This window comes from Lygodium microphyllum, unplaced genomic scaffold (genome assembly GCF_053477565.2).
Source record: "Lygodium microphyllum isolate KBCC unplaced genomic scaffold, Lygodium_microphyllum_v1.1.10 scaffold_34, whole genome shotgun sequence".
NCBI lineage: Eukaryota > Viridiplantae > Streptophyta > Polypodiopsida > Schizaeales > Lygodiaceae > Lygodium > Lygodium microphyllum.
In genome coordinates, this window is record NW_028229517.1 from 647,194 (window position 1) to 719,282 (window position 72,089).

The 72,089-nt window shown below is 40.7% G+C and overlaps 1 pseudogene across 1 annotated transcript; it reads left to right on the plus strand.

The window, feature by feature from the left end:
* The first annotated feature begins 12,539 nt into the window (after positions 1–12,539).
* Positions 12,540–31,574, plus strand: LOC148009175 (protein ENHANCER OF LHP1 1-like; annotated as a pseudogene). The gene is made up of 10 exons (XR_015689865.1): positions 12,540–12,754; positions 13,531–14,615; positions 14,723–14,899; positions 15,019–15,102; positions 15,206–15,310; positions 17,595–17,696; positions 18,211–18,322; positions 19,289–19,327; positions 19,420–19,465; positions 31,217–31,574. The product of XR_015689865.1 is annotated as a protein ENHANCER OF LHP1 1-like (transcript).
* The last annotated feature ends 40,515 nt before the right edge of the window (positions 31,575–72,089 follow it).

Sequence of the window (72,089 nt, forward strand, 5' to 3'; positions counted from 1 at the left end):
TGATTCTGATTGGGCAGGAAATCCTGACACCTGGCATTCCCATGGCGGTTGTTGGGGGTAAAGGCACCTCTGCCTAGCTGCCCGTGTATTACTACACTGATAGTCACCGCCACTACACACTGCAGGTGGTGGTGACTCGCACTTTATTCTTTATTCTTTTAGTGATAGTTTGAATAAAGGAAGGCCCGGTCACACATTGTGACTATTGGAGTTCCCATTTCTTGTCTCTCTCTCTCTCTTGCTCTTGCTCTCCTGCCACAGCTCTCGAATCCAAGCTTCGGTCCTTCTCTCCCTTTTAACTAGTATCAGAGCTCGACTTCCCGACTCTTAATCCTAGGTAACATGTACTTGACTATGACTATGCAAGGTATGACATGCATGCTTTCCCTTTGATCTAAAATGTTAATACAGAAAGGCTAGAAGGCAGACTCAACTTCCAAAAGAAAGACTTGATTTCTTCTTCCAAACAACTCATGGAGAATTTCTCTTACTCCCTAGATCCCACTTTCATTACAATGTGCAATTATTGAAGATCGCTTCTCCAACTACTCTAACCAAAAGAGGGTGGTAAAAGAAGAGGGTCTCAACCCATTATTCTTTGATGTGAATGTAAGGATAGACAAATATGCCATGGTGAGATTGCTCCTCCATGCCACATTGCTATTTCCAACTACTAGAAGTTGTGAAAATTAGTCAATTCACTAGTTATAGCCACCTTTTCCTTCAAATGACACCACTAGTACCCAAGTTTGCTCTAAAGACCTATATGATGAGCAAAGCATGCCTAAAAAGATCATTGTAGCCAACACCTTGACCACCACCCACGAATCAAAGAGAACTCTAATGAAGTCCTCCTTCATTACTTGTACACCTTTCTTCCAAAAAAAAGAAAAAAGAAAAATATTGAGGACCACACAGTCACAACATCTAGGAGGCCAAAACCCCTAGCCCTTTTCCACTCCACTAACTTAGGCACCTCAAGGGTAGGAAATCCCAAGAACATTAGTAGACCTATCTCCCTAAGTCTTGTACTATGTTTCTCCTAGCACTAACTGGATTCTCAAGTGCGAGACAATACTCCAAGCTTGCTTAGGATTCAACTCATCTCCCAGTTGTACCTGCATGACTACAAAAGTCACAACATAGTGAGATAGACACACCCTTAGGTAGTGCACATACCCTTCTATGGTGAGAACATAGTTTTAAGAGTAATTTTACAAAACCATTAACATTGATGGCCCACACCATCTTGATTCTTCCCTCTTCTACCTCAATAGCAAGCCTATCCTTGAAGACTAATCTCAGCAAATTCCATTCCCACCAAGCACTGGCCTAAAGCACTAGGATACTATTGGTTACCCTTTACACCTCCAACCGACATCAACTGCACATGGATCCCATCATACCACAAAGTTCCATGGCATTGGCACAACTCTAGGAGGGGGTAATGTTAACTCCATCTATGAAAGTGCAACCAAGGAATGTACAAAAGAGGGTAGAAGAAAAATTAAAAATTTATAGAGGTGTAAGAAAACAATAACAAAAAAGGAGCTTACTATTTTTAAAATTAGAAACTCAAAATTATTTTTATACAAGAGCGTTGGCCTTGCTCCCATGCAAATTGTATCAATTACTCTTTGCAAAGCTAGTTAGTAAATCAATAAAAGAATATAAATGGTTTATGCTAGTGAGAAGGCAGGTCTAGGAAAATGCAAAAGGAGGGTGCCCAAAATTTGAGGCCATGTATGAAAATTGAAAAGTACATGGATAAGCTAATCCTTGTGGTATGGAATCTTTTGAGCTCTCTTCTTATTTCTTGCTAGAGAGAGAGAGAGAGAGAGAGAGAGAGAGAGAGAGAGGTGTGAGGTGGAGTGAGGGGCCAGTTGGAGAAGCTCTTGCTTCCTCTTTCTCTTCTTCTTCTTTTTCTTCTTATTCTTATTCTTCCTCTTCCTCTTCATGGAGCTTGTGCAATCATCAAGGCAAAGGAGGTGGAACTCTCTTATGGCATGTTATCAGGATCATGGAGCCATTGATGAAGATAGACTACAGCAAAAAGATAAATCACTGAGTTTTCTACACTCGTTTGGAGATTTGCAATGGTTAGGTGAGAGGTAGCCATAGCTACATTACTCAAAACACTTGAAACAATAAGCAGTTTGTAAGCTCTCTGGTCTAGCTTCCAAGAGCAATGATAATAGCTCCTTCAACTTGATTGCCTTGGGGATGGGCATTTTGTAGGCCCTTCTTGCTACGGGTCTAGTTCGAAGGATTAGCTTGATCTCATGATCCGCATCCCTTTCAGGAGATAACTCTATTAGTTTATTGGCAAAGACATCAAGGATTTTGCTTAATCATAAAGTCTCATCCTTGTCCTTGGTATACTCAACCTTGTTGAGTAAGACTAGGTACACAAGAAGTTATTTCCTTAATCTCTTCAAGATTTGACTAGCTTTGGCTAATTGAAGCCTAGGTTTCCCTACTTTCCCTTGTGATTGGGCTATTTTTCTGAATAGATTTTTAAATGTGACATGACCTTCTCCATAGTGTATGTTTACTTGATTGGGTGCTAGTAGTCCATTTCTAATATAGGAAGTCATAAATTCTTAAAGGCACGTCTCAAAAATTTGCGATTATGGTCTCTTCCCTTAATTTAAAGTGGATATTGCTAATGGATTGAGTGGATATTGTTTCTCTCGTTTTCTAGATCTACAATGATTTTCCTAGAGAGTGGGATTTAACCTCAATCTTTTTGCATATTTAGAAAAAATAAATGAATATGCAGCTCCATAATTGATCAAGATTTGGAAAGAAATACCTTGATGTTTAGCTATAATTTGGATGATAGAAAATTGCTTGCCAATGCCTTGGTTGTTGATTGAAGCATGAATAGACCCTCTTTTGACTTCTTCATTATTGAGAGGTAGATCCATTTCATTGTTTGTGATAGCACAGACACGGGCTCTAGCTCCACACTCTACTCCTTGCCCTAATACCTATCCAAACCTTGGTTTAGCTCCACAACTTGCTCTACATCCGCATCCTTGATAATTGAAATTTCCTTCCCTATGAGGATTTTGAGGAGTATTAGCATAAGTGTTCATTTTCCATATTAGGGCATTGAGTCTGAATGTGGCTTAGTTGGTTGTATTTAAAGAAATGCAGCTCATAATTCCAATTGTTATTATTGTTATTGTTATTGTTGCTATAGTTTTGATGAGGGGTACTAACAAGATTTATACAGCTCTGATTAAATTTTCCTTGGTGATAATTCACTCTTGCTCTTTTTGGCATAAGGAAACTTGTTGAACTTATTGTATTGCCTTGGATGAGTAGCCACCAATGGTTGTGCTCTCATCAAAGTGTCTTCTAGGTCAACGGGCCTCATAGCTTCCAATTGTTGATTAAGAGGTGGGTCATGGACAAATGTGACACTTGTTGACTCATGGATGTGTAGGGTACATACTTTGGAAGTGTAACAAAACAAGAGAAATATACTTCAAGAGTTAGCCCTTGCTACCTGAGATTGAAGAACTTATTTATTTTGAGAGTTTGATAGATAGGAGATAGATATTGACTTTGCACTACTACTTTAATTTGGCTTCATGTCCCAATGGGCTCAGCGACAACCTTTTCATGAAACCATTATTTCTACCAAATTTGTGCTTCTTTAGTAAGCCACAGTTGTGTGATCATTGTTTGATTTGCCAAATTGGTTCTAGTAGAGAAATAGTCCTCCATCTATTCAATCTAGGTGTTTCAGACTTATCTCTAGCATCATTCTACCATTATACTTAGTTAGCTTGACATGTTTGAGTAGGAATTTTCTCTCTTTCTCATCTGATAGGTTAGTGATAAAGCCATTTAGGGTGTACCGATTGAAGGATCTTGAAAAAAAATTGATATATTTAAACTCAATATATTATTCATTCTATCCATCTTTAGCAACACATTTAAGTATCTTAATAATTCACAAGATCATAACATTAAGAATCGCCTCATAAGCAAAAGCTTCATTATAGATATCAACTATTTTATTTATTTCAACCTAACATCATACTGCAATCATGGTAGAGATTAACTAATATGTCCATCAAAAGGAAGTTTATATGTCCTCTAAAAGTCTCTCAAATTCTCTTGTATATTATCACTCCTCTCTTTTTGGCACCATTTTTCTATCACCTACCTCTCTTTCAATCTACTCCCAATTGGTCTTTCTTTTTTAGTTGGAGGAAGGGGGGGGGGGGGGGGGGGGAGGGATCCCACTTAGGGGTTCACTCTTTGTAAAGGAGAAGTCACCTACGAGGAAAGAATCTTCAAAAGCCCCCTATCTATGGCTTGTGTAAGAATCATATTGTAATGCGCCCGCTTACACTGCATAAGACCCCCCCTACTTTTTATTTTTAAAAACATAATTAAAATTTTTTAGTATCTCTCCACCCTCCCTGCCATCGTCATGATGGCAAAGAGAGAGAAGAGAGAGACAACAAATAAGATGATGGATTGTGTGTCAAGATTGTGGGAGAGAAGGAAGGAGTCTCACTTGTAGCTTTCTTGCTTGCACAATGGGGGAATACACACACAAGTGGAGGCTGAAAACAATTTTCCTCTTCTTAGTTGTGTAAGCCAAAAAGAACTCTAGTACATAGAAATAGAAGAACCCTATATATGGGCCTCAAACCAAACTCAACTAACTAAGGTGGCATACTAACTGAGCCACGAACTAGAGTAGATAAGGATAGCTGGCTTTGTTCTAGCACGATAGACTGGGTTATTTGCCAAGTGTATACTACTCATGTTGTCACAATAAATGACAACTGGCCCATCTATAGGCTGATGCATATCATAAAGTAGCTTATGCAACCAAGCTACCTCACATGCAGCCATTGTTGCCCCCCTGTACTCAGCCTCTGTGCTTGACAAGGCAACTGTAGGTTGTTTCTTGCTGCTCCAAGTGACTGCAGCACTCCCAAAAGAGAACACATATCCACTGGTAGATCGTCTATCAGAAATACTACCAGCCCAATCAGCATCAGTGTATCCATACAACTGTATCTGAACCCCAGTCTCATAAAGTAGTCCATACTGCAATGTGGACTTCACATACCTGAGTATGCATCTAGCCGCATCCAAATGCGGTTTCCTTGGAGCCTGCATAAACTGACTTACCAATCCAACAGCATAGCTCAAATCTGGCTTGGTAATAGTCATATAAATCAAACTTCCTACTATGCGTTTGTACATAGTAGGGTCTTCGAGAAGCTCACGTGCATATGCGCTCAGCTTCACATTCTGCTCCAAAGGAACTGAAATAGGCTTACAGCCTGTCATCCCATATTTGGACAGCATGTCCAATCCATACTGCCTCTGCAAGAGCCGTATCCCACTTAGTGATCTAATCACCTCAATGCCCAAGAAATAATGCAGCTCTCCCAAATCCTTCATCTCAAACTTCTGCTTCAATAGCATTTTCACATGAAGGATATCTTCATCACTATCACCTGTCATAATCTAATCATCAACATAAATGACAAGTAGCATAATACCTTTCTCTGTTTTTCTCACATAAAGTGAGAAATCTGCCCTGGAAATTTGAAAGCCAATAGTGACAAGATACTGTCCTATCTTGTCAGACCATGCTCTAGGTGCTTGCTTCAAGCCATACAAGGCTTTCTTCAACCTGCAAACAAACTCAGGATGAACATCATGCACATAACCTGGTGGCTGCTCCATATAGACCTCTTATTGCAAATCACCATGCAAGAAAGCATTCTTTACATCCATCTGATGTAAAGACCATCCCTTTGATGCAGCCATAGCAATGACTGCTCTTACGGTTACCATCCTTGCAAGCGGACTGAATGTTTCTTCATAATCAATGCCATATGTTTGTGCATACCCCTTGACTACTAATCTTTCCTTATATCTATTCATAGACCCATCTGCATTGTGTTTCACCTCATAAACCCACTTACAACCAATTGCATTCTTATCTTTAGGCAAAGGTACCAATTCCCATGTAGCATTTGCTTCCAAGGCATCCATGGCTTTCTCCCATTTTTCTTTTCCCATGGCTTGCTCAAAAGAAGTGGGTTCTGGTTCCTGTATTTGTTTGACCATATAGGCATAGTGAATGGCTGTAAATCCATCATATTTTAGCCTATCCACAGGATACCTAGCTCTGGTAGACCTGCACAAAGTAGGTTCACTCCCAGGTGCTCTCAAAACATCCGTGGTCTTCCTTACTCCAGGTGTAACAATAGAAGGAATACCCAACTCATCATCAATGCTCTGTTCTGAGCCACTAGATTCACCATCCACATAAGAGTGACCTGCATTCACATCAAACATGGGCTGATCTACCTTCTCTTTTCCTTTTCGTGATACCTGCATACCACTATCTGCATTGCTTTGAGAAGATTCTCCTGATTTCAATTTGCATGTCCATGGCGAAGAATGTGAACCACTGCTAGAGGACGCTCTAGGTCCACTAATATCTTGTGACTGCTGCTGTGAATTCTGTGCAGCATTACCATTTTGTGCATCTACATTATCAATCACATTTACTGGTTTATACCAGCTACTCATCTCATAAAAAACAACATCTCTGCTCACTGTAAACTTACGAGTAGAAGGGTTATAGCATCTATACCCTTTTTGCTGCAGAGAGTAACCAATAAAGATGCACTTCTCAGCTTTTGGATCCAACTTGGATCTCAACTCATCTGGCACATGAACATAGGCAATGCAACCAAAAATTTTCAAATGAGAAATATCTGGTTTCCTACCAGTATACCTCTCCTCTGGAGTCATACCATGTATTGCTGTAGTGGGAGTCCTATTCATTATGTAGATTGCTGTAGTAACTGCCTCAGCCCAGTAAAAAACTGGCAGGTCTTTTTCATTGAGTATGGCATGAGATACCTCTCCAATATGCCTGTTTTTTCTTACTGCAATTCCATTTTGTTGTGGCGTATGACTACATGAGTATTGTAAAGCCCTTATACCATTCATTTCAAATCTAACATACTTGACTGGAATCTTCAAAGCCCTCTCATATGAGCTAGCCACTATCTTTTCAATGTTATTGTTTCTCACAAATCCACTTTATTTCATAGCTTGCACATACCAATAACATGGAAGAGCTGAACTTGTCAACTTATGAAGGAGCCAATCCACCCGTCTGCCAGTCAACCTCTTTGAGCTACCTAAGAATTTGTACTTCAAGGTGCCATGATATGCCTCTATAGCACCGTTGGTGTCTTGACTAGAATGTGGAAGTGAAGACCCTCCTCTTTTGCCACCTTTTTTTATTTCTGTCTTTCTGCTTACTACTGATACATGTCCTAATTTCATGGACATGTGCTTCAAAGCTCAATACCTTTGCTATATCATCGATGGTTTTTATGATGTAGGCATTAAGGTTTTTGTTATCCACTACCCAAGAAACCACACATTGAGCTTCTGTAGGTAGCAGCAAGCCTTCTCAAGGTCTCCTCTACCTCTTGTTAGAATCTCCTGATTTCATTCCTCTTGCTTCCTGGAGTTGCATTGCTGTGCCTAGAGGTTCCTCTGTTGATGGTATTGCTCCTAGATGTGATTCCTTGGTGACTTCTTGTATAATGGATGTTAGTGCCCCACTGAATCCCACCAAAGTGGCTTTGGTTGTTGCCTTCTTTCTTTCTACCTCTTTTCTTGATCTTAACATGGATCCTGATTTCCCATAATCTTGTGCACTAAAGCTCAATGCCTTTGTTGCATCATGGATGGTTTTTATGGTGTAGACATTGAGGGTTTTGTTATCCATTGCCCGAGTAGCCATACTTTCCAATATTGCAACTTGGATCGTGCTTATGAAGGAGTTTTACCTATTTTTAGAGAATACAACATATATTAATGTAGCTTGAATTTCAATTGACGGAACTAGCATGTCTTCTAGGCTAATGTCATCATTAGTGAAAACCGTTTATTTATCCATTCCTACTAGCATTGCATAGATATCTCTCATTGGTCACTTCTTCTACTTATTTGGTAGGCCCAAGGCTTTGTGAAAAAATATTGGATTAAGAGGGATCTTTACCTGCTTTTATCCATGATTGTCACTTATTTTGATCAATCCACTATGCCTTCAAGATTGTAGATCATGAGAAATTTAATGCACTACTCATGATATATTTCCCCTTCAAATTTATCCATGTACTCATGCAATCCACACTAGTCTATTAATTTCTTAACATTTGGATTTTTGACAATCTCTTCTTTTAGGTTGTGGATTTGTTTGTATCATAAGTAGTGATATCCTTTAACTTATATACTCAACTTCTAGCCTACTTGTTCTCTTTTAGAAAATGGTATCTAGGACTTGGTCATCCTTTCGTATGTGACATTGTCTCTATTGAGATGGCAAGAGCAACAGCTACACATATTGATGATGGACCTCCTAGCTAGATCGGTCTGCATGTCTACACTTAGCATGTCACTGGTCATTATGTTCTTCACATGGCCACTAACTTATCACTTATTATATTTAGTTTGTTGCACCTATCTACTACTGGCATAGTTATAGTGACAATCGATTAGTATAATCAGTTATGCACTATTTGATTTAGTAGGCCACTTTTCTTTATGTTGTATCTTATTTATACTTTGTGTACATTGTATTGTGAGTGGAAAAATAAGAAAACACCAACAAGAAAATATTTTTATCTCCATCTTTTCTTGTGTTCTTAAGTGAGCTTCCTCGTGTGTATGGCGTGTGTTTGGCACAGCAGCTCAAGTAAGTCCCCTGACCACATAATTCTTGATATGGTATTAGAGCAGTACCATTGAGAGAGGCCAGTTTTGAAGGCTAAAGTGAAGGATAAGAAGCAAGGATTTGATAAAGAAAGCAACGGGTAAAAAGCTCTTTGATTCTTCTATTCTTTCCTTAGATAGTGCCTTTAAAGGCACTCAAATGAGGAAAAAGCAAAAAATTGAGATTACTATGAGATTTGGTGTATGAGTAGAGCATTTTATTTTCTATAGATAAGCCCTTAAGGCTATATCACTACCTTTTTAGGTATTTAAGGCCGTTTTGGGATCCATTTCGAGGCTCTGTTTTTTTGATTTGAGGCCATTTCGAGGCCTGTTTTGGAGGCGGAAGTTTTCTGCATGCACTCAGGAAAAGGCCCTGTTTTATGCTGTGCGACCACTGTTCTACAGGTCGGTGAAAAGTTACTATAGAAATTGCATCGTATGCCTGTGCGCAGAGTCATTGGGAGTTACAGAATCATCCTTGTTGCCTGTTGATGCAAAATCGTCACTAGGAAGTGACTGTGTGGTCAAATACCACTTTCGTCAGTTTTGCAAATTTGCCCTTGTGAGGCTGTGAAGCTGTGTTCTTTGCAGTGACAGAATTTTTTGCAGTGTTCTATAATGGCGTCTGGTTCTCTTTCATAGATTGTCACTGAAAAGATTGACAAGAACAACTTCCAAGCATGGAAGTTCAGAATGACGAATTTCGTTGTGGGAAAAGGATATTGGGAATTCGTTGCAGGAAATGAAGAAGAACCAGTTCTTCCTGATGTTCCCAATCAACAGCAAATGCAGGCATTTAAAGCATGGCATGAGAGAGCCAAGAAAGTTATGTACTGCCTGTCTATCAACATTTCAGACTCTATGATTGTGCATATTCAAGATGCAAGTACGCCAAAGGAGGCATGGGATACTTTGTCAAAAATGTATAGCACAAATACGCAAGCCAGGAAAATGCAGCTCAAGCAAGAGTTGCATAATGTTTCTGTCCGTGAAAGATTTCCTGATTTTGAGGAGTTGATTGCTCTTCTAATTTCTGAGGAGCAGAGAAATGGTGGTGCATCTTCTTCAAGAGGAACTTCAAAAGAAGTTGTCTTCTACTCAAATGCTGGAAGAGGTAGAGGCAGAGGTAGAGGAGGCCGATCTGGAGGCCGTGGTAGAAATCAGAATAGGCAGCAAACTCAAGAAAACCAGCCCTATGGAGGAGGACGTGGTAACTCTAGAGGTAGGGGGAGCCAAAGAGGTCATGGTGGATGGCAAAGAGGCCAAAATACAAACAACAATGTTGAATGCTACTACTCTTGTAAAATGGGTCATATGGCTAAAGACTGCTATAAAAAGCAGAATGACATCATGAATGGAAAACTGCAACAAGGGAATTATGCATCTTCTAGTAGACAGGGTGATGACAGAAATGATCATTTGTTTATGGTGCAACACATGACCAATTCTGTGACAAGTGTAGAAGAAAGCAACGATGTGTGGTATGTTGACTCAGGTGCATCAAACCACATGACACGTCATGCAGAATGGATGCAGGATGCAAGGAAAATGGAAAAACCAGGATTTGTGGAGACTGGTGATGATACTGCACATCCTATTGTGCAGATTGGAAAAATTCCTTTGTCTATGCAGGATGGAAAAAAAAAAAAACCTATCGGATGTATTTCATGTCCGGAATATCACCAAGAACCTAGTTTCTGTTGGTCAAATGGTTAAGCAAGGCTTGCAAGTCAGATTTAATTCTCATCGATGCTTTGTTAAGGATATGAAAAATAAAGGTCGCTTGATAGCAAAAGGAAATAAGAATGGCAGAATGTTTACGTTGGATGCAGACATGCCTGAATTGAGTGCAGCAATGTTTGCACATGGGACCAGTGTAGTTGCAGATATTGATATCTGGCATAAACGTATTGGTCATGTTAATGTACAACGACTTAAATCAATGCAAGCCCAAAATATTGTTGTAGGATTGCCTAAATTCAAGGTTGCAGAAATGCATAAGGTATGTGAAGCCTGTCAATTTGGAAAACAGGCAAGGAAACCATTTCCTAGACATGTTCAAGAGAGTAAGAAGCCATTGGAATTAATCCACTCTGATGTGTGGAGTACTAAAGCTGCATCTCTTGAAGGCTGTCATTATTTTGTCACTTTTATTGATGACTATAACAGAAAAGTTTGGGTGTATTTTATGAAAAAGAAAAGTGAAGTTTTTGGGCATTTCAAAACTCTTAAAGTTATGGTTGAAAAAGAAACAGGCCTGCAAATAAAATGCCTAAGGTCAGATGGAGGGGGAGAGTACCTCTCAAATCAGTTTGCAAGGTTCTTGCAGGAGCATGGCATAAAGATAGAGGTACCGAATACTACAATGGTGGCACAATGTATGGACTTATATAAAGGCGTGGAACCAAGAGGCAAATATAAAGGACTTATAAGTAACTCTCATGTGATACAGGATGAGGCTGCATATGATCCTTACACACCAACCACATTGGATGTGGATAATCTCCAAGACATGGATATAAGTATGATTAATATCTCCCATGAAGACACCCACCCATCCACAACATTGCAACATCTATGCCACGATATATTTGATTTGGTGGGGGATGACATGGAGCTTATTTATGAGGCATGTTCGTCTATGAAGAAGATGTTGAGATAACTTCGAGCTCTGAAAGCTCGTAGAGAAGATATGTGCAGTACACAAGATTTTGTGCCCACTAATGATGGATTTGGAAATACCATTTTTAACCCTCAAATGAACAAGGTGGAAAATACGGAAAATCTAAAGCAGAAGACAAGACCAAGGCAAAAGTGAAATAGAAGACGAAGGCGTGCCAAGAAGAATCTTGAAACACAAGAAGTGCATAAAATTCCTAAATCAAGGAGAAAGATGCACGAGAAAAAGCACAAGTCAATACTTTTACAACATCACCCTTCATGGCTCCACCCAAAACCAAACGGCCCTCAATGCAAGAGAAGCTTGATGCTAGAGCCGAGAAAGAAGATGAAGAAACCCATGTCGCAAAATAGGAGGAATGCTACATTGTTATATTCTTATGGTACTCTTATTAAATTGTGAAATCTTTGAGCTTTTATTCTCTATGACTTTAAGCATGTGTATTGGTCCTATCTAGTTTTAATGAATGAGAGAGAGAGAGAGAGAGAGAGAGAGAGAGAGAGGTATGTATGTTGATGGTGTTAGTCTTATGGAAATTCAACCTATTTTGTTGTTATTTTGGGTGTAGAAATTGGCTTATAATGTAGGACACATTATGTCCTAATGATTGGCCACCTCTACTTCAATTATATCCACATGTATGTTACGTTTTTCATTCCATATTCTTCAATGGTATAGTTCACTAGAGCACAAAATTTGAGTAAAATTATGATCAATAACCCTCTGCATTTGAGTAATCCATCACTAGAGCACATATTTTCTCACATGCATATAAGAGCACAAATATGATACACCCATTCATATATGCATTGTTATATTATACAAGCATGTGTACATATAGAGATACACACCAAATTTAGTTGTTATATCAATATATACAAAGCATAAATATATTATATTCTATCTTGTAGATATGCATTACTATATCTAATAGTTATATCATCATATATTTTTTTATCTAATAATACCTAAAGCTAATTTGTACACCTTGGGATTTAAATCGTACCCTACTTAGTAGCTTTATTCAATTGAACCGGAATTAAATTTTGGGCACTGGAGGGTTTGGAGAAAAGATGGTGGGGCGGCCGATTCTTAACGTGAGCAGAGAGAGAGAGAGAGAGGGCGAGGGACGTAGAGACCAACTATGGCAAAGAGCTCGAAAGGAAATGGCTATGACAGAGTGGGAAGAGGAGCGGCAGGGGTGGGCAATAAGGCCGTCATAACGCTGGAGGTGGAAGGAAAACTAGGCGACAGGGGTGACGGCAACCCATGCATCACTCAGTCAAGCTCTTCTCCTATCCAAGTTTTTTTTCCATCATTGCCCTACAGTTTTTCTGATGAATCTCTAATGGCAATTCAGAAGAACTATGCTCATTTAGTATATTTCCTTCAAAAAACTTCATTTTGTGGAAACACATGTAGATCATTATGCTGCATTAGATGTTTACCAACCGTGACTATTTTGCTCTTTACTCTCTAAGTGCTTTTAGGCATAGCAACATTTGATTCATAAAATGTCAGTTTTCTGGAAGTATATGCAATTTTTTTTATGGACATAATGCTTTACGAGATAAATGCTTTCAGGCATTACAACATTTCACTCACAAAATGTATGTTTTCTACAAATCTATGCAAATTTATTTTGTGGACACAATGTTGCACCAAATGTTTCTCACAGTCGCAGCCTCACTCTTTACTCTCTAAATGCTATCAGACATTGCAACATTTCATTCAAGTTCTTGTTTTGTGGAACTAAATGCTTCTCTCTGTGAAGATTTCTATTTACAGCATATAGATTTCTTCAAAGACACTACATAGCATGAGATTTTCTCTAGCAATCACAATTTCATTCATTTGTCTCTTCATGCCTTCAAACTGATATAGGATTGCATGAATTTTACCATGGCATGAGTTCATGGCTTAGAGCCTTAGACACAAGATCACATGAATTTTTATTATGTTAAACAGTTTGTTTGCCTCAGGATGGCCCTTGTCCATTGTAGAGATTGAGTTGCAAAAAGAGTGTTTCTCATAGCCTTTCTCTTTGCTTTTCTCAGATGGAGAGTTCCAAAGCACTATGACTCGCTTTACTTTTCCCATCCATGCCGTTGCCTTCAGTTCCACAGGCTCTTTGCTTGCAGCAGGAGGAGAGGATGATGACATCAAGATCATGAGTACCATTGATAGCTCTATTGTGCGAGTCCTTAAAGGCCAAAATGCACCTATCATTAGCCTTGCATTTGACCCCAACAATGAGTTTTTGGCATCAGCTGGTAGTGATGGCACTATCATGTGCTGGTGCCTCTCATCTGGAAAGCAAATCCACACACTTTACCTTGCTACACTCAAGACAGATCTGAACAATTCTGGGAGGAATGAAATTGCTTGGCATCCAAAGGGAGATGTCTTGGCAGTTCCTGGCAGAAAAAATGGTGTGGATGTGATTATGTATGATCAGGATACAGGTGAAAAGGTCTTCAGCCTCAAAGGTGGGCAATTCAACTTCAGTTGGCTCATTAGCCTGGTGACCAAATGGCAAATACCTTGCAACCGCAACAGGTGATAATCAGGTCATCATTTGGGATGTGGATAACAGGCAATACATAAGACTGCCAGAAGTTTGAATCTTGAATTTGTAGCTTGGCGTGGAGACAGAAAGGAAATGCTTTAGCCATTGGTGACTTGGATGGCAAATTGTGGTGCTTGGGAACCCGTTGTTCTATCTCACATGACCCTACCAGGCAATGATGCTAGTTTGCCTTCAGTTATTGATAGAGAAGAACTGCTGCACTTTAGTGATGATGGGGAGGATGGAGAGAAACTTCACAATGAGGAAGAAGGTGGATCTTCACTTGAAAGAGGACCCAATTCTCCTTCAGAACCTGATTTTAGAAAGAAGGAAAAGAGCAAAGGTCATGATAGGCTCCAGCAGTCATTCTTTAGTAAAGCTAAGGCTTTGGTCCAGAATAAAAACATACGCTTATCATCTGGAGCCACTATAGGTGGACACCTAGTGCTTGGATTACAAACTCATTTTCAGCCCTGCTCTACTACGCCTAGTTTGGGCAAATGCCATTTTCTTTCTTACAATCTCATAGGCAGCATCACCAGTTGTCAGAATGAAGAGCTGTCACACATAGAGGTGCTTTCTCCCTTGCAATATTCTCATAATCAGATGCATGATGATCATTGATCACAACAGTCAAACTAGGCTCTACTGTACCATTGATTTTGTTTGGTAATTTGTAGGTGGAGTTTCATGATACAGTGAAAGGGGTTCATGTGCCCTCAATGATGGACTATTTTGACTTCAAAATGGCTACTATGAATGACAGTGGCTGCATTTTTTCATCTCATAGGAATGGGGAAAACAATCCAAATACCATACTTTATCGGCCTTTTAGTAGCTGGGCAAACAATAGTGAGGTCCACCCATTCGATTTCAATTAACTTTTTGTGCAGTAATGTTTACTGTACTTCTCATAAATGAATGATGCAATGATAAGTTTCCTTGGTAATGCTTTAGTGGTCAATGTGGCTTGCAGCAAGCATTACCTCATGGATGTGGATGGGTAATTGTCTCAACTAGTCTCAACCACCTCCGACTATTTTCTGAAGGTGGTTTGCAGGTTTTGCCTCATTTTCAAAGTCTGAAGTATGAATATGATCTTGAATAAAGCTACTAGTGACTTGGCTTGATTGTTATTCCTTATTGTCATTTGTATGTTGCAGACTTCCTTGCTGACTTTGGTGGGCCCAGTGGTCACTATGGCAGGTCACAAGGAGCTTCTCACTATTGTTCTACATGCAAGCTCTTCCTTGTCTTGTGGCCAACAGGTAGATGCACCTTATGTCAAGCATAGTCATAATACTGCAAATAATTGCTGTCTTGGTGTATCGGCCAAGCATAAAGTCAGGTATGAAATGTTTGAATTACTTTTTCAAGATGCATCAGACACTTCTAGACACTTCCGTCTGATATCATAATGAATTCATACGTAGTAGATGTACATATTGATGACCTGAAGTTTGACATGCATCAATTAGCACAATCTTTGAATAATTGAGTGATATGATTGTTTTTAACCAATCACCCTAATTGGTACTTCTTGGTTATGGCAGGGAATATACTTCAACAGGGTATAGGGATATGGTTGAACTTTTGGGGTCCAAAAATAGGTGGTACATTGTGACTAGAGGTCCTTAGAATTATTGTTGATTCTCATTTTGCTGAGAAGTATGGCTCTTTTATACATCATAGCAAGCTCTGTTTTATATCATTGGCATTTCTTTATGTAGTCATAAATTTCAAAGTCATTCCTTTGCTAAAGAAGTAGTCATTCCTCAAGAGGATGTAGGGTTGGATAGATACATTCTTCGAGAACTCAAAATCTACTTCATCATGGTTTGCTTCTTTGAGTGAAGCTCCAGGTTTGTTCACAAGATCATATCAGAACATATCATGATGCAGCAATCATCATTATGAAAATGATCATGCACAACCTTTCATTAATCATAATTATTTGTGTTCCTTTTAATAAATCATTGCTTTGATTGTTGCTTTGGTCATCTTCCATCATGAGATGGGGACTCCTGTCTTGATAAATTTGGAGTGTTGAATCCTTGAGCAAGTCTCTTAAAACTAGGAGTTTGTAGAAAGGATGGAAATCACTAATGTGTAGGGGCTGAAGAATTCTGTTGAGAGTTTGTACAACTGCTTGACCTTTGATCCCACAAATTAGTTGGGTTCCATCTTGAGCACACAGAGATTCTTTTGATGGAGAAAAATAGTCGTTGGATAGCAATTGTTATGCCCTAATTGGCTGTTGCAAGCACCTATAATTGTTGTCCTTTGACATTATTATTGAAGGAAGCATAGATTTTGTCAAGGGCTTGCAAGGGCTATAAATTTGTGGTTGTAGCAGAGACGATATGGGAGCTGAGTAATATGGGTAATAATCCATTTTTCTGCAATTTGATCTCCTTGCCTAGGGATTCTTTGTGATCAAGAGCATAGATATCCGCTACATAGGTTGACTATTGGCCTCCGAGCATAGCAGTAGGGTCATTTGCATGTGGGCCATGAAGGATTGCAATAATAGCAGCAATATGCATTAGATAGGCTCGGGTAGTAGGGGCATTATCTGCATGAACTGGTATGACATGAATACCAATGGCTACATAAGTAGCAAAATCATGGGGAATGATAGGGCCTTGTGTGTCTACTGCAGTAGGGTCAAGGCTTGCAAGAAAAGCTCTTTCATGAAGCATATGGTCCACTTCACCTTCTTGTTTGCCATCTATAAAGATGAGGCCTATTGGATCACTAAAAGGCCCTATGAGGTGAGCAAACATGGATCTAGTTGCTTCTTGACCATCAAATTCTTGCACAAAGACTTGTAGGGGCCTCACCTTGATGTATCAGACCTTCGTTTGCATTTTCTTGTGCCTGGAGAATTTTGTTGCATTCAAGGGCTTCGTGTTCATTTGTGCATGCATGTGTTTCTTTGACTTGATCATTTACTTGTTCCACAAAAGTAGGAATTGAATATTCTGGAAGGTCTTATTCTTTGGTTAAATTTCCTTGTGATAGGTGGTCAATGTCTTTGGCCAAGGCTTCAATAGCCAATCTAAATCTGCATAAATAGAACTAGGAAATCCATCTATGGTAGATATAGCCCCATCTTCATCTGCATATGCTTATCCTTTATCATTGACATCTCTGCTTGCATAGGTGCTGGGTGAGGCCGGGCTATGAAAGCCTTTGAACTGATTGAGAATTGTTGAAACTTGGAGGAGAACTAGTTATCCCATTAGGCAATGTTTTTTAAGATTTGTAGGTTGTTGACAAACAGGTTGATGGGTATTAGAAGGCAAGCTGAGAGAAAATTTGCTCTACCAAGGACCTCGAGACTTAGTTTTGAACTTCTTTGAGAGTATGGGTTTCAAGTGTGCTGAAAGAAAAATCACTCCTGATTTTCTACAAGACGTAACGTCTTTGTTACTTTCCTTCATAACTCACTTATAGATTACATTTTCTTTGTAGTTTTGCTCTTGATGTGTACTCGTTAGTGTGGGATGACAAACCCAAAGAACTCACCACAGATTTTGCGCCTTACAGGTTACATCCAGGAAGGATCAGGAACAATATTGGGCTGACAAAGCAAAGCCTTACAGGTTCATCACTGCGAAAGAGTTCTTAGATGCTTTCAACTCTTATCATGTGGGTTGCCGTGTTCAACAAGAGTTATCTGTGTCATTTGAAAAATTAAGAAGCCACCCTGCATCTCTTGCCTCTTAGAAGTACGGACCCAATAATTGGGAGCTTCTTAAAGCTTGCTTTTGGAGGAAAGCCTTACTTATGAAGCACAATTTCTTTCTCTATGTTTTCAAAACAATCCAGGTATGCTTCCAAAAGATTTGTCATCAAAACAAAAAAGAAGCACCTGGTGTAAGCTTGTAAGCTTGCATAATATCTTGTAGACCAGATATATGATTGGTGTAAAATAGGATGCTTGATATTCTAAAGCAGGTCAGAAACTTAGGTTTATTCATTCTGTATCCTTATGTTCATGTTGATGGATTATGTAGAAGGTTTTATGTACATATTTGTTTGTTGTGTGTAAACTGTTAGGTATAAGATTCCTGAAAATGAACCAACAGGTTTTTTTGGTGTAACTTTATTTGGCTTTGTTTGGTTTTTGATTGTGGGGCCTTTTTTGTGGTGGGGAGCTCAGGTCACTCTCATGGTCAACTATGATCTACAAGTAAAATATGAATATCCCCACGAGCCAGATGGTGAACTGTACCTGCACAGAATTGGAAGGAGTGGTCGGTTTGGCAGAAAAGGTATGCAATGATTTTCTTCAATCAAGCTAATTTAGATTATATGGGTAGAGCTTCATGGTGAAACACTATCGCAACTGTGAAGAGCAATAGACACTAAAGTTGCTCATATTAAATAGAAACTATCCATTTATGTGCAATAAGCCCCATGGGTCGGATTTGAAGTATAAAAGGACCTTGAGTTGAGGTGAGTTCGACCTGCTATAGGATTTCACCTTCAACAAGGGCCTATAAAGCATTGCATGTGAGTGGAATGTTATACCACCATTAAATCTCAACTACAGGCTGAAAAGAGTATGTTAGTGTCTATGAAGGGAAAGAACTTTTCAAATGTATCAACAATGAAATACCACACAATGGTTTAAGGCTCAAAGGAATAAGTTTTTACACAAGGATACAAAATGGTACACAAGAAACTTGGCAGTAGGCTGGTCAAGCCTAGAGGCCATAAAATGTGATATTGTAGATGAAAATGGCCACTCGCTATAGCACTTTGGATAGAGTATGACAACTAACATGTGTGATTCTTTGCTAGAGTGTGCACTGATTAGGTTGGAAAATGCAAACTTGCTAAAAACGCAAATTAAGGAAGATCAACTTTACCCATAAATAGTTGAAATTGACTACCAAAAAAGCAAAATTTCAGCAAAACAGATGCCAAAGCAATAGGTCTAGGCAAAATGCAAGCTGTATAGCAGAAAACACAGGGTCATGTAGTTAAAATGCAGACTGGAATAGGCTACATGGTGGCTGGAAATTGTTGCCCAGCTCTCACAACCAGTGCTTAGGCTTGCTTAGATCAGGATAGTAGCAAATGCAAATTTTCAGGGTAGTCCATGTGTGATCAGACCTGAAAACAACAGTCAAAACAGTTTGGTAGAAAGTATTATGTTGCATTGTTGTTTATATTTTGGTGGACTGAGAAAATGATGAGGTGCAGACTGTGAACATTGTGTCTTCTTTTCGCAGAATTCCATGGAATGGTAAACAAAACAACCTTATCGATAGGTTTGAACATGTGTCTAGTACATTTTGTTCATGAGAACTATTAATAAAGATAGGACTTGATATATATAATTGCTTTGTTTGCTATGTGACAGATTTGAGGCTGTTGCGCCATCCCTCTATCAATGCATCATTGAACAGGTAGGAAGGCAGCTTCTAAGAGCTAATATAAATTATGGATATATCATATATCTTTGTATGATGCTTGACAGATAATTTTTGATGCCGAGAAGTACTTAAAAATAGCCAAAAATTCTGAATTTCAGGGGAAAAATAAACTTCGTTGAAGGCGGCGGTGGCAATCAGTACAATTTTAAGCTGCAATGCCCGGAAAAGGCCTTAAAGACCCTCTTGACGACAGTTGATAAATTTTCATAATTATTTGGCATGTCAAACAGGAACTTGGGAGATGCTCAGCAGTGGAGGACTTCAAGATGGACACCTAGGATTTTTTGGACTTCAATTCGGGTACCGGACGTGGAAATGGGAGTGCCATGGAGACCAAGGCCAAATGTCAAGTGAAAATGGACTTAAAGGATACCAAAGGGTATGCCTTTTGGGGGCCCCTAAAAAAAATAATGAGGGGGGGGGGGGACCATTTTTTCAGGCTTGAGCAAGGAGAAGGCACCATCTTCTTCCCAATGATTGAGAGGGGCTATGGAGGTTATAAACAGGCCCTCCAACTGATTACATGCCTGAGATACCCTTGATCTTTTCTCTCCATCACTCCAGACCAATTGTGGAGATCATATTTTAGTATGTCTCTCTCCTCCCTCTCTCTCCTGCAAGGGGCAGTTCCTGTGTGTGAAGAAGAATGAAGTCCGGTTGGTGAATGCTCGTCCGGCGCGGTACCGGATTGCTTCCAACCGAAGGTAGGCTAAATATGGCAGTGTGGAGGCGGGTTGAGCATTAAACAGGGCCTAGTTTGCAGACCTGCAACAAGTTTCAAAACCCGAAATAATAAAAAATACACGGTAATGACATTTTGACATTTTTACAAAGAAAATGACTCTTTTTTCGCATTTGATGAGGTTAGCAATGTTCATATGGGCTGGAAATTTATGGACATGTTGTTTGCTGCTGGTTTTAGTATTTCATAAGAAAACAACTCAAAAAATATATGCTTAAAAGTGTGGAAAATAAATGGAAAAAACCCGAAAAGCATGGTTTTTAGAGTAAAAGTGGGGTTTTCGGGCTTAAAATGGAAAAAGCATGAAACAAAACACCAATAAAATCTACAGGTTTGCTGTTTAAGGACTCAAGAGCCACAGCTCTGAAATAATGCTAATTTTCTTATAGTTTTATTGATAATAAATAAGGAAAAATGGAAAAAATAAGAAACATGCGAGAAAAATTATGGAAAATTATGGATGTGTCTGTGAGTGTATAATGAGGATAAAGCATGAGGGCTTACCTTAGGTTATCCCTATTTATATGTTTTTCTGAGTATTTACTGTTTATTTCGTGTGAAATACACATGAAATCACCCCTTTACCTATACAACGAGGCAAAACCTTAAACGGCAAGGGAGGAGGGAAGTTTGAGTGCTGAAATATAATATGAAATCTGATGTATTTACTGAATTATTCATATAGGATGGCGTTAAGGTAAATAAGGGAAGTATAGCACGAGTGTAAGACTCGGTGTCTTTTCTCATCGCAGCAATTACGCGCTAGTGTATGGAAACATGAAAAGAATGGATTTGCACAATGCACGAGGCTATTTTTCAATAGTTTGAGCACTTAATTATATACACATTTGCATCAAGCATCGTTAAATGGTGTCAATTACAAGCTCCTGGATGCATAGCACTTGGTTTCTTTAGGACTTGACCCATGTAGAGAGAGTGAGCAACCCGGCTGTAGGTATAGACGGTGGGTCCAAGGGGATAGATAAGTGAGAATCAATGCATTCCTGGAACGTTAAAAATATTGGCACTAAGAGGGGAGTTTTTTTGAGTGTGTCTATGTGTGGAAGCAACACATCGAGGGGCCAATCCCCAAGATGTAGGAGAGCTGTAGTAGGGCCACGGCAATCAGCCGTGTGGGGTGCCCTTGTGTCTGTGATATGTGGCATTTATTGCCAATATATGTATAATCTCCCTCTGAGGAGAGGGGGAAGGGAACATTCATTGGATTATAGACTATAAATGGGTAGTGATTAGTGTTTAGGATAGTGTATCCCTCGACAGACGCTCTTGGCCTGCGAGGCTGTGTGGTGTGGTGGGGTTGTTTGTTGAGTGCATGAGGTCCGGATAGTGCCTTAGCCAGTGCCAACCCATTTTAGGTCCCATCAGTGGTGTGTCTACCGAGAGCTGCCAACAAGTGGTGGTTCTCGAATCTAGGGTTTCTAGAACCAAATAGTTGGTTTATGTCCTCTGACAAGGACCGTCAAGCCAAAATACAAAAAGCAGAACGTGCTGAGAGGGCTAGACAGCGGTTGGAGATCGTAAGTCGTTATTCTTCTCAAAGGAGCAGCCCATTGTGCATAAGTGGCAGTGGTTCTAATAACCTAAGTGTTACGAGTAGCTCTTCGAGGGCAAGTAGAAGTCTTAGTATTTCCCTAGTTCCAGTTAATCAACCCACAAGTGGAGGTGTAGTTTTACCTCTTGGGGGAGGTCACTCATGAATATATGTATATATAATGTGAGTTCAAAAGAAGGGGTTTTTAAAACACCAGTTATATACATTTTTTAACATACAAAAGGGTGTCATATAAAGGGTTACTTATAGATTGAATAGAAAAGGGTTGTGTTTTATTCAAGAAAAGTTCACAGATTAGGATATTTATAAATAGGCCATGAACGCACGTTATATAGAGGATATATATGGTGAACCCCCTGAGTTTTACCTACACAAACTCTTGTTGTCAATCTGGTTGTAGCCATGGCACAACCTATTGCAATTCTAGCAGGCACACCGGATTTGCCGGCATTAGGAGCATCGTTGCCCATTTTCCATGGGTTAGCAGAAGAAGATAGAGAACTCCATATTAAGGAGTTTCAAACACTCATGTTCAATTATTGAATCCAAGACGAAGGACACCTAATGATGTTCTTCAACATGACGTTAAAATGAAGAGCGGCAGTATGGTACCACGGTAAGCTGGAACCATAACTAGCAGTGCCCAATTCTTTACGGCTTTCCGTAGAGAGTTTTCCCTAAGAAGGGTGGAAAATATTGGTTGCATTTCTTGAATGTAACACGCCAAGAGCCAAATGAGAATGTCCAAGCCTATGCCAAGAAATTAAAGCAAGTTCTTTGTAAACTAAATACTTATATCCCCATTCTAGCGGCTGCCTAGTTAGAATATTTTCTACATGGATTGGATTTTAATATCCAAGTGTAGCTGAGTAGTGTTGCTTTGGTCGACATTGACACTGCCATTACCCAAGCAGGAGTAGAGTCATGCTTTCAAGCGGCTTATGCAGCAAGGATAAATTGGAATGGTAATAACTTGGCCTTGACCAATGGAAGTCAAGGGGATCCCATATCAAACGTGAATGGGAGGGGAGGGATCATGCCGAATTTGCCTATGTTACTAGCTCCTCCTAGCATGACTATGCCCATGGCTAGTCAGGCGGCCTCACTAAATAGTGGGGGCCAAACAATGAATCCTAATGTTGTCCTAGTAGGTCAATGGCCAATCCCTAATCAAGTGGTGGCCCATGGGATGACAAATTGACGATCGCAGCTACGAGTCGAGTGTCTCTAATGTCCTTGGTGAAGTTAAGGACATGATGAAGCACTTACCGATATGATCTTTGAACAGTATTGACAAATAGTTGTGGATGTCAATTTCCTTAAGAATAAATAGAATTTGATAGGGAGTTGACGCCCTGAAGAGGGTGGCCCCTCAAGATTCAGTTGTAAGTGGTGTGGTGGCCAACATTTCCCTAGGAATTGCTCGAATGTCAAATGTGATATTTGTGGAAAGTCTGGCCACTTAGCTGCTACCTATTGGAGTAAGATCAGTTCTCTCCAACAAGGAAGTAAACAACTTGGTCTAGTTAATCATCGCGCATAAGGGAATAATCTCCAACAAGATGAGGGACCAAGACAAATACTGCAACGAGGAAAGGCTGTTGTAGAGGAGTTGCCTTATGGCAGTGGAGTCAGCCTTATTGAGGTTGTATGTGTCAATGATGCTGAAACTTCTAATCTACGAGCCGTAACAAGAGGGAAAAAGATTAAAGAGGGTGATAAAGGAACTGTAAAATTTTTCGAGGGAAAACCTAAGCAGGATGCTAGGGAAAAGCAAGTCCTGAATCCGGATATGGAAGGTGGACCTCTAAGGCCTGTTGACGGTAAAGTGGATCCCGAGAAGGATAGAGAGGTGCCAAGAAAGAAGACAAAAATAAAAAAAGAGGCACTAAAGCAGCTGGCGGTCCAACGACCAAAGGAAAGAATGGTTTGGTGCGAGAAGAGAACTTTGGCTAATTACCATGACTTTGACCTAGCAAGTTCTCTTTGTGAAGTCAAACCAGATGTGAATCTCCTGCAAATTGATTAAACTTTCTCCAGGAGTATGTAAGGAATGCAAGAAAATCCTGTGTATCGGGTATATAGTAGAACCTTTGGGCATAGCTAGAGTGGGAGAAGATTGGTTCGATCATGCTAAAAAGCATTGCCTTAGGGTTCCAACATATGTGGATGGAATATTAGTGGAGCACACTATCGTGGACATTGGATCCTCCGTCAATATCATAAGTTTAGACTTGATGGAGCGACTAGGTCTCGAAATTCAAAAAGACAGCTCCACACTTCTTAGGATGGTGGATGATAGTCTAAGACAACTGGAAGGTTGCATCACTAAAGTTCACATTACTATTGCAAGCGTAGAATGCTATCTAGAATTTAGGGTGATAAGGTTTGCAAGACATCCTAGCTATCGAGTTTTGCTAGGAAGGCCCTAGATTTTACGAATAGACTATCAAGTCGATATACCCATTGGTTGAGTGATTCTAGGTCGAGGTGCCCATCGTGTAATAGTGGATTCTTACCTTGAGTCTCCTTAGAGTGAGAGAGTTCTTTTATCCTCCACTGAACTAGAAACAATAGATGATCCATCTAATAGTGAGACGTCATCAAGCGATGGATCTAAGGAAGGGTCCACTATAGAGGATATTTATCAAATAACCTTGAATGAGCCGATAGAGCCTCATGATCGAACAAGAGATGCGGATGTTATTGAACTAGACCTGGGTACGCCTAATGATTCATGGGCAATCAAATTGGGTTCTATGCTGAGTTCGGAAGAGAGAGAGGACTATGTGTCCCTGATTCAGGAGTTTTGTGACATCTTTGCTTGGAGCTATGACAAACTTAGGGGTATTCCTCCCAGTCTAGCTGTGCATACTATTCCTGTAAAGGAAGGTACCCGCCTTGTACGTCCGAAAGTAAGGCATATGCCTTTTGAATTAAGGGACAGGTTGTTCGAGGAACTACAGAAGTTGTGAAAAGCGGGTAGGAAAATCTATTCGTTTATGGAATGCTTTGCAGCGTATAACCAAATGGCGATTGCTGAGCAAGACAAGCTAAAAATGACGTTTATTAATATCTTTGGTATCTTTGCGTACCATATGATGGCATTTGGGTTATGTAATGCACCAGGTTCATGGCAGAGAACAACTGACAAGACCTTTGGTGACATTTTCCTCGAGAAATTGAAGGTATTCACTGACGATCTAGGAGCAGCCACCGTAAGGGATAGACAATTAATTATCTTACGAAAGTGTTTCGAGTGTTGCAGACAATTCTGCATAGCTCTCAACCCATGGAAGTGCGTCTTTGGAGTCCCTTATGGGCTCTTGTTAGGCCATGTGGTCAGTTTCGTAGGGATTGCGGCTGATCATGAAAAGATCAAGGTCATAGTCGCCATGAGTCCACCTCCAAAGGAAGTGCATAGCTTTCTGTCATCGGTAGGGTATTATCGAAGGTTAATCAATGCATTGGCAGAAAGAACGTTGCCATTGACAAACCTATTGTCCTTTAATTGTCAGTTTTCATGGAGTGATGCTTGCAAAGTATCTTTTGATGATGTAAAGGAGGAGCTTGCCAAAGCACCTATTTAAAAGCACCAAAAAGGGGTGAAATGTTCTATATATTTTTAACAGCAACTATGTATAGTATCAGCTGCTGTTTGGCCCAAAATTGGGAGGAAAAGTGGTACCATCCGATAGATTTTGCTAGTCGAAATTTGGGTATATAGGAAATTAACTACACCTATATGGAGAATTTGTGCCTTCCGATGGTATTTGCGACCAAGAAGTTCAAGCACTACATTCTTTATGAGAGGGTGGTTTTTTATACGAAGGCGGAAGGGCTTCGATTGTTGTTGAATAAGGTACAGCTGCCTAATCATTAAGCAAAGTGGTTAATAACTTTGCAGGAGTTTGATTACGAGATTAAAAGCAAGTTGCCGAAGCTTCAAGGCATTGTCGAGTGTCTTATGGATTTTGGAGAGCCAAAAGAGGTCGTGGCTGAAGGAAGTGACATGGAAACATTGTTTAAGATTGATACGGCATCTATTCCCTCCTGGTATGCTACTATAACGCACTATCTTTCTACGGGAGAGACTGGAGCTACTCTATCAAAACCCGAGAGAAAAGGAATATTAAGTAGTAGGCATTGAAATTTTCCTTGATCACAAGGACATTATATTGGCAAGGTGTTGATGATATCTATCACCGATGTGTGATGCCTGACGAGGTTCCCTTTATTTTGGAAGAACGCCATGACTCCGCTTGTGGAGGGCACTTTGCTGGGCGGTTGAGGGCATATAAGGCTTTACGAGCTGGTTATTGGTGGCCGTTCATCTTTCAGGATTCATTTGACTATGTTAAGAGATGTGATACATACAGTCGAGAGAATAGGAGCGTCCACTTATGCCTATTATGACTATCCTTTCATTTGAGAAGTGGGGCATCGATTTTGTGGGACCTATTACCCTGTCGTCTACTACTCAGAAAAGATACATTATAGTAGCAACTGATTACTTTACAAAGTGGTTAGAAGCACGGGTGACAAGGCAGGACAATGCAAAAGAGACTGCTAGTTTCCTACTTGAGCAGATCATCTGCCATTTTGATCCCCAAAGGAGATAGTATCGGACCGTGGAACTCATTTTTTGAATAAGGTAATTAGAAGCCTGACTGAAGGATGGAGCATTAAGCATAACAAGACGACCCCCTATAATCCACAAGCCAATGGACAGGTTGAAAGTATCAATAAGCAGCTTGTGGGTATGCTATCCAAGATAGTCTCTGAAAAGAAACGGGACTGGGATACAAAATTATATGTGGCAGTTTGGGCATATAATATGACGTTTAAATGAGCTACTGGCCGCACCCCATTCAAATTAGTTTACGGGGAGGAGTGTGTCTTGCCCTTAGAAATTGAGTTGCCGACCATAAGATTTGCAATTAATCATTCTTTGGGTGATGAAGATGCCTTATTTGAGCGGTTTACGACTATAGCCCACTTGGACGAGCTCAAATTGCAGAGTTTGTTGCACCATGAGGTAACTAAACGCCGGATGAAGCGGTTGCATGATCTAAAGGCGAAGAAGTATACCTTTAAAAAAGGGCAATTAGTTCTGTATTACTATGCGCGTAGGGAGCTATTTCTAGGAAAGTTGGAATCTAGATGGGATGGCCCTTACAAGATAGTTTGGATAGGTAAAAATAACTCCACGGTTTTATTAGCTGATCTACAAGGAGTGGAATTTAAGAATAATGTTAATCTTAATAAGATTAAACCTTATTATTTCTAAATATGCTAACACACTAAATGCATTGTAGGTCCATGCTGGGGTTGATTTGAGACCAGCAGGAGAGCTTAAACTGGTCGATGGGGCAGTTAATTTCTTATTTGAAGCACCCATATCTAGAGTAAATATATCATCAGGGGAGGCTTATCTGGTGGAGCAAGGGATACAAAGTGGTTGAGCAAGAAGATGGTACCTTTGTAGGGAGATTAAAGTTTTCTGCCATCATTGTTTACAAATCTTGACGAGCATCCCTGTTGAGTTTAATGAAGAAGGTGGGATGGAGCTGTCAGTTCATCCTCTAAATATATTGAATTTTGATTATCATACTTATGAATAGAGGAGTTCCTGATGGCTGACTGTGTAAACCCATTGTAGACGTACATGTTATACTCTGATGGAGTGTCTAGGGGGCCTCATAGAAAAGGGAGTGTTGGAGTCGTTATTTGAGATCCCCGACGTAGAGTTACAATGAAATTAGCTACTTATCTCAGGGTGGGATTCACTAACAACATGGCAGAGTATAAAGCCATGATTATGGAATTGAATATTGCCAAGAAAGGTGGCATTAGGTGGTTGTTAATAAAAGGGGATTCCCAGCAGCTGATCTTAAATCAACTTAATGGGACATATACAGTCCGGAATCCTCTCCTTTGTATGTATCATCAAACTGCTATAACCCTACTTGATGAATTTGAGAGCATATATCTTCAGCTCATTTCATGTTATTAGAATCAGTTTGCGGATTCATTAGCCAATCTTGCTTATGAGGAGGACCTCTTTTTCAACTGTGGTCCTAGTCCGGATGTTGTTATTAATAATGAGACGGGACCTGGTCGCTTGTGGGGAATGTTATCAGACCACGCGTCATATGGTAGGCGATGGTTGATATGGGTAATGAGACGAGTAGTTGAGACCCATCTACCACTATTATCTTGGACCCATAGGTTGATTCGACGACATGTTATGCGTACACCTCTTGCTGTATATATAGGAGGTATGGGTCATAACTTGATGCATTTAGTTTAGGGCTGAGTGCCCTATCTTTCCCCTTGGAGTGGAGTGTGTGTTTGTATATCTGCCTTCTTCCAAGGAGGGATCTATATGGGCAGGTTTGCTTGATTTCTTTAGGCCAAGAGGGCTAGCTAGTTTGCAGTGAAGTATGCTATTTCTTTAGGCTAAGAGGGCCATTTGTCTGTTTGGTGTGGGTACAATTAATGGTTTGTTGTTTTAGTGACTGCATCATACAGGTTAACGAAGTTGCTAGAGGGAGCCTTTGCTGCGAAGGAGCTTCTTGTGGCCATTCCAGGTGGTTTCGTCCCCTTTTCGAGTCTTTTTCCTTAAGCGATTAATGATATATGTGCATGTAAGGGTTACTTTCTTTTGTTTGGTGGAGACTGGCAATCGAGGCATGAAGTCCCAGGTTTAGACTCTATATGTTTGGGGGAGGTCTGAGTAGTCATTGCCTCCTGCAAGGCATTGTCAGGCATTGTAAGACCTGTTTTAGATGGGAGTTCTAGTGACCCTGTTCTATTGACCTGCTAGGCGGCCGTTCTAGGAGTTCTTGTTAGTTGTGAGGCAGTTAGAGAAGCCTACTAAAAGAATGATGGAAAGAGACAAAATCCTAAATATCTGAAAGACAATATATGAATATACGGAGGTGTGTAAAAAGGGGTTCTAACCCTTATAAAAATAGAAATGGAAAGAAAGAAAAATACTTGAGCTATTGTTTATCTCCTTGAGAAGGCCTGGTAGGTTCGTGGGGACGAGTCAGACCCGGGGACAATGCCTTGTCTTCCTAGGGGTGGCTTTTGACTGGAAAAATAAGAATAAAAGAAGGTTGGAGCAAAAATAAAAGTGAGCGTTAGAAAAGGATTAAGTGTTGCCTTGCACAGGCCTGGTAGGTTCTTGGGTACCAAGACAGGACCTGAGACCGATGCCTTGCTCTCCTTGGGTCACTATGCTCAGCTCCCTCCTTTTTACACGCCTGAGTATGGAAAATAAGAGGCTAAATACCCAATGTGCTAAAAGATAATATTTGTTGATCAGGCTATAGGAGTCCTCACCTAGTAGGAGCTCCTAGTTGCATTGTCCTTAGTTAGGTAGGTAGTTCAGACCACCACTGAGGATGACTTCTTTGATAGATCTTTTTAGCTTGGTTGTATTGGAGCAGTTGGTTAGTGACTAGCTTTCGACTTTCTATCAGATTATGCTAGGCCCACTCCTCGTGAATTTCATGCCTTGGTTTTGACAAGGAGTAGGATGAGAGTTGTGATGTGTTTTGTTGTGTATCTATTTTGTATCAACTTGATGCTCTTTGTGGTTGTGTTTATGTGTAGATTTGTTCGTGGGATTTGACGGGCTGAGTCGCCCTATCCCATGGACGCCAATGACAGATGATTTTTTGATGCCGAGAAGTGCTTAAAAATAGTCAAAAATTTTAAATTTTAGGGAAAAAATAGACTTCGTCGAAGGCGGTGGTGGCAATCAGTACAATTTTAAGCTGCAATGCCCAAAAAAGACTTAAAAGATCCACTTGACGATAGTTGATGAATTTTCATAATTATTTGGCGTGTCAAATAGGACCTTGGGAGATGCTTGGCAATGGAAGACTTCAAGACGGACGCCCAAGATTTTTCGGACTTCAATGCGGGTACCGCACGCGAAAATGGGAGTGCCAGGGAGGCCAAGGCCAAATGCCAAGTGAAAATGGACTTAAAGGATGCCAAAGGGTATGCCACATGAAATCACGCCTTTATCTATGCAACGAGGCAAAACCTTAAACAGTAGGGGAGGAGGGAAGTTTGAGTGTCGAAATATAATATGAAATATGATGTATTTGTTTCATTATTCATATAGTATGGTGTTAAGTTAAATAAAGGGAAGTATAGCACGAGTGTAAGGCTCGGTGTCTTCTCTCATCGCAGCAATTACGCGCTAGTGTATGGAAATATGAAAAGAATGGATTTGCACAATGCACGAGGCTATTTTTCAATTGTTTGAGTACTTAATCATATACACATTTGCATCAAGCATCGTTAAATAGTATCAATTACAAGCTCCTGGATGCATAGCACTTGGTTTCTTTAGGACTTGACCCACATAGAGAGAGTGAGCAACCCGACTGTAGGTCTAGATGGTTGGTTCAAGGGGACATATAAGTGAGAATCAGTGCATTCCTGGAATGTTAAAAATATTGGCACTAAGAGGGGAGTTTGTTTCGAATGTGTCTATGTGTGGAAGCAGCACATTGAGGGGCCAATCCCCAAGATGTAGGAGAGCTGCAGTAGGGCCACGGCAATCAGACGTGTGGGGTGCCCTTGTGTCTGTGATATGTGGCATTTATTGCCAATATATGTATAATCTCCCTCTGAGGAGACGAGGAAGGGAACATTCGTTGGATTACAGACTATAAATGTGCAGTGATTAGTGTTTAGGATAGTGTATCCCTCGACAGACGCTCCTAGCCTACGAGGCCGTGTGGTGTGGTGGGGTTGTCTGTTGAGTGCATGAGGTCCGGCTAGTGCCTTAGCTAGTGCTAGCACATTTTAGGTCCCATCAATGCTGGTTTGTGAAGTTGTAGTGTAGTGCTAAGATGCGTGCATATAATAAAAATCTATTAGCAATCACCTCCTAAATAGGCAAGGCAACTTGCATGGGTAGGCAAGGTACGTTTCTGTATTTTTGTTCTTCATTTCTGCAAAATGTGTTAGATTGTGGTTCAAGGATCAGTGGAGCTCCTCAAAACAATAATATCAAGTTGTGAAATGCACTCATCTTTTATCTCTATTATAAACATTATCATGGATATTTTTGTCCTATGGAGTTGTTAAGAAGACCAAGAGTGAGTGAGAGAGCATTTATGAGAGTTAGAATGGATTTGTTATGTTGTTGTTGGATTAATAGGTGATATCTGCATGTCTCTATACGAATTGGGTTTTGTTGTTGCAGTTGGGTACTCTCATGAGAAATGTAAAGGGTTTATGCATGCTTGAGATGTTTTCTCCGTAGATATTCTACTTGCTTGCAACAATTAGGAGGACTTGAAAGATCATAGGAATGATAGGTCTGAGAAATGTTGCCCAAGATGAGATTGTGTTTGTGAATTTTGGTTGCCATCTCCAGATAAGAGCCCAAATGAGGGAGATTAAGGATTCGTGACAACATCAGAAGGAACTTTTTCAAGAGAGGAGAAAAGGAGAAGAATGCAAGAAGTGAGTCCTCTTCTTTAAATGTCTAATTTATGGTGGTTGCTTTTCTTTAAGATTGGAACTCAGTTGAAACTAACTATTTCAAACACTTTACTGTTTGAGCTTCTTTAGTTCAGCTTTTGAGCCTGATGTATATCCATGTGTAAGAACATGAATTTTAACATGCCACATGCAATATCTTGCAACTGCAATGCATGAGGTTGTTGCTGTATCAGTCTCTCTATGTGTCATTGAACATGTGAGAAGGCAGTTTCCAAGAGCTAACAGGTAAACCCTTACTCTCATCATATCATTCCAAGTGATACAATTCATATCATGTTTTAGCATTGATTCAAAGGAGCCCCAAGTCCCCCACCTTGAAGCATAAGCAAATAAGGTAGCTTCAATTCTCATTGGTTTCCAAAACAAGAATCAAGAAGAAGATGCCTAGTTAAAGTTAAAGATCGAGAGTAATGGACTGCATCTCAGAATACCACAACTCTTATATGCTCTTGGAGGTTTGGCAACAATGACTGGTCATTGGCTTCTTTTTCTTGAATTTGCAGTCACACAGACTTGTACTGACAAGCCTATAGCGAGAGAGCGAGGGCCTATCATCATTATCTACTCTAAACACAATAGGGAGCAACAGAGGTAGTTGTTAATATGCTTTGTCCACCAGTAATAGAGCCAGCCAGTATTCTGTAGTCGCCACCTGTAGGCAATTATGACCTTGCAGAGTTACTCAGATTGCGAGCACAGACCAACTATTATACCTGTGCAGACTTGCTCTCCAGTACACCTGCCCACCATCAAGAGTCGGCAAACTTTGGCACTCAGTCCGCCTGTAAATAGGTACAGTCAGGCAAATTTTGCAGATTTGATGGGATGAGTGGTCTGCAATCCACTTGTGTGACCGATACAGATTTGGTTACCTAATAGTCTGTGTCGTGAGAGAGAGAGAGAGAGAGAGAGAGAGAGAGAGAGAGAGAGAGAGAGCGCCTTTCGACTTGCTACAGCGTCCGTGCCTGCGCCTCTGCCTTCTATTACCACTTGCGTCTACACCTGGCACTCTCCAAATCGTCCTGCGCCCCGCCTTCTTGCGACTGTGCTACGTGGCAGATTGGAGGTAACGACAGCACGGCCCTGTCCCCCGCTGACACCCTAGTCGTCCTGCAGTCGTGTGGGATCTGTGTTTCCACAGGCCTGCGGCAGTCACAGTTCAGGAGCGGCAGTGCCTGAGGAGGATCTTTGTCCTCCTTCCTTCCTGTGGCAGGTGACTGAACGACTGCGAGAGCCAGAAGCCAGTTCACAGCTACTGCACCTGTGCACAAAATTTTCATATAGGGCCTGAAGAACGGAGTCCAGCTCCTGTAAACCCTAAACCTGGCGGTTGTCAGAGAGGCGGCATCCTGAACAGCGTGCCCACTGATCTATATAAAGAAGGCGAGAGAGAGAGAGAGAGAGAGAGAGAGAGAGAACGAGAGAGAGAGAGAGAGAGAGAGAGAGAGAGAGAGAGAGAGAGAGAGAGAGAGAGTTCGTCCGCTGTGTGAAGACAGCAGTATGGCTGGCCTGGATTTGGATTTTCTTGATCGGACGGTGGCAGCCCTTGGCCCTGATTCCGATGCAGAGGAGCCGGAAGATATGGTGCCATGCACGGAGGAGTTGCCGCCAAGTTCTGAACAGCCGCCTGCCGGCAAACGCTCCAAGCCTACGCTTGATGAGCCCATGAGTCCTCCGGAACGCTCCTATGCGCAAGTGGCCTCTGATCCGGTGGATTCGCAGGAAATCGACTGGGAGCATTTGCTGGACTTCGCCAATACTCTGCTTGGCGATTATGTCCAGCATAATACCGAATCTTTTTCTGTTGCGGGAACGGATGATGTGCTGGAAGCCACGGTGGACCCCAAATCCGTCTTGCGATCCTTCTCGGTGTTCTATGACCGTGCAGTTATTCTTTTCTTCACTGGCAGGATCCCAATGCTTTCGCATATTCGCCAGTGGCTGCACCATCTATTGCAAGGGGAGTCGGTTGAGGAGATTTTCCTTGGACCTCGCGGGTTTTATGAGGTCCTGCTGAAATCGGAAATGCATCGCGCTGAGCTCCTGTCCAAGTTGCCGCTATTCTTTGATCGCCGCCTGGTTCATGTTGTGCCATGGCGCCCCATGGCCGACTTCCAGCGTTTGCTTCAACGCGAATGCCCGGTGTGGGTAGAGGTGGAAAACTATCCGGCGGTCTATTGGCCCATGTTGAAGGATGCGATGGCAGTTGTGGGAACAGTGCTGGTTTCCCCAAGCCTCAGGGCGATGAACCGCAACCGTTTATGCATGCTATGGGACACGGCCAGGAAAAGGCCTGCTTGGCTTCGCCTCAATTGTTCGGGCATGCATCCTTTGTATTTTCGCTTAAAATGGGGCAACTTTGCGGGCCACTGCTTTTCATGTGGTAAATTGGGGCATTTCATGGCCGAATGTCCTGAAAAGCAATCGTCTTCGGATGATGCGCAGGTTGTGCTGCCCAAGGACGATATGCTGCTTGATGCCACGCCCCAGGAAGCCCTTCAGTCTCCTCATGTCATGGACAAAGGCAAACAACAGGTCCGAAGTGTGGATTCCCGTCGTACTGACTGGATTGAGGCACGTCCTCAAAAAGGTAAAAACTTGGATACAGGCCTGGCGGATCCTGGGCCTCCCGCTTCCCAGGATTCCGTGCGCACGTATACGCGCCGGAAAGAAATGGCCACTTCACAGCAGGCTCCACGTCCTAGGGCCCCGTCGGGCCCCCGCAATCAGGCTCCAAGGAGAGCCTATACCGACGGCCCCAGAGGCCCACCTGCCAAGCTGGCGTTCGATGCCAAAGGAAATGTTATTACACCCTGGGATTGGCGTTATCCCCGCCCCTCTCCCAAGGCAGTGGATTGCCCTTCTACCTCCAACGCAGGTCGCCAGAATTCTTTTGCAGTATTGGCTGATTTTCTGGATGAGGGTGTCCTGGATGCTCTCGCGGAAAAGGTGAAATCGAGGCAGCAGGTGCCTCGTTCCTGACTTCCTTCTTTGAGGATACATGAAGATAGCCACGTGGAATGTGCGAGGCATTTGCTCTCGCCATAAGCAACATGCCATGTGGACCGTCTTGCATGAGAACCAGTGGGATGTATTGTGTGCAGTTGAGCACAAAAGTCACGGTGAAGCAAGAAAAGTGATGGATTGTCATGGATTCCGCCTGTTTTATGCAGGGACCCATGCTACGCACTATTCGGGCGTGCTGATGATTGTCCATGAGAAATATCAGCCTGTCCTTGTTAAAAATGATGTGCAGGGCCGCTTTCTGGTGATCGAAGTCTTATTTGAAGGCGAGATTTTATGGCTGTTGGGCCTCTATGCTCCGAATGATCCCGCATCCCGGCGGAATCTTTGGTCCACTTTGCAGGGCTCCATGTCACTTGGCCGAAGGGGATTCTTGATGGGAGATTTCAATATGTGTGTTGACTCTTCTCAGTCCACTTCAGGGCTTTCGGTAATGGATACGCCGGAAAGCCGGGTGTGGAGTTCTTTTGCTTTGCACGTGCTCAAGCAAGATCTTTGGTCGTGGCTTCACCCTTCTTTTTCAGGGTTTACGTTTCATTCCGCACAATATGCAACTACCTGGTCGCGGCTGGACAGAATGTATATCATGCAGGGCGATGACTTTCTTTCCGACATGCTGGAAATGAAGGTCTTGCGGCAATATGCGTTGTCGGACCATTTCCCCCTCCAGCTTGAGATGCGTGCACACTCTATTGCACCTTTTGTGCAATTCCTGGATAGGCTCCCTTTACGTTTCAACTCCTCTTATCTGAAGCATTCAGTTTTCCAGGGCTATATGCAGCAGTTGATTGAGAGGTTCTTATTGGACTTCGCCTCTGAGGGCTGGCCTTCATTTGCACGGCTGCTCTCTAATGTGCAGCGGGTTGCTTGCCAGTATGGGATCCATCATGCCTCGCTTTGCCGCCGACGTCGACATGCAGCCGAAGACTTACTGGCCTTGGTCCGTTCCTTGCTCCTGGATTCCCCTGATGATGATTTTCTGCTGTCTCTGGAGAGGCGGTTGGCCCATCTTATTCAAGTGTTTCAGTTGAAATCTTATCAACAGGCCAAGCTGCACAACTTGATGGACACAATGCAAGATAGCACCTGCCAGTCTCATAAGTTCTTTCGCGCCTTGCATGCATCTCCGCCCCGCGAAAATATGACCAGACTCCAGGATTCAGAAGGTCGCATGGTCACGGATCCGCAGACCATTGTCACTATGTGCAGAAACTATTTTATGGATCTTCTTGGTTCCTCTTCCTCGCCTTCTAGCCAGGTTATGCATGCCCGTGCGGTCTTCTATCATCTGGTCCGCCAGCAGGTTCCAGTTGATATGCAAGCCGCTTTGGAGACGGATATTTGCGAGGACGAGGTTATGGATGTTTTGTTGCACCTGCCGAATGATAAAAGCCTTGGATGGGATGGTCTCACTAATGAATTCTTTCAGACCTCGGCCACGCAGTTGGCGAAGCCATTGGTGGCCATGTTTCAGCAGGTGTGGGAAACGGGGGTCATGCCCTCCTCATGGAAAGAAGGCCTTATCAAACTAATTCCAAAGGTCCCTTCGCCGTCAAAGTTGCAACACTGGCGACCAATCTCGTTGATGGGCTCCATGTATAAAATCTACTCCAAAGTGCTGGCGAATCGGCTCCACAAGCACCTTCCAGCTATTGTGCATCCTCTCCAATATGGTTTCATTAAGGGCCGCAACATTCTGCATAATATCTTAAATGTGCAAATGGCCATTGACTATGCGCGGCACTCCGGTCAGGAAGTGGTATTGATCCAATTGGACTTGGAAAAGGCATTTGATTATGTGGACTGGTCTTTCATTGCAGACCTCATGTCGGCTATGGGCTTTGGTACTCGAATGTCCCGATTGATCTACACCATTAGTGCTGAGGCTTCCTCCAGAGTTATGCTTAATGGTGGAGTTACAGAGCCATTTGTCCTTGCACGTTCGGTTCGACAGGGTTGTCCTTTGAGCCCTCTCTTCTTTGCCCTGGTGACTCACCCGGTCCTTTCAATGTTATCCTCCATGGCAGCCTCTGCCCATCTGGCCGGTCTGTCTCTTCCGTTGGGTCAGCACTTCGTTAGCCAATCTTTGGCGGATGACACCTTTATGATTTTGCAGGCGGACAGGGACAACATTCGAAGGGCATTAGATGTTTGGACACTCTTTGGTCAGGCCTCTGGGCTTCGCATCAATGCCCTTAAGTCAGCCCTTCTCAGTTGTACGGAGCTTGATTTGCAGTCCTTAGGCTGGCAAGGCCGGGTGGTTTCCCGTGGCTCCATTGTCAGGCATCTTGGATACCCATTGGGGGTGGATGTACGGCCAAAAGCCCTGCTGGAGTGGATTTCACAAAAATTGGCAGCAAAGTTTATGTATTGGAAGTCGCAAGCGTGGCCATTCCATGTCCGCCTCAAAGTGGCCCAGACAATCATGCTTCCAATGCTAACGTATTTCTTGCCATTGTTGCCATGGACTCCTACTACTTTGAAGGCCCTCACTCAGCCCATCCGTTTCATGCTATGGAAGAAGGACTCACTGCAGGCCGGCATTTCCTGGATTTCTTGGTCACACGCATGTACCCCTAAGCGCATGGGTGGCGGAGCGATTTTGGATGCACACACTCATATGTTAGCTCTCCGTTGGTCCCTTTTTCGTGCCATGTGTGTGGATCACCACCCTTGGTCCATCATAGCCCGTTATTTTCTTGAGGACAGCGGGCTCCGCCATGGCAACACACGGCTTCGGGCTTCCTGGTGGCATGTCCTTAATGCTGACTCTCGTGTTTCCAGTCCCTCTTCCTCGTTGTTACTGCACTTGGTCGCCTCTTGGAAAGTAGTGCTCCAAAAGGCCCGCTGGCACCCAGTGGGGGACCGCTTGCAGACTAATTCCTTTCAGCTGGAATTGTTGGCAGTATCGAGACTCCTTTCATGGGAAGATAAACATCAACTCAGACCAAGATTTAATCGCATGGCCCGTTTAGGTGTGATGTCGGTTGCGGATGCTACCCTTGCTACTCGCAATGTCCTCGTCTCATTTCGGATTGCTCGGCGACTCTTTAAGATCCCGCGTGGATACCGTGATTTGTGGGAGCTGCTTTCGTCGAAGCTTCAGGGTCGGCAACCCTTTCCTGCCTTGACGGTGGATCGCCCTTGGCAGGACTGGGATCTTGCAGGCCGCCTGAGTCTGGGAAAGGCCTCCACTAATCAGGTGTATCATCTTCTTGTTCAAGATCACCAATGGCTGGGAGAGAAAGCTAACACTGTTTGGGGACTGCGGAAATCGCTGTCATGGTGGCACAAAACGCTGATGGAGGGCTGGCAAAATAAGACACCTTTCAAATGCAAGGTTTTTCTTTGGCGGGTAATGATTGGTGGTCTTCCTCTGGCCTCGGCCCTTGCCAAGCATCGCATCTCGAATGGCAATTGTTTCTTCTGTACCACACCGGCGGAATCGGCCCGACATCGTTTTCTCTCTTGCCCGCTCACCAAGAATATCTGGTCACTCTTGTCGCACATTTGGCGCGCGGTGGTGGGATCCTCGCTAACTCCTTTCGATTGGGTTTTTGTGCGCCCGATGTATTCCGCACCGCCACAGTTGCATGAGAAGATCTTATTTCACTTTTTCAGATATTGGGGATGCTGGCACATTTGGACAACGCGCAATGCTTTTCTCTTTGATTCGGCCTCTAATATACCCCGACATATTGCCAGGCTTAAAGGGCTCTTGCATTGGCAGCTGGATATCATCCGACACTCCGACTTGCTCCCTCGAGAGGATTTGCATCCGTGGCATATGGCAATTGCCTCTGGGTCGTTGCCATGATTGGTGTAACTTTTTCAGTGCATTACTACGAGGCTTCCCCACACGTTGGCCTAGGGCCCTCGTGTATCTTGTAATCAGAAAAAAGAGAGAGAGAGAGAAAGAGAAAACCTCTTCACATGATGGCTTTGTGTCATCATGTATCTTGTAATCTAGTATTTTTTTTGTAATTAATATAATTACCTTTTACGAAAAAAAAAAGAGAGAGAGAGAGAGAGAGCTCACCACAGAAACCAAAGGATCATCCTTAGATACCTGACCCTGACCAGTAGGATGCAACTCACCAAGCAAGCCTAGCCTGAAGTGAATCTGTGAGAGAGAAGGCTATACAGAGGTCCATATCTGTGACACAGTAGACAACTACATTGGATCCATACCATTAACTATAGCTCGAGTTAACACTATTGGGGTAAAGGCCAATGGCAAAAGTCCAAGGTGGAAACCCCTTGTACATGTACAAATTGTATAGTCACACTGGCAAGCATTGGAGAAATAGAATCTTCAAGTTGCACTTAGGATTATTGACAAGCCTAAAAGACATAGACGGGTTGATAGGGATTTTGGAGGAAGCACAATAGTCAGAGGATCAATTTAGGACTGCAAAGTAAGAAAAATAAGTGTGTTGTGCATCTATGTTAATTGTATTGTGTTTGGAAAAAGCACAAGTATTTGAGCAGCTTTTAGCATAGGTTTTAGCCTCTTAGACCTCCAATGCAGGTTCAATGGTAAGTGATGATTGGAAACAACATCCATGAACAGGGAGCAGCAGTAGAATATAGGTGCTTTAGCATGAAGAGTGAGCTGTCCACCTAGAGCAGCCAAATCAGGTCCGAGCAGTAGAACTCAACTAGTAGGAAGAACTTTTAAGCAATAGTATCCTAGCAGCAAGGAAATAAAATATAAGTGGAGTGAAGGCTCAAAACATCCCAGTCAGGAGCATCCCTAGTCATGCCTTCAAGTAATTATGCAGCTATAGTAGCCACAAGATGTGCCTTCAATTTAAACTATAATTGAGGGCAATTGCTTTTTATGAAGTACCTCAAATATTGGTCGGTAATAATCCTACAAGATCAAACTGGATGTAGGTATAGTTCCTAGCCTTGCGATACCAGGTGTGGCTGATTGTAGCTACCCAAGATTCTAATAAAAGATTTTCTATCCATATATTGTGTGAAACAACATATATTGATTAGCATACTTGTTAAGGAAAATTGGAAGTTATTTATCCTTATAAGTTTCTTAGACTTTTTTGTTAAATATTCATAGTTCAAACTTTTGAAGGGAATTGTTATATCACACACGCACGCACGCACGCACGCATGCACGCACACACACACACACACACACACACACACACACACACACACACACACCAAACGACTAGTTTCTCTAATTTCTCCATCTTATCTATATCTTGAAACTTTTAAATTTTTAATGGTCATTGTGGACACAAAAGATTTGATTATGTGATTGTGAAGGGGTATAGCTCGTTGGTTTTTAATCATTGCTTTTAATGTGCAAAATTGTCCATTACATGCATACTATACAGTAATATTAGTTCATGTATATCTATGCAATTTAAAATGAATTTTGGTAAATCCTCTTAAGTGGACTTAGCCCTCTTGTGGGGCTACCAAAGCCCTATGGTAGTTTCCACTATTGCACCCTATCTAGACCATGAGCAGTAGAGAAGAAACAAACTATCCCAAATTGCACCAAATATGTGATTCCCATAATGTCGGGCTCCTGCATGGCCAATGTCGAGGTTTTAAGTGATAGGAAGTTGTAGCTTGAGGAGGAGAAGAAGTTTCCATAAGAAACCATGAGCTAAGATGTCCTCCTTTAACCACACCAACCCCTCCAATGTTTGCAAGTCCAAAACTATCTATGGAGCTTGAGAGGATAATATGAAAAATGGAAGTCTCATGTGCATTGAGGTTGAGATGAAGCTAGGCGAAGCTCAATGGATTAGAGATGGATCAAATACCATGTTAGAATATCAAAGTTGAAGCATGGAAGAGTATTCAAAAGAGGGAGAAGAGACTCACAAAGTACAAGATACAAAAGATATTGTCTATTTATTTGCTCATGAAAGTACAACTGGTACACTCTCTCATCTACTAAGAGTATCCTTTGGCCATGTTTATATAGCCTTTGAGTGAGCTAGGTTTAGGGTTTCCCCATATCCTCTAATCTATTCATACCTCACCTTCCCTCATGCACCTTTGCTTGCATAGGATTCTCATGCTATACTTCTAACAATTGATTTGTGGCTTGTTGTTCCTTCTTATTATTGTGCATTGGTGTGAGATAGATTTTAGGTCACGTGTTTATGATCAATCAATTTCTCCTCAATAATACTACATGTGTAGTGGTGATCCTTATTCTCAATCAAGTTTTCTTTTCTTCAAGACAAAGGTTAACTCAACAATGCTTAAAGATGAGTTTGCTAGAGAAAATTATCATTTGTAAAATCATTTATTCTTAAGATTGTTTTCAATAAATCCCCAATATAATAATAAATAAATGATCATCTTGTGCCTTTGAAGCTTTTTAAACTACTTTTGAATTTGTGATTATTTAAGTCTGAATTTTTATATAATCCAAGTCTATCTTTACCAAGAAGGTTCTCCTTATTCTTGCTTCAGTCTCATAAATACTCTTTATTCTCTCATGTTTATTTTAGAACTCTCCTTATTGTTTAGGTAGCATATGCACCTTGTACTTGATCATGTCTAATGACATGTTTAGGGGGAGAGAGAGAGAGAGAGAGAGAGAGAGAGAGAGAGAGAGAGAGAGAGAGAGAGAGAGAGAGAGAGAGTGTGTGTGTGTGTGTGTGTGTGTGTGTACATGCATACACACAATGAGTGATAGAAAAGAATTATCTTATCACTCCTCATGATATGCATATATTGAGTGAAAATGATTATCTTATCACTCCTCATGACTTTCATATATTGTGTTCACAAAGCATGCCAATGGGATTGCCTTATCATTACACACATATACTTATGCATTCATATTAAGTGGTAAGAGAAGATTGCCACTCATGACATGCTACCATAGAATTCATGACATATGCAAATTAGAAGTCATTCTCTGCCACACACTACGAGAGAGAGAGAGAGAGAGAGAGAGAGAGAGAGAGAGAGAGAGAGAGAGAGAGAGAGAGAGAGAGAGAGAGAGAGAGAGAGAGAGAGAGAGAGAGAATATAGTTAATAGTAGCATAAGGATTATGATTGATTATGATTTATTTATTTTCAAAAGAGATTTTTAAATATTATTAATATTAAAAATATGGTTAAATTTTTAAAAATAATTAAATAAATAAAACCCTTTAAAATATTCTTAATTAAGATTATGATTAGGAGAGAAATTAGAATAGTAAGGACAAGGTTAGAGAGAATAGATACGTTGCTTATAAACCACATACACATATACATATAATACTCATGCACACACATTAATTGGTAGGAAAAGATTGCTACTCGTGACATGCTATCAGCGAATTCAAGACGCATACCAATTGGTAGTCCTCCCCGTCCACACATCCCCCACAACGAGAGAGAGAGAGAGAATAATTGTGGTTTCTCTATATTTTAATTTAGGTTCTAAAATATTATTTATCAATAGTTTAAATATATCTATAATTAAAAAATAAATGATAATTTATCTTAAAAAATTTAATATTTAAAAAAGATAAATATTAATAGTAGTATAAGAATTATGATTGATTATGATTTATTTACTTTCAATTTTTTTTCTAAATGTGATTAAAATGATTTTTTTTTAAAAAAAATTCAATTAGAATAAGACAAACCCTTTAAAATGTTTTTAATTAGGATTATGATTAGGAGAGAAATTACAATCAAATAATATATAGATTACATGTAAAACACATACACATACATGCATATACACTCATGCATGTATAGTAAGTTGTAGCAAAAGATTTCCACTCATGGCATGCTACCATCAAATTCATGACATATGTCAATTAGCAATCTTGCCACTCCACATAAATCACACAATTAGAGAGAGAGAGAGAGAGAGAGAGAGAGAGAGAGAGAGAGAGAGAGAGAGAGAGAGAGAGAGAGAGAGAGAGAGAGAGAGAGAGAGAGAGAGAGAGAGAGAGAGAGAGAGAGAGAGAGAGAGAGAGAGAGAGAGAGAGAGAGAGAGAGAGAGAGAGAGAGAGAGGGGAAAAGTTACCCAAAAGAGAAATAATGACATTTACCTAGTCCCACATATTTTAATTAGGATTATGTTGAGGAGAGAAATTAGGTTAGTGAGGCCAAAGTTAGAGAGGATAGATGTGTTGCATGTAAAACACATATACATATATGCATATATACTCATGCATGCACACTAAGTGATAGGAGAAGATTGTCACTTATGATATGCTTCCGTCAAATTCACGATATATGCTAATCCATAGTTCTCTCCTTCCACACACACCACAAAGAGAGAGAGAGAGAGAGAGAGAGAGAGAGAGAGAGAGAGAGAGAGAGAGAGAGAGAGAGAGAGAGAGAGAGAGAGAGAGAGCTTGGGAAAGTTACTATATATATATCCTCTACATCATGTGCGTTAATGTAACGTGTCCGTCTGAGCTTTCCTTTTGGTGGTACATTCTTAGTAGCCCAATAAGAGATATCCTAGGAAGCACCATTCGGGATTTTGTGAAAACCCTTAGAGTTTGCTGACTAGCCTCGCTCGAGTCTACCCTGTAGTGGAAGTTCCAGTCATTTCCACGAGGATCGACCTGAGTCTTTTTGGTCAATTCAATTACTAATGGTTGATTAGTATTGGTGGCTCGAGATTCCATTCCATATAGGAATTGTTGACTAAAACATACTTACATTGTGATGGGTTTAAAGTGATAGGGAGAAGTATGACACTTTAAATCCCTTCTGCCCGGGGTTCTAAAGTGATGCGAGTTAGACTTTTTAGTTTCTAATGTACCATAATGTGCGATTTTTTAATTCCTTCTTAGAAAAGATCTTGGTCTACTAAGACCATCCGGCCATAGGTCTAGATCTGTTAGCCATCCTCCCACTTCCCTTGAGAGAGTAGTTTTAGTTACCTAATTACCTACCACTTTAGGTTCAACATATAAAAATAGCTTATTTGAATTATCTCATGATACGAATTCGTTACATGCCTTTAATTAACGACACAAAAAAATAAAACAATTCCTTCTTAATAGTTCCTTTCATAAAAATGAACGTTTACAAATATTTTATTGTTCGAGTGTATTATTCTCTAAAAGTTCCATTCCCCAACTAGTATTGGAACTTCCAAGACATAGTCTAGAAATCGAAGGGTAGTTGGCAATTTTTGTAAGAGCCTTAGGAGTTTATGACCAGAGCCTCCTAGTATCCTTACCCCCTCATGCAGACTAGAGTTTCCTATGACAAAACCTTTCGCGACATGATTGGTCTATACTCACTAATGCAAAACAAAAAAGTAAAACCCTTGGAGTAGGTTTTATTTACATTGGCCTTGGGGAGGTCTAGTGCCATGAAGAACACCAACCTCGGTTGGTGTTCTGTGCTCACCAGAATATTGTCTCAATCGGCATTCTATACTCAGTCATTCATCTTTTAGTCTGATGATCTTAGAAAACATCAATACCTAGCTTACAATCACAAACATCTTATTTCAAGTGCATTATACATAAACTTTTAACAAGTTTATTTCTAAGACAAATCTTTTCTTTCCAAAAAGTAATACCATCGAGACAATTTAGCATAAGTGAAAAAATTAGCGTAGGTGGCAATACTTTAATAATATTGAGATAAATTAGCACAAGTGGAAAAAATAGCATAACTGGCAATACCTTAATAACATCAAGACAAATTACCATAAGTGGCAAAATTACCATAAGTGGAAATACCTTCCAATAGTCTTCCTGGATTCCCTCTTCCTTGGAGACTAGTTTAGACTGAATTTAAACAAGAATTTCATACTTGAGAATAACTTCCTTAGAGTTTCATGGGTCCTTACCCGCAATAAAGGAAAATCCTAGTTAGTTTAATTACAAAAAGTATCCTTTGGCGATTTCATCTCAAGGTCTCTTATATACTGAGGATTAGCGTCCGTGATTATCCATCAGAGATTTCGTTCGATCAACACAAAATCAAAAATATTAAATCTTTTAGGGATATAGTACCTTCCTTGTACTTGCTCAGGTTCATCTTGTATAGGTCTAAGTTATCCCTTAGAATTTGCAGTTAAGAATTCTTTAAAGCGATTATATGTAAGAATAAAATAAAATCTTATTTTACGAATGTGGCTTTTGTTGCATGTTCATGGGATGAAGGTATGCTATCTGTTTTTATTTTAAAAAAAATAGTATCTAAGGATCCACGACTAGTGCTTGGTTGATGATATTCACAACTTCATTTGTAATTCTTGTACTTGTTATTCTGTTTGTAGTAATTGTATTCGCAGTGTTATTGGTAGTTCGTGCTTTTTCAATCTTCGTAACTTTCTTCTTTAAGGCCATGGTCTTTATTCCCAAGATTGCAAAAGTGGATTTTGGCGAATGAGCTTGGGGATAATTAGATTGATAGGGGGGAAGACAATCACCAAGAATTTAGAAAAATTGAGAAAAGTCTTGATTCCACAGAGAAATAGGATAGAAGGGATGGAGGATTTGAATTCAAGAGCTCGTAGAGTATCCTCCTTGTCTTCGTGATAATACTGTGCTCGCACTTCTCTTATCCCACTCCCTCTTGTTCTATACTCTTAAGAATGGCATCTACCCTCTTGCTCGGACTGCTCTCAATGGCTCCCCATGCCTCGTATTTATAGTTAAATTGAAGAAGAAGGGTTGTGGCTAAGAAGAAGAGCTCTTTATGGAAGGGATCTTGGCAAAATAAGCAATTTGAACTTTTCAAGATGCAATTTGATGCTTGTGATTTGATCTTTGAGACCCAGATAAGCTACCATAGATGTTATGACTGATTCACTTGGCTCTTAAATGATCTTGCTTCAACCCAAGCCTCTCGTCAAACTGAGAAGAGGGGGAGATTGCTGGAGTTAATTGCTGAATTACCGAATATGAATTCATGCTTTTTGGTTCATAATCAGAGATGTCGAATTGGAGGAGATAGTGAGCTTTTTTTTTCCATTAAAATAGGGGGGAGGCGGCAGCCTATATGTCTCCATCTCCCTCTCAATCTTTTTTTTTTTTAATAAAGCATTAAGATTTAAGCTTAAAGCTTTCGTGACTTATCTTACTTGCCAAGTTTTAAATGTGTTTGGTCAACTTCAACATATGGCTCACAATTCTCGTTCATGCGATAGCTTTTGTTATAGTCCTTGTTAATCCATGAAAATTTCGGGTTATGATCCTTGGGTCATTTTGCTTGAGATATTCTCTATTTAATGATTTAGATTTCTTCAAGTCTATTTTTGTAAGAAGTTGGGAAGATTTTAAATTAAATTTCGGATATCATAGTTCAAGGCCTATTTATAAATATCCTTATCTATGAATTTTTTTAATTTAAAAAATCATTTTCTATTCAATCTATAAATAATCCCTTTATATATATATATATATATATATATATATATATATATATATATATATATATATATATAAGTATATATATATAAGGTGTGAAATAGTGAATTTTTGAAATTCTATCCTGAACAGGGTAGTTATAGAAAATGGCCCATAACTCTAGATAGACATGTTGGATTGGCACATATGAGGTATAAAAATGAAGTATACTTCAATAAGTAACCATCCATGTCTTAAAAATACACATTTGACATTAGTAGGCTAATTATTTTGAATATAAAAAATTTATACAGCAAGTTGTCCATTGTTTAATGAGCTAGTATCTCCCTGGAGAAGCCATGGAAATTATTTTAACTATAAAACACGCTTCCAAGAATATTCTTCCATACTAGGCAAACCCTTTCATTCAATAAGATATTTTTTAACCCCTCTTTTGGAGCCAGTGGAACCATCAGATTTGTGATTTGAGCATCAGATTGCTAATTTTGCCAAGATTCTCTCCATAAATAACTCTTCTTCTTAGCCTCAACCCTTCTTCTCTAATTCAATTATAAATATGAGGCATGGGGAGAAATTTAGAGAAGCACAAGGAGACCTCGAGAGGCTGCGAGAGAGGTAGAGAGAGAGAGATAGAAGGATACCCCTCCAAGAGGATACGAGAAGGAGCTTGAGAGAGAGAAGAGTTACCCCAAGAGGCTACGAGGGAGAGTTAGCTCAATCCCCCATGTCTCGGTCTTCGACTAGGCCATATTCTCTTACGCTCTCCCATCTCAAATTTATTCCGTCTTTCCTATCTCTCAAATGCACTTACAGACAATGGCTCCAAAGCGATGAGGTGGAAAGACCATGGGAACCACTGCAACTGGTCAAGTAACAGGTATTGCCAGAGATATGGGAGTGCTTGAGGTTGCCGGAGTTGCCACTACCAACAGAACATCGGGTGTGGCAAATGCAAGTGCGAGAAAAGACGAAATTTTCAATTTTGTTGTGCCAAACCAGGTTATTTACTACCAGGTTATTATTTTTTCACTTAAAATAATAAGGTTTTTACCAAAATTTTACATAAAATATTATCTTTTGTATTTTTCACTTACAGGAATTGACAACTTCATCCAGAAAGCATACTAGCATATGCATAAACGATTAATCACTATGAATTGCAACTAGATTAATTGAGATTCTAAATTGTAGAATCATGTTGGAAATAGTTGCCAGAGGTTTTTGCACATATGTCTTTATGCGCACTCGATATAGTTATGGTCAAATGTGACAAAGTTAAGTGTTGACTTACGCTTAAAAAGTGAAACCTTATTTAAAGGTCACACAACATAAGTGTATACAATAGTACTAAGGTCTGTAGGACCATTCACACTGGGTCTAAGACCATCGACTTATTTAATGTTTCACACTTGCTGATACAGCTGGACACAACTAATGTCGGTCATACATACTGATAGGAGAATAATGGGAGCTTGATATTCTAACACTCCCCCTCAAGCTCAAATCATCTGATGAACTCCAAGTAGCTGTCTAAAACTACTAAACTTATCTTTACCCAAAGACTTGGTAAAGATATCTGCAATCTGTTCATTAGTCTTCACATGCATAAGATCTACTCTCCCTGCAAGAACCATCTCTCTGATAAAATGGTAGTGTACCTCTATGTGCTTTGTCCTAGCATGGAATACTGTATTCGTTGCTAGGAGTACACTACTGAGATTGTCGCATAATAAGGTCACTGGAGCATCCACCTGAATATCCAAATTAGCCCATAAGATTGAGCAGCCATGAAATCTCGCATGCTGCTAATGCAGCACCCCTGTACTCTGCCTTAGTACTACTAGACAATGCAATCGTTGGTTGCTTCTTGCTGCTCCAGCTGATCATGCCACTTCCAAAGTCAAAAGCATAACTACTCATAGATCTGCGATCATATGAGCATCCTGCCCAATTCGCATCTGTGTATCCAACTAGTTTTAAGGGCTTATCTCTCATATAGAACATCCCATAATCTATAGTGGACTTAACATATCTCATAATCTGCCTAACAGCATTCAAATGTGGCTTCATGGGCTTCTGCATAAACTAACTTATGAGCCCAACTGCATAACTCAAATGTGGCCTAGTGATGGTCAAGTAGATTAGACTTCCAACCATCTGCCTGTACATAGTCACATCCTGAATTTCAGCTCCAGTGCTAATGTCCAACTTGACATTTTGATCAAGGGGTGTATCCAATGGTTTGCATTCAGCCATGCCATACTTTTTCAGCATTTCCATGGCATAATGTTTCTGCATCAACCATAAACCATTTTCAGCCTTGATTACCTCAATACCCAAAACGTACTTCAATTCACTGAGATCTTTCATGTCAAATTCAAATTTCAGCATCTTCATTACATGCTGTATGCCTAAGTCATCATCACCAGTGATTATCAAATCATCAACATATATGATCAGCACTACCAAGCCACTGTCAGTCTTCTTTGTAAATAGGTTGTGATCAGCCCTACCAACAGTAAATCCCAACCTCTGCAAGTAGTTATTGATCCTAGCATGCCAAGCTCTTGGAGCCTACTTCAGCCCGTACAATGTCTTTTTCAGCTTGCATATATAATGCTGAAAATCAGGGTGAACATACCCTTCTGGCTGAACCATATAGACATCCTCTACTAAGTCACCATTAAGAAAGGCATTCTTCACGTTCATCTGCTGTAATTTCCAGCCTCTAGCAGGAGCCAAAGCAATCACCGTGCGTATGGTTGCCATCTTGGCAACATGGCTGAATGTTTCCTCATAATCAAGTCCATACTGTTGGGCATACCCCTTAGCAACCAGCTTGGCTTTGTACCTTTCCACACTGCCATTCAACTTGCATTTGATTTTGTAGACCCATTTGCAGTCAATGGTCTTTTTTCCTTCAGGCAGTGGCACAAGATCCCGTGTCTTATTTTTAGCCAACGCATTCATTTCTTCATCCATGACTACACACCAGTTCTCATCTTCTACTACTTCAGCATATGTACCTGGTTCTTTGATCTCCACCACTTTTGTCATGTAAGCATAATTCTTTGCAGAGTAGCCACTGTATGTCAACTTGTCAACAGAGTATCTGACCCTCTGTGAGCGTCTAGGTTGTGGTGCACTGCTCGATTCCCCTCTCTCATGAGGTAGAATGTACCTGCTTTGCCTTGCGCCAGGCTTATAGACAGCCGGAATACCAAGTTCACTGTCTAAAGTATTAGCAGACTCATATCCAGAAGTCATTCTACCAGGTGTCATCATACCAGATGCATCCTCAGTAACTTTCTCTTTTCCTTTGCTATCCACGACATCATATCTTCCCCTCACTGACATACTGGTGTCAGTGGACGGTGAGCTCCTCAATCTCCCTGTCCATGGGGATACTGTCTGACTACTAGGTCCTGTCATAGCAGTGCTATACTGCAAATCAACTGTAGATACATGAGTGGAAGACATATCCGATGGCACTATAGCCAGTGATACATACCAAGAACCCTTCTCATAAAAAATAACATCTCTGCTCACTAAAGTCTCCCTGGTAGAGGGATCATAGCATTTGTATGCCTTCTTCTCCTGCGAATATCCAATGAGAACACACTTATGCACTTTTGGATCCAGCTTTTTCCTTTTTTCATCTAGAATATGCACATAAGCAAGACAGCCAAAGACTTTCATGTGACTTACATCTGACTTATAGCCATATAGCTTCTCAAATGGTGTCATTTCATGAATACCTACAATGGGAGTCCGATTCAAGATATACATGGCTGTCATAACAGCCTCAGCCCAATAATAGAGTAGCATCTTCTTCTCATTCATCATGGCACGAGCAGCTTCCATCAAGACCCTGTTCTTTCTTTCACCTATCCCATTCTACTGAGGAGTGTAGCTATAGGTAAGCTGCTTGCGTATGCCATTTTCAGGCAGAAAGTTGTCAAACTCATTTGACACATACTCCCCACCACTATCTGATCTCAAGCAAGAGATATAGCAGTCAAATTCCTTTTCAACCTGCTTTTTAAACTGTTGAAAAATAGCAAACACCTCATCCTTTGTCTTCAAAATGTAAACCCAAGTATAATGACTGTAATCATCAATGAATGTCACATAATACTTCTAGCCTCCCATGGATGCATTATGGGCTGGCCCCCAAACATCAGAGTGCACTAACTGCAACGGACGTGTACTCTGCCTTACATGCCTAACAAATGGCAACCTTGACTGCTTACCAAACTGGCAAGCATCGCATACATGACCAATATTTGAATATTGGAACTTGGGTAAACCTGTAACAAGCTGTTTTTTCTGCATAATTTACAGCCTTTGCAAATTCACATGCCTCACTCTCTTGTACCAAATTTCCAAATCTCTAATAGTGCCAAAAACATGGGCAAACATAGCTGAATTCAGCTCTGGCAAGGTAACATCAAGAGTAAACATTCTGCCATTTCTGTGACCACGAGCTATCAACTTGCATCCATTGCCAAACTCTTCAATAAAGCAGCCATGCTTATTGAATCTAACCTGCAAGTTCTGCTCTGTCATCTGACCGACAGATAGTAAGTTCTTCGTAATCGAAGGAACATGCAATACATCATGCAAATTTTTCTTTCTGCCATCATGAACCACAAGAGGCACTTTGCCTTTATGCTCAATGCTATGCTGCATGTCATCACCTGTACAGACATAGCCATGTTTTTCAGCCACCATATCAATGAACCAATCACCGTGAGGAGTCATGTGGTTTGATGACCCTGAATTAATGTACCAAACTGCATCATCAATGCATTTTTCAGCAACTTTGTCTTTTACATACTGCATGGCAAACAATCTGTCTCCTGAAGTATCATCTGCCTGACTAGACGTAATAAAAAGTCCATGTTGTTTGCCTTTCTAATTGCCCTGCTTCTTCCAGCAGTCCTTGGCAATATGCCCATACTTCCCGTAGTAATGACAATCCTTATCCTTGTTCGGATTGTCAGATGGACGGACGCTACTATTGCCAGGAGCCGTCATCTGCCTGACTAGACATAACAAAAAGTCCATGTTGTTTGCCTTTCTAATTGCCCTGCTTCTTCCAGCAGTCCTTAGCAATATGCCCATACTTCCCGCAGTAATGACAATCCTTATCCTTGTTCGAATTGTCAGATGGACGCTGCTGTTGCCAGGAGCCTCTGCCTCTAGGGCTAGATCTCCCCCTGCTTCTAAAGTTTCCACCACCTCTTGCATTTGATACCTGCTGGTTGTTATTGCCATAGGATGTATTTTGCTAGCCTCCTTTGCCAGATCCATAGCCTCTACCACGGTTTCCACGGCCGCGTTGATTGGAATAGAAAACTGCATCCTTGTTTTTAGAACTGCTAGATCATGTAGCCAAGCCAAGCTTAACCTCTTCATGAATGAGCAATGCAGCCAACTCATTGAAATCAAGCATTTCAGCCCGCACAAACACAGAAGTGTCAAAAGACTTATACTTAGGCCCCAAGCCATTCAAAGTCACAGCAACCATGTCTTCATCTTCAACCTGTGAACCAACAGATGCCAGTTGATCTGCAATGGTCTTAACCTCCATGACATAATCCTGTATAGATATGCTCTTTCTCTCCATGTTGTTGAACTTCTACTTCAACTGTATCTTTCTGGCACTTGTGGTTATGCCATAATACTTGACCAAAATGTCCCATGCATTCTTAGGAGAGCTGCAGTTCATTATCTGCATTACCATGGCATCTGAGATACATAAAGAGAGCCAGTGCAAGACTCTACGAGCTCTTTCTATCCAAGCTCGGTGTAATCATCTCTAATCAGCTGTAGGTCGATCTGGGAGCTCAGGTTCAGCTTTCGCTCCAGTCACCAACTCCCAATAGCCTTTCCCTATTAAGAAGTTCTCCATGCGAAACTTCCATATGGCATAATTGTTACTGTCAAGCTTTTCCCCCACTATTTGGGTTATGTTGTCAGTCCTCTCTGCATTAGCCATGTTGTACCAGACACTATTTAGTCACTGCCTGACTTTCTGCAAGTCAACAAGTATGACTGACCAAGTTCAATCCTCAACTATTCATGACAGTTTTCTACAATTGATTGCAGTAAAAAACTAGGGTATTTCAGCCCAATGACAGCTCAAAATAGTCCATAAACTAGTGGTCTAACTCATAAGTATAACAATCAATATATATGCTATGGAGTTGCTTCATCTTAAACTCCTACAACCTCACTGCCAGGATAAATACATATTGTCTGAAAACTGTAAACTGTGAGTAACTAGCAGCAATTTCAAGGCCAAAATCGATGTGTATACATGTCATACATGTTCCAAACCCTCTAGAATATCTGCTAGTACATGTGGTAGTCCAGACATAAGCATACGGTTACAACACAGTGCATAACCAGCAAGTACGGCTGTCAAATAACTTGTTCACAGATTGCAGTCAGCAAATACTCATTGAAGTCAAGCCTTTTTAGCTCCAAACTAGCTCAAAAACATGCCATACATCCACTTTAAAGTATCAAGGTCACTGCATGACCATATGGGCACCCATAGACAAGCTGTCTTCAAAAGCTAGTGGCATACATTGCATTTATAGTTTGTACCCAGCTAAGGCAATGTAAATGCACTCAATTTTAGCTTCAGATTTCAGTTTTTACTCATGCTCAATGCCTGATTCAATGCTCCAAGCATTCCCAGATATATTCCCAATAGCATATAGTTGTTAGAGACCAACAATGTCATAATATGCTTCAGTAGAAGATGATGCTTGCTGCCCGCATTCAATGACAGTTTTCAGCCTATCAATGGCTTCCAGATCAGAATATTTCAGTCATAACAGATCAGGTCCAACACATGAGAACATGTACATATGGCCTCCAAGCAAATGTCTAAGTCTTGTTGATGCTTTTAGGCATGACCAGGAGCTTCTGTAGCTCAAAGACGATCAAATGCAAGCTCCTTTCACTTTTCCAACAGTTTAGGACTGTTTTACAGATCTGTATACTCTAATTCCAGCTCATAGGAGAGATCCTACCCAAGCAATAGCATCTTGTAGTGTTCAAGTACCTTCTAAAGTGTGCAAACATGCTTTATAGCACTTGGTAGATGATCAGTGGCTTGATTTTCAGCCAACAGAGGCAGTCTTCTTACCTGGTGCAAACACGCTGGCAGCATGGGGAGTTCACAGCAACAAGCTTCTTCACCAATGATGCTCAATGCCTTCTCCAAGATGTTCAATAGAACCTTTGAGAGACTCCAACCAGGCCAGGAACAACTCTTGAGCAAGATCAAGACCAAATGACAACAATGCATACCCTGTGTGAGCAATGGTGAGAAATGACAGGCAACCCTTTTCTCTTTTCAACTTTGGCAAGTTAGTTTTCAATTCTTCTTCCCGCATGCACTCCACATAGCCCAGTCATGGGTGCTCTGATACCATGTTACGATTCAAAGATAGAGACAAGAGTGAAGAGTTGAGTGCTCTCTCCTTCTTTCATTATCTATTAGACCACACACATAACATAAGTGTATACAATAGTACTAAGGTCCGTAGGACCATTCACACTGGGTCTAAGACCACCACCGACTTATTTAATGTCCCATACTTGCTAATATAGCTGGACACAGCTAATGTCGGTCATACATACTGACAGGAGAATAATGGGAGCTTGATATTCTAACAAGAATATCCTTGTGGAATTTTGTATATCTTCCATAGGGTCGGAAAGATGGAAATTATAATAAACTTCCAATACAATAAAGAAATTTGTTTTATTCAAGAATTGTTTGAATTGTATGCATGTCCGTAAGATAAATTACGTGAAGGAACTTGTGATTTAACGGACTAAGTAAGGAAGCTGGTTGTATATGTTCCAATAAATGTGATGTAGGTAATTAAAAAACTAAAGATGATTCTGTCATCATCAAAGGAAAGCGAGTGGGTATAACTCCAACGGGTAAATTGACCAACTAGTCGTAGGTAGAACCAACTTGCATTTTTTTAGGGGCTCGGAATGGGATTTTGCCTTATGGTGGCCAGGAGGGTTGACATGCCTCACTTCCCTCCATCTCCCATTCTCTTTGAGCCAAGTACAATGGCAAGTCCACTTCAAATCGAGTAATCCTGTAGAAGTGGGAACTCAAAATTACTGATGCTAGTTGGCTGCTAGAAGACACGTCTGATTCTAGGAACCTAGAAATTCAAGTCGATCCTAGTGGGTTCGACCGGAACTCTTTCGTTGCGATGTAGACTTAGTGGGAATCTAAGTGACAAACCCCGTGATATTTCTAGGGAGCTCACCGAGCGGTATCATTTGGAAAACCTACTGATGGACTATAAAAAGGTACATCTTGGAATAAGCTTGGTGGACACCTCACAGTTGATATCAGAGTGCACGTTAGTATAGAATACGATGTAAGATTAAGAAAAATATATATTTTTAAATATAGCCTAGGACATGTTTTCTTCTCTTTGTTAATGTATGTTTTTGAATTATGGTAGAATAACGAATCTTGGAAATGATTCTTAATCTTCCGAGTAATGTTTATGTTAGCTATGCATTCATCCAGTTTTACTTGGAGAATTTAGATGATGCGGAGATTAGATCAGTTGTACAAACCCTCACCTCTATATCGTGAAAGATGGTGGATGATTAGCAGAGGGTACTGCTATATCGATGCAAGCCATCTAGCTTATCTTTTTAATAATCAAAAAAGGGTAAAATGGATGGAAGATCTTAAAGTTGTCGAGTTCTATCTATTTAATGAAGACAGTGTAAACTCAACCCTGTATACTAGAGGCAAGAACATCAAACTAAACCAGTATATTTATGAGGAAGTTAGGATGATCCTTCCACTCGACATAGTAAAAGTCATAGGTCGCTCTAGCCATTGCAACTATAAAAAGGATGGATTTCTTGAACTCCCTCAAAAAATATAGATTCATAGATATCTACTCTCAAAATCCAAGTTACTACATAAAGGATATACCAGAGTGTAATGCTTAGATTGTAGCAAGGAATCCTTTTTTGGAAAAAAATAAGATGAGCATGTGAGCTATCTGAATAATGTATTTCTTCCCATTTTATTACCTTGTACATCTGTTGTAACAAAGATTGATTGATACTTTATTAATAAGAGAAATAATGGAACCTTATTTTCCCTTGAAACCTCTGAAATTGCATTTTAACTTTAGCAATGATAAAAGAGTTTTAATTGAAATTATTTCAATAAATCAAGTGAGAAATAATTTTGAGTATCAAACTCTAATATTAATGCTATATAACTTTTGTAAAATTTAACTTGGGAATTGTTGAAAATTTAGCAGAATTTTGTATCCACAATAATTTCCAATGAGGCTCAAGAGAAAATGAATCTTTTGAAGCAAGTCAAACCTTCGAAATTTGATGGGAAAGGCGAGAATGTGGAAGCCGATGCAGAAATTTGGATCAATTCTATGAAAGATTATTTTACTAATGCTGGAAATGTCCTAGCCAACCAAGCCAATTAAATGTGAATGCACACTCTATAGTATCAAGAGATACTATGTCTGGTCTTTAAGCTTGACTCTTCTTCCTTATTAATGGTGATTATTTAATTCTTGTACCTGCTCTGCCTTGCGCCAGGCGTATAGACAGTCGGAATACCAAGTTCACTGTCTAAAGGAGCTACAATAACCAAAGCAAAGGAGGATTCAAAGGTCAAGAAAAAAGAACCCAAGACCAATTTTACCAAGGACAGAAGAAAAAGGCAAAATCTAATGCGATTCAAAATTTAGTTCCTATCTAGGGAAACATGGATGGTCTTAGGTGCTTTCACTGTAATGAGCCACAACATTTCAGGAGAGATTGTCCAAAGCTTGGTGGAAACCATCACCAAGGCCAATTTCGAGGTCAAGGCAGAGCTACCCAAGGCCATGATCAAGTAGCTATGGCAAGAGGAAGAATGTCAAATATTACCCTAAAAGAGACTAATGGGGAGGAAGACCCTACTATGGAAGAAGATATTGAAAAAGCAATTGTTCATGCTACATTCCATAGGAAAGGTCCCAATCATCAATATTTGATAATACAGACATCCGCCTAGTAGTCATCGAGGTAAATCATTTAAAGTTTTGATTGAACTATGGAAGTACACGCTCATTTATTTCACCAAAGTGTGCTAAGAAGTTAGGAATAGATACAATAAATGCATCAAAATTGCTTATGGAATTAGCAAATGGAAAGGAAGTACTTTCTACACAGCAAACTGCCAAGGTAGAGTTTAACTTAGGAGAAAACGTTTCAAGTATGAGGTTCAGAGTAATGAGCTTAGGAGCTTATGAATATTTACTGGGAATGGGTTACCTAATTTCCAATGATGCTCATATCCATTGTGGAAAAAGTCAAGTCACATTTCAAGTTTTGAACGGTGAAATAGCAACTACACAAGGTGAAACATGGAAACCTAAATTTCAATTAGCAAAGTCTTCTCAAATTGTGAAAGGCTTAAAGAAAGGATTACTTTTTTACTTGATCAAGATTAATAAGGGAAATCAAGATGGTCAGATAGAAGAAGAACCATCCTGGTTAAAAGAGTACGTTGATATATTTCCTGAAGAGCTAACTGAGTTACCTCCAGAAAGAGAAGTTGATCATAAGATCAAACTTGTTCCAGGAGCTGCTCCAATGGCAAAGAGACCTTACAAAATGTCTATTCCTGAAGCCATCAAACTAAAAGAACAACTCAAACGACTGCTAAAACAAGGGTATATTTGGCCAAGTATTTCGCCATGGGGAGCCCCAGTATTATTCCAAAAGAAGAAAGATGGAACTCTCTATCTTTGTATTGACTACCGAGGGCTAAACCAGGTAATAATAAAGAATAAGTACATGATCCTAAGGATAGGTAAATCCCACCAAGGTCAAAGATGTTCAAGATTGGCCACCCCCAACCACTATCAAGGAAGTGAGAGGTTTTCAGGTCTAACAGGATGGTATAGGATATTCATCAGAAACTATGCCCAAATTGCAGCATCTCTTAAAGAACTAGTCAAAAAGCAAGTTGCCATTAACTGGATGCCAATTGAACAATCTAGCTTTGAGCAACTAAAGCATAGTTTGGTAACTGCTCCTATCTTAACACTATCGACTTAAGCAAGGAATTTGAAGTTATCATAGATGTTGGCTCTCTTGCAGTGGGATGCGTACTAATGCAGGAAGGTTATCCTGTAGTTTACTCTTCAAGAAAATTGAAAGCCCATGAAAAGGGATATGCTACTCATGACCTGGAGTTGTTAGTTATGATTCATGCTCTCGAATTATGGAGACATTACTTGCTTGGAAATAAGTTTTCCTTAGTCACAAATCATAAAATTCTTAAGTGGATTTTTACTTAGCTTGATCTTAATATGAGGCAACAATGGTGGATCGAAATTCTGCAAGAGTATGACTTGGAAATTAAGTTTTGACCTGGTAAAGAAAATGGTAGCAGATGGCCTTAGTCATAAAGCCTTCCTTAATGCTCTTATCGCTGAAGAACCATCTAGGGAAGAAACTCTGGCTACAATGGTATCAATGCCAACTAATCCTATCATTGACTTGACTAAGGATGAAGCAAATAAGGACCTAGACTATCAATAGTTGTTTTGGGAAGTTTAGAATAAGGAATAAGATCCCAAGCTCAAGACTAAGTATCCAGATTTCTCTACAAATGAAGATAAATGACTTTTTTATTTCAGAATAGGACTATGCATTCCTTCAAGTCAGACTCTCAAGAGAAGGATACTTTGGAAAGCACATGAATCTCCTTTTTCAAGACACCTGGGGTATACCAAACCCTTAATGCTATCAGGAAAAGCTATTATTGGCAAAGACTCAAGGCCTATGTACTTAAGTATGTCACTGAATGTCTAAATTGCCAAAGGGTAAAATTTGAGTGTGTCAAGTTACCAGGAAAACTCCAGCCACTTGACATTCCCTAAATGAAATGGGAGTTTATTAGCATGGACTTTGTAGTTGGGTTATCTTCTGTACAAGGAGGATATAACTCAATAATGGTGATAGTAGACATGCTAACAAAGGTCGCTCATCTTATGCCAACAAAAACCAACTACAAAGCTTCAAATATTGCAAGAATTTTTGTAAAATAGATTTTTAGGTTACTTGGGTTACCTAAAAGGATCATCACTGATCATGATTTTCTTTTCACATCACATTTCTAGAAGATTTTATTTGAAGCCATTGGAACCCACAACACTGCTTATCATCCACAAACTGATAGGCAGACAAAATGAGTTAATCAAGTAATTGAGGATATTTTGAATGCATATTGCAACAAGGAACCTAAGAGGTGGATTCAATATATACCCTTAGTTGAATTTTCTTATAATGCCTCCTATCATCGAAGTATTTAGACGACTCCATTTCATGCACTATATAGTCAAGATTTCCGTATGCCACTTAATTTTTTGGATCCTACTGTAAGGGTAGAAGCTTTGAGAAAAATTTAAAGAAATGGATGATCAAATCAATATTATTAGATAGGATCTTCAAGTCACCAAGGACCGACAAAAGGCATATGGTGATCTAAAAAGGCAAGAACAAATCTTCAAAGAAGGAGACACGGTCATCGTTCATATCCATCCAAAGAAGAGTTCTTTGTCTTTAGGAGAATGTAAGAAGCTAAGTCCAAGATATTGTGGATTGTATAAGGTTCTCAAGTGCTTAGGACCAAGCGCTTACAAGATACAACTCCCTGAGAATATAAAAATTCACAATGTATTTCATGTTAGCTTATTGAAAGTATATGTAGCTAACCCAAACCATATCCTTGATGATCAACAAGTTATAATACCTAGCCAAGGAGTCCTTGAGCTACAACCTGATGATAACCCCCAAATTTGTGCAAAAATAGGCACAAAAATGTGCTCACATGGAAAAAAAATTTGTAAAATGACTCATTGCAAATGTACCTCTTATAAAAAAATTAAAATATGAAGCAATGTAACAATGTGGGTTCTTAGGCTCACATATTAAAATATGGAAAGGAAAAGCAAGGTCAAATACCTTTGTCCTATTCTCAAAATGAGGGGTCTCTAAGACCTTAGGAAAATGTATGCAAGTTCAATTTTATATATCAAGAAGAAAAGGAAGAGGCTTGTTAGGTGATTTGAGGAGGTGGGAGGTTGAGATAGGTGCACCTTCTCTCTTTCTTTATCTTCTCATCTCATGCTTCATTTCTTCCTCTCCCATTTTAGCACAACTCTTGCTCTCTTTCCTTTAGTGTGCTTTATTGTTTTATTTCTTCCACGGAAGAAGGAGAGAGTGAGGATGAATATGATGGTCATATTTCTTGTGTGCCAAATTCTTGTGTGTATTAGCATGGCTTTTTGGTGAGAGGGAGGATGTCTCTTGCAGGTTTTTGAGGGCACGGGCATTGTAGATGCTACCATGAGGAGGCTTGCTCTCTTGGTAGATTTGGTGTTGTCCATTGGGTTGTTCATTTTTTGGTGATCTTGCTAGGGGGCACTCATAGATGTTCTTGAAGCTTGCAAGAAGAAATGGGCTTCTACCATTGCAAATCTGAAGCCAAAGAAGAATGACATGAAAGTGGTGCTAAGAGAGAAGAGGATAGAGAAGAAGATATTGCTAGATAAGTGAAAGGTCAAATTGAAGAGGTCGGGATGCAGTCGTTTTCAGATCTGAAATTCCATTTGGTCTATGAAACAAGCTACCAAGGAAGGGAGGATGAGAGAGAGAGAGAGAGAGAGAGAGAGAGAGAGAGAGAGAGAGAGAGAGAGAGAGAGAGAGAGAGAGAGAGAGAGAGAGAGAGAGAGAGAGAGAGAGAGAGAGAGAGAGAGAGAGAGAGAGAGACTAATGAAGTGCCTCCTGTTGAGCCAAGTGGATTGATTCCTCTTCATTTCTAGATGTACAAGAATGTTAAAAGAGATGAAGAGACATAGAGACACAGACACAGACACAGAGATGTAGACACAGACAGAGAGAGGAGTCCTAAATCACTGTCTGCGTCACACATTGCAACCATTCGCCCCTCTCACCATTGAAAAAAATATAGATTTCCTTCAATGAGGGCGCTTTTGATATTAAGCTCTATCGGTGGGTTTCTATCCTCGGCCCAGCAAAGGCCTTTACCCTTCACATGAATCATCCTGCAGGAGGTGTCAATAGCAAATCAATTCGAGAAGTGTTTGGCTCCCTTAAGGTAACTTCATGGTGCCTCTCCGACAAGAAAGTGGAATGCAAAGAGTGGTTCTCATGTGCCCATGAGCACAATGACTTGTGCAACAACCTCGTGCCCTTGTCTTCTTTCGACTTCAGGCACCATCGACGACGCCATGCAGTGCAGACATCCTTGGAGGAAGAAGAAAATGGGGATGATAAAGAAGAAGAAAAAGAAGAAGAAGAAGAAGAAGAATAATAATAACAAGAAGAAGAAGAGGAAGAGGATGGGGAGGAGATTTTGGTGCCGTGGATCGAATGGATGTTGAAGGTATGACGGAGTCACTTGATGAAGAGGAAGGGCGACAGATAACACAAATGATTGGTCTAGACTGCACTCTGGATTTTGAAGATGAGGAAGAAGAATTGGAATGCTGCCATTGGACATGAAGACGTGCTTGGGTGAAGAAGAAAATAGTGAAGAAGAAGAGAATAAACTGGCCATCATAGCTCTTCATGCTTAATTTCATTCTAGCAAAATCCATGCCTCTCCTCCTATCTTCTTCCTCTCATTCCCCATATCCCACACCGATAACAATAGCCACAACTTTTTGATCTCTCTCTCATCCCCTACAATGAAGAAAGAAAACAACAAATCTCTTTTGAGTTTGTTCACATGCTCTTCTTAACTAAGAGCCTTACTCCCTCACACAAGCCTCATAATAGCTATAAGAATAGTTGTGTTCCTTTTACAAATAAAACCACTTTTCTTTCCTTTTGTACCAAAAACATACAAATACATCAACTGGGTGGAGCTCTTCAAGTTTGATGTTTTTTGAGGGTGTGATAAAGATCAATCTTTTGTGGGGAAATTAATCCATGGTCTTTCCCATGGATCAGTGGATAATGTGCTTCAAGTTGGTGGTTCACATTTCCTTCTTTGCTAAAAATTGTGCGCATGCTTGTGTTCCTTTGGATGGTGTTTTTCCTTGTGCTCTTTTGAATTCAAAGTGAAAGTTTTTTTGAAATGTTGGTGTGAAGAAAAAGTTCAAAATGAGATTTGAAGTTGGAGATGCATAATGAAGTGTGTGAAGAATATGGTGTCTTTGGACAGGTACCGATTGAGGTGGTCCAATTTGAAGTGAAGTGAAGTGAAGGTTTGTAGTTTCTTCATCAATATAAGGTTCTTATTCCAAGGAAAAAGTGTATTTTCAAAGTGTTCACAAGGACGCTCATAAGATTAGAAGAGGAGGAATGATAACCCCTAGATTTGTGCAAAAACAGGCACAAGAATGTCCTCACATGGAAAAAACTTTTTGTAAAATGACTCATTGCAAATGAAAATTCAAATATGAAGCAATGTAACAATGTGGGTCCTTAGGCTCACATCTTAAAATATGGAAAGGAAAAGCAAGGTTAAAAAAGCTTTGTCCTATTCTCAAAATGAGGGGTCTCTAAGATCTTAGGAAGATGTATGCAAATTCAATTTTATATATCAAAAAAAGAAAAGGAAGAGGCTTGTCGTGTGATTTGAGGAGGTGGGAGGTTGAGGTGGTTGCACTTTCTCTCTTCCTTTATCTTCTTATCTGACGCTTCATTTCTCCCTCTCCCATTTTGGCACAACTCTTCCTCTCTTTCCTTTAGTGTGCTTTCTTGTTTTATTTCTTCCATGGAAGAAGGAGAGAGTGAGGATGAAGATGATGGTCATATTTCTTGTGTGCTAGATTCTTATGTGTATAAGCATGGATTCTTGGTGAGCGGAAGGGTGTTTCTTGCAAGTTTTTGAGGGTATGGGCATTGTAAATGCTACCATGAGGCTTGCCCTCTTGGTAGATTTGGTGCTTTCCATTGGGTTTTTCACCTGACAAAGTAATTGATGTTAAGGGAGAGAAAATTAAGGAGTAGAATCCTTAGAGAATATATTGTCCAGTGGAAGGAGTATCCTGAGTAAGAAGCGACATGGATAGATGAGAATTCTCTTTATCAACAATACCCATGGTTTCTCTCGAGATGATGACATCTTGATTTCTCTAAGGGGAGGAGGATATAATACTTAAGTTACTTGGTTATTTTGAAAGTTAGTTAGTCAATTAGTAAGTTAGTAAGATTATTAACTAAAGACTAACTAAAGTAGAAATTAACTAACATTAATAACTAACTAATTTTTTTTAAAAAAATCAAGGATCATAACCCAATATTTTTTGTGGACTGACGAGGACTATAGCTACCCATCACGAAAGTTACCATGTGAATGAGAGTTATCAGCAATATTAGTCACTAGTAATAATGTGTATAGTATGGATGGTTCAAAAATACTATATTTTTAGACAAACTAGCATATTTTTTATATTTTGATATTATTTATTGTAAATATTCTAAAAAGTTTTGGAAATTTCTAGAACATGATGTCATGTAAAAAAAAGCGTGGCTTTTTCAGTTAGTTTTGGAAAAAAGAAGGATTAGCAAAATCGTGCGCGTCACGATCGCACGTTATATGCAGCAAACAATACTTTGAACACGGAGAAGAAGAACAAGTGATCTGGAAGATTTCTAACCAAGTGTCTTGAAGTTTTGCCCCCTTTTTGAAGCCAACGAAACCATCAGATTTGTGATTTGAGTATCAGATTGTTGATTTTGCCAAGATCCCCTTCATAAAGAGCTCTTCTTCTCAGCCACAACCCTTCTTCTCTAATTCAGCTATAAATATGAGGCATAGGGAGTAGTTTAGAGAAGCACAAGGAGACCCTGAGAGGCTACGAGAGAGGTAGAGAGAGAGAGGTAGAAGGATACCCCTCCAAGAGGCTGCAAGAAGGAGCTTGAGAGAGAGAGAGAGAGAGAGAGAGAGAGAGAGAGAGAGAGAGAGAGAGAGAGAGAGAGAGAGAGAGAGAGAGAGAGAGAGAGAGAGAAGTTACCCCAAGAGGCTATGAGAGAGAGAGTTAGCTTAATCCCCCCTCTCTCGGTCTTTGACTAGGCCATCTTCTCTTACACTCTCCCATCTCAAATTTATTCCACCTTCTCTATCTCTAAACATGCTTGCAGACAGTGGCTCTAAAGAGACGAGGTGGAAAGACCATGGGAACCATTGCAATCGGTCAAGGAATAGGTATTGCCAGAGATATGGGAGTGTCCAAGGTTGTCGGAGTTGCCACTACTAATGGAACATCAGGTGTGGGGAATGTAAGCACGAGCAAAGATGAGATTCCCAATAATGTCATGCCAAACTAGGCTATTATTTTGCCACTTAAAATAATAATATTTTTATCAAAATTTTACATAAAATATTAGCTTCTATATTTTTCACTTACACAAATTGACAACTTCATCCAGAAGCATACTAGTACACGCATAAATGATTAATCACTATGAATTATAGCTACATTAATTGAGATCCTAAATTGTAGAATCATGTTGGAAATAGTTGTCAGAGGTTGTTGCACACATATGTCTATATGCACATTCGATATAGTTATGTTCAAACACGACAAGGCCAAGTGTTGACTAATGCTGAATGTAAAAGGAGCTCTTGCTCAATCGCTAAGACCCACGGACTGCTTATTCCTTCAAGTGTTTCAAGTGAGTGCTAATGGCTATCTCTCACCTATCCGATGCACTTTCAATCCTACCAGGGTGTAGTGAGTTTACCTTGATGCCTAATTGAGTTTCTTCCTCTCTTAAGCACTTACGATAGCTCCATGATTCATGATGCAAGCTCAAGTATCCTCAAGCCTCTTCCTCCAAGCTCCATTCACCATAGCCATATGCAAGGCGAGAGAAAAGAAGAGAAGAGAAGAGAAGAGAAAAGAAGAGAAGAGAAGAGAAGAGAAGAAGAGAGGAGATGGTGGAGGGCTTCACCTCCAAGATCCCTCACCCTCACTCACTGACTCCACTCACTCACTCACACTCCCTCCCTCAAGCACTCACAAGCAAGAAAGCAAGAGAAGAGAAGGAGAGAAGAATAAGAGTCCACTTTTCCACACACCAAAGAATGAGCTTTCATTCACTTTTTGAACTTTATATACATGCCCTAAAATTGTTGAGATGGCAAGCTTAACACGTGCGGACATTGATGATGGGCCACCTGGCTAGATGGGTCCGCATGTCTATACTTAGCACGTTGGTGGTCATTATGATACTCACATGGCCATTGACTTATCACTTATTATATTTAGGTTGTTACACCTACCTACAGCTGGCAAAGACATATCGCCAGTCGATTAGTGTAGTCGGTTATGTACTGTTTGACTTAGTAGGCCACTTTCCTTTATGTTGTATCTTATCTATACTTTGTGTACATTGTATAGTGTGTGGAAGAAGAAGTAGAAATCAGCAAGAAAACGTTTTGGCCTCCATCTCTCTTCTTGTGTTCTTGAGTAAGATTCCTCTTGTGTATACAGTGTGTGTTTGGTGCCGTAGCTCAAGCAAGTCCCCCCACCACGCAATTCTTGACATGGTATCAGAGCTGCGCCAGTGAGAGGCTGATTTCGAAGGCTGAAGTGAAGGAGAAGAAGCAAGGTTCGAGCAAGCAAGCCACGAGTAAGAAGCTCTCCCATTCTTTCACTCTCTCTCTTGGATAGTGTCTGTGGAGGCATGGAAAGCAGGGTCGAGCAAAAATCTCAGATTGCTATGAGATTTGTGTGTAAGCAAAAATCTCAGATTGCTGTGAAATTTGGTGTTTGAGGCCGTTTTAGGCCCCGTTTTAGAGCCGTAAGGTTGCGGACAACAGTTTCAGGATACACTGAGATTTCGGTTGTATTGACCGAAAGTGGGTGTACAGGTTACATATTGCGAATTTGTAATTTTTGAGGTATTTGCAGGAAGCAAACATAAGGTTTATCTACAAATAGGTTGCAGATTACATGTGCTATTGAGCAATTAGTGAAAAAGGTTGCTTGGTGTAGTGCTGTGCACGTGTTATGAAAGATTGCAGAAGACTAGCTTACTGTGCTGTATCCTTGCTTGTGATAATGGCAGAGAACAATGGAAATCCGATTATTGAGAAGCTCGACAAGAACAACTACCCTTCATGGAAGTTCCGTGTGATGAACTTCCTTATTGGAAATGGCCTTTATGAATTTTTCTTAGGTGAAGAAAAGGAGCCAGAGCTGGGTATCCCTCGAACTTCAGATGAGTTAAAAGCATGGAAAGAGTGGAATGCGAAAGACAAAAAGGTGATGTACTGGCTATCTGCAGTAATTGATAATAATATGCTGGGACATATCAGGAATGCAGAAACTTCACATGCAGCTTGGACAATTTTTGAGAGCATGTTTTCAGTAAATACAAAGGCACGAAAGATTCAACTCAAGAAAGAGTTGAATGCCTTGAAGAAAGGGAAAATGTCTGTCAATGAGTATGTTTTGAAGGTGAGGAGCATTGTATATGCCTTAGCAACGATTGATGCAATGCCGGATGATGATGATTTGGTTTCATCCACTCTAAGTGGCCTTAATAATGAGAAGGCATGGAAATCATTTGTTACTTCAGTATATGTACGGAAGCCATTTTCAGATTTTGATGAGCTGATCTCTCTCATGATTATTGAAGAGATCAATTTGTAGGGTGATTCGTCTGAAAGAAATGGTAAACATGTCCAAGCATTTTACTCGAGTTCAGGAAGGGGACGTGGAAGATTCTCTTCGAGAGGCTGTGGTATGGGACGTGTTGGCAATAACCAGCAAAATAGGTTCAATCAACAGTTTGGTGAAATGCAGGTTTCTGGAGGTAGAGGAAACTTTAGAGGTAGGGGGAGCTCTAGAGGAAGAGATGGATGGCAGAATAGAGGTTCTGGCAATTCTGTTATTGTTTGCCATTATTGTGGCAAAACAAGCCATATTGCAGCCTATTGCTATGCAAAGAAGGATGATATTCGCAGTGGTAAATTGTAGCAAGGAAATTATGCATCGTCTTCACGACATAATGAAGACAAAAATGAGCATCTGTTTGTTATGCAACATATGATGAATGTAGTTACAGGAAAGGGGACACATGATGATGTATGGTATGTCGATTCAGGTGCATCTAATCATATGATCAGTCATGTTGAATGGTTTGGAGAGATGCAGGACTTACAAAACAAACCCAGGTTATATGTAGACGGGTGATGATTCATGCCATCCAATTTCACACATTGGAAAGGTTCCCTTGTCCTTGTATGATGGCGAGACAAAGAGTCTGACAGATGTATTACATGTGCCATCAATTACAAATAATCTAGTATCTGTTGGCCAAATGGTAGAGCAGGGGTTGCAGGTTCGATTCAATGCAAAATGTTGTTTTGTAGAAGACTTTAATGATAAGTGTAGGTTGGTCACAAAATGAAGTAGAGTTGGTCGAATGTTCATTTTAGATGGTGGAATTCCTGTAATGGATGTTGCTATGTATGCTAATGGAAAAGGAGTAGTTGCAGATATTGAAATATGGCATAAACGTATTGGACGCGCAAATGTGCAAAGGCTGAAATTAATGCAGTCCAGAGGATTGGTTACAGGGTTGCCTTCTTTTAAAGTTGCAAAATTGCATAAAGTCTCTGAAGCATGCCAGTTTGGTAAGCAGGCAAGACAACCCTTCTCACATGACAGAGGAGTAGAAAAATACTTGATGTAGTGCATACTGATGTTTGGGGGCCTACACAGAATGTATCTCTTGGTGGAAGCAAATACTTTGTCACATTTATTGATGATTGTTCAAGGAAGTTATGGGTATACTTTATGAAGGAAAAAAGTGATGTGTTTGAGCACTTCAAATCTTTTAAGGTAGCTATTGAAACAAAAACAGACTTAAAAGTAAAGTGCTTGAGATCAGATGGAGGGGGATAATATCTCTCTAATGAGTTCAGTGGCTTCTTGAGGACTCATGGGATAAAGAGGCACTTTACTTGCAGGTATACCCCACAGCAAAATGGTGTTGCAGAAAGAAAAAACATGCATATTGCAGAAGTTGCACGGGCATTAATGGCTGAAAAGAATATGCCCAAACATTTTTGGTCTGAGGCTGTCCATATTGCTGTCTACATTATGACAAAACTCCCACAGTTGCAGTTCATGGGATGACTCCTGAAGAATGCTTTATTGGCAAGAAGCCTGATGTATCGCACTTGAAGGTATTTGGGTGTGTTGCATACATTCATGTGCCAGATGAGCTATGGAAGAAGCTTGATCCAAAGGCAGAAAAATGTGTTTTTATTGGATACTCTTTAGAGCAGAAAGGGTATCACTGTTATAACCCTGTCTCACAGGTGAGTTTAGAGTGAGCAAGGATGTTATCTTTGATGAGATGGGAAGTTGGTATACACTTGCTGGTGATGTTTTGGATGATAATGATCATGACAGCTATGTGCAGAAAGATAAACAAGAATCACGGAGTCTTAGTGGATTAGAAACATCATCTGGTACTACACTACAGTGAGCCCTTAGTCTCCCAGACTAAGGAGTAGCCCCACATCTTTAGGTGGATCTATAAGTGTTGCAGGGAAGGACAAAGGAAAGAAGAAAGTGTTGGATGGTAATGATGCATCTACCAGTCATTTGGGATTGGATGGAGATTCTAGTGGTTTAGAGAGCTTAGATGATGAGCTTGGTATTCCTTTTGTCAGGACACCAGGTGTACAGAGAGCTCATAGTAATGTAAAAGATTCATTGAGTGATCCGGTGGTACACAGATCTAGCAGGGTCAGATACCCTGTTAAAAGATTTGGTTTTGAAGGTTATGCAGCTTACCATTATGCTTATATGGTGAAACTAGTTGAGGATGTTGATCCCACTTGTTTTGAGGATGTTGTTAGTCATGCTCATTGGGATGCAGCAATGGATGAGGAGATGGCTGCATTGGAAGCCAATATGACTTGGGATTTGGTACCCTTACCTAAGGGTAAGAAAGCTATTGGTTGTAAGTGGGTTTACAAAATCAAGCATAATGCAGATGGTTCAATTAGCACATATAAAGCTAGGCTGGTTGCAAAAGGCCATGCTCAAACATATTGTACAGATTATGAAGAGACATTCAATCCAGTTGCTAGGATGGCAACTGTTAGGTGTGTGATTACCTTGGCAGCAACCAAAGGTTGGAGTTTGCAGAAAATGGATGTTAAGAATGCCTTCTTGCATGGTGAATTGCAAGAAGAAGTGTATATGGAGCAGCCAGTAGGTTATGAGTATTTAGAGCATCCCACATATGTGTGCAGGTTAAAGAAGGCGCTCTATGGGCTGAAGCAAGCACCTAGAGCATGGTCTGACAAGATTGGAAAGTATCTTGTCAATATTGGATTTTGTATTTCTGATGTTGATCACTCACTTTATGTGAGAAAGGGAGATGTAGGGTTGGTTATCATAGTCATCTATGTGGATGACTTGATTATTACAGGTGACAGTGACAATGGGATTGCTGAAGATAAGGAATTCTTGAAGAAGAAGTTTGAGATGAAATATTTGGGTGAGCTGAGATACTTTCTTGGTATTGAGGTGATTAGATGTGATGATGGTATATGGCTATCCCAAGGGTAGTATGGCTTGGATATGTTATCCAAGTATGGTATGACAGCATGTAAGCCCCTTTCAGTACCATTGGAGCAAAATGTGAAGTTGAGTGCTGATGTTGGGGATGTGATAGAAGACCCTACTATGTTCAAGAGCTTAAGCTATGTTGTTGGCCTTGTCAGTCAGTTTATGCAAATGCCTAGAAAGCCTCATTTGGATGCAGCTAGACGTATATTGAGGTATGTGAAGTCCACTTTACATTATTGACCTTTTTATGAGGCAGATAAGGACGTACAGGTCTTTGGATACACAGATGCAGATTGGGCTGGTAGCATATCAAACAGAAGATCTACAAGTGGATTCATGTTTTCCCTTGGTAGTGCAGTAGTTACATGGAGCAGCAAAAAGCAACCTACAGTTGCTTTATCGAGTACAGAGGCTGAGTATAGAGGTGCTGCTCTGGCAGCATGTGAGGTGGTATGGCTGCAAAAGTTATTAGGTGATTTGGACGTGCAGGGAGATGGTCCAGTTGTCAGTCATTGTGACAACATGAGCAATATACATCTAGCTAGGAATCTAGTGTTCCATGCTAGGACAAAATACATTGAGATACACTACCACTTCGTGAGAGAGAAGGTACTTGCAGGAGAGATTGACTTGGTATATGTCAGCACACAGGATCAGATAGCTGACATTTTTACAAAGGCATTGGGTGCAGAGAAGCTTTGAAAGTTCTGAAGCTTACTTGGAGTTGCAGAGATAGAGTTGAGCTTGAGGGGAAGTGTTGAGATGGCAAGCTCAACACGTGCGGACATTGATGATGGACCACCTGGTTAGATGGGTCCTCATGTCTAGACTTAGCATGTTGGTGGTCATTATGATACTCACATGGCCACTAACTTATCACTTATTATATTTAGGTTGTTACACCTACCTATAGCTAGCAAAGACATAACGCTAGTCGATTAGTGTAGTCGGTTATGCATTGTTTGACTTAGTAAGCCACTTTCCTTTATGTTGTATCTTATCTATACTTTGTGTACATTGTATAGTATGTGGAAGAAGAAGTAGAAATCAACAAGAAAACGTTTTGGCCTTCATCTCTCTTCTTGTGTTCTTGAGTAAGCTTCCTCTTGTGTATACAGTGTGTGTTTGGCACCGCAGCTCAAGCAAATCCCTCCACCATGCAATTCTTGACAAAAATCCCATGGGCGGTCATTCCCTTTTTTACATGACCAGCCATTATGGCATGGCCCTCTTTTCCATTCCCTTCTACTTGGCCTATTTCTTTAGCCTATGCCATCTACCCTTTTACGATTTGCATAAGAGGGAGCCTGGTGCTCTTTTACAAAAAATTTGGGGCAACTTTCACTTAAAAATGCGCTTTTTTTTAAAACTTAATTTTAGAGGCTTAGAGGCCATCCTTGCGCCTTTTCTTACTCTTTGACTTGCTTCGTCCATCTCAAGCTAGGGCTAACATTACCCCCTCCTAGTTTAGTGCCAATCCTATGGCACTAATGTGGAGTGATTCGTAGGAAGGATGGGTGTAGCCAGATGACTTTTTTAAGTTTGTATACAAGCCTTTGTGGGGGATGGTGTTGGGTGGACCGATCTTGAAATTGAAGATGTAGTTGGTGCTTCCCTAACATTGACCTAGGGTGGATTTGTCCCTTGAATACGGTGTTGGATAGATTTTCCTTCTCATTGGCCGAGGTTGCCATGATACGAGTGGAACCTGGATTTTCCCCATTCCCTTCAAGTTGCCTTATGTAACGTGTCTGCTCATCCTCTTGTGGGACACGTCTTAGCAGCCCATCGGGAAAAAAGTCTAGAAAGCGCCACCTGGCATTCGCAAGGAATGTCACAGGGTTTGCGATCTAGGTCTTTCTGAGTCTGCTCCGAAGCGGAAGTATCCGATCCTTCCCACTTAGGACCAACCTGAAATTAGGGTTTCTTTCCTATCAACCAAGTCTCTAGGCAGTAGCTAGCATCGAGCTCCTGATGAACCACTTTATGTAGGAACAACAGAGTCGAAGCGGATTTATGCTGCACTTGGTTCATGGAGAATGGGAAACGAGAGGGATGCGAAGCTCAACCTCTCTGCCCATAAGGCATAGTCCAATTCCGCTCCCCTAAAACAACATAAATCGGGATTCTAACTCTACTAACTCTAGGGTCTTCACAGTATCGTTTTCACGCTCTTTTGAGAAAAGCTCCTAGCTAACCGGGACCATCCTTCCATAGGACGGACCTAAGTCATGTCCACCGCACTTTCGGGTTGCTTAGTTATCTAATTACCTATCACATTATGTTTGACATGCAAAAGCAACTTCCTTAATTAATCAATTTAAACACAGATTCCTTCACGTAACTTAGGCACTGACACAAAAACAACGTCAAGCAAGTTCCTTTCTCAAATATCTAATCTTTATTTATTATAGTCCTGGAATATATCAAGCATCATGCCCGAAGGCTATCCCAGCAATCAATAGGATTGCTGCTCCAAGTTTTGCCCGTAGACTAGTACACGGGCCTCAAGTCCCATCTCGAGTCACGTCGTCCTCTTGTGTGGGATCCGGAGGCAAGGAATTTACAGTTAGAGCCTCCCCTGGCATCCAAGCGTCCTCCCGCTCCAAGCAACACCCACGAAGAGACCTCTCGCGACGGGTTCGGTCCATATACCCAGCGTGGTTAACAACCCCCTTGGATAGGGCCAGGTAGGCAGTCTGAGGTAATTGAACCTGCCACTCCCTCTAGGCCTTTAACCTGAAGTATTAAGTGTTTTTCCTTGAATTAGTTCCTTGAGCAAAGAAGTTCAAACAATGTACCTAAGTGTACAATCATGATCATTTCGGTGGTCGTTTGTATGACCAACTTCTAAGGTGTGATTCCTTCTTCCCAAATGCTCCCAGTATTCGATCCTCGATCATTCACGACTTGGCAAGATTCCAGTGAGAGCGGAATTTTGGTGCCGAGAAGTGCTTAAAAATAGCTAAAAATTACGAATATCAAGGGAAAAATATTCAATGTCGAAGGCGGCGGCTCGATCTAGAACGATTTTAAGCGCCAAAGTGCTTTAAAGGTGCCCGAGCGACACTTGTTGATTTTTCATAATTTTTCAGACAGTCGTGTAGGTTTATATGAGTTACCAGCCAATCCGGGATGCCAAGCCGGACGCCCAGGATTTTTCAGAGCTCAATTCCGAGTCCAGACGGGAAAATGGCCAAGAAATGGTCAAGATTTGAAAGGGTGGCCACAACATGGACCAAAGGGGGGGTGCCCTTTGGGGAAATTTTAACCCCCCAACCAAAAGGCATGCAAATAGAAGATGAAAATTCGTGGGATGAGGGAGAAGAAGGCGCCATCAACAGGCGCCGAAAAATGCGCCATGAAGGATGGAGAGGTAACTTGCCTGCTGCACACAACCTATGCAAATGATCATTGGCCTTGTCCACCTTCTCCCTGTTGAGCATATCGCTGCCTCTCGCACAAGAAATGGTGGTCTCTGTGAAGAATTCTGATTTCAGTCTTTCTCTCTCCTCCCTCTCTCTCCCCTAAAGGCAGATTTATGTGGTGAAGAAGAAAACGAAGAATGGATGATGGATGCTTGTCCAATGAAGACCGGATTGCTCCGTGGTGTAAGAGGAAGGAAGATTGCTGATTGTGGACTGTCATGAGCATTAATGGTGGCTGGAAATCAGTCCCGAGATATGGCAAATAAAAATCTGCAACCCGC